The following is a 51,886-nucleotide window of genomic DNA, read 5'->3' as shown; positions in this document are numbered from 1 at the left end:
CCTGCAGGGGGCGTTGGAGGAGGTCTGCATTTCGCATTACTAGATCAGGAGGAGCTTCCTGATAGTTTTCAAATACTCTCCCCCCAGGGTCCTGATTCAGTGAGGGTGGCACAACCTCGGACCTGCAGGGCAAATCCCACATCCGGATAGATTGCCCTTGGTACAGTGAAGACCCAGAGAAAAGCTAAGGACACCTGGGGAGCTGCATGGTAATTGTAGTCCATGGACATCTGGGGAGCCACATGGAAATTGTAGTCCATGGGACATCTGGGGAGCCACATGGTAATTGTAGTCCATGGGACATCTGGGGAGCCACATGGTAATTGTAGTCCATGGACATCTGGGGAGCCACATGGTAGTTGTAGTCCATGGACATTTGGGGAGCCACATGGTAATTGTAGTCCATGGACATCTGGGGAGCCACATGGTAATTGTAGTCCATGGACATCTGGGGAGCCACATGGTAGTTGTAGTCCATGGGCATTTGGGGAGCCACATGGTAATTGTAGTCCATGGACATCTGGGGAGCCATTTTGGCCACCCTCCCTCAAAAGCAGCCATTTTCCCTGGGGGAACCGTTCCCCGTCATTTGGAGATCCACTGAGATCTCCAGCCCTACCGGAAGGTTGCCAGGTCTATCCCAGGAGGTTTGACTGGCTACCAGCCGCCCCACACGCGTTCGCAAGGCCCCACGTCCAGCTGGGCTCCCTTTGGCCTCGCCGTGGGAAAGAGAAGGGCCTAACTGCGCTGAACGTGGGCTGGATTCTGCCCCGTTTGGCTGGTAACCCAGCAGGACTGCAGAGTGGCATCCCTTTTCTCGCTCTACTCCTCCTTGCAGGGATTCTTAATTACGTCTCTGCGACACCTTCCCGGAAGGCGAGCAGGTCAGGCGGCGAAGAGGCCCCAACTGAGGCAGGCGTCCCTTTGGCTCTGCTTTGTGCGGCTTGTTATCTCCAGGGTGACGCCTTGGCAAAGACCTGCTGCTCGAGTGGGAGTGGGAGGGCAGGAGGAGGGTGGAGAGAAGGAGCCAAAAGGTCTCTGGGGTGGCCACAGAACCTCCCCTGATAGTTCCGCTCTCCACGGGCTCTGTGCAAGACGAGCTCTCTCGGGCAGAGGCAAAACTAGGAACTTCCTGATCTATGCCCAGTAATCTCCTCCCGCTTCCCGATCGTCTCGACAGGAAACTTCCTGGTTCTCTGAGCACACCTCCTCCCTGCTTGCCTCCAGAACGAACAGACAGAAGAATAACTGCAGGCCAGCAGTTAGAACAGTTAGTTAGGACTCTCTTGTCTCTCTATACTAGGTGTTTCTTAATTAAAAACTGTTTTATTCTTTTAAGCAGCCTGGCGCACTACTCCTCTTTGCAAATTTAAACTCTGCCAACAAACACACGGGTCACAGATTACGTCTGGACCTATCCCTAAAATCCAAGGCTTGTGCTTGCCTCAGAAACTCCGTGTCACGTCTATTTTGGCCTTGAGCTTGTGAATTCTGAATTCCAAGGCATTCTCCCTCTGCCCCAACGCAGCAAGAGGGACGCAGTCAAAAAAACAAGGTCTAGGGCAGTGCTGAATAAAGCCTCGCACCCTGGTTCTTGTTCCCAAAGGGTTTATTTAAAAAGATATGTTGCTGTTTAGCTTCTGATGATTAATTTGAAGCACGCAACGCCAGGTTTACAAGGGCAGCCGGGGTCAGAAAACGAAACAAGAATTCATGTTTTTATGGAGAGGGAGAGAGAGGGAGGGAGGGAAACTGTATACTAGGAGACAACGAAGGAGGATGCTTTGAAAGAACTCATCTGTTAATTCACTTCCGGAGGCGTCACTGATCCTCTGTGCTCATCTAGCGCCATTTCCACGCAAGGCATGAAGAGGGCTGCCCTGCTGGGAGAAGATACGAGAGTGAGGGATGCAGGACAAAAAAATCCCGAGGCCTCCTGTCTCTCCCTAACCTCCTGTTTCCATCCTCTGGTAATAAAGACAATAACTAGCTGCTTATGGGCCCTATAAGAGCCGTGGAAGTGCCGGTTCTGGCCCACTGAATGTACATTTGAGGGCACCAGGGGGAAAGGTTGACAACTGTTTGGCTTTGGCTTGAAGAATTCGCTCACAGGGACGGACAGTTCTGCGTTCTTGGAAGAGAGGGTTGGTCTGTCCTGATTGCGTATCAGCTCTAATGCACGTACCTGGCGTATTCACGGCCTGCGACGCCTTCGCAGGTCGGCCTTGCAGCCGGGCAATGCGGCTACGTGGAGCGCCCAGGGAGTGCGGAGCAGAGCTGGAACGAGACACCAGGGAAAACTCATTGTTGGTTCTAGGCATTATCAGAGCTGGGCATAATATCTGCGTGGGATGCTGGTTCTTCCCCAGATTGTCCATCCTCATCTCCCTCTACACCAGAGGAGGCCAGACTGTGGCTCTCCAGATGCCCATGGACCACAATTCCCATGAGCCCCTGCCAGCTGGCAGGGGCTCATGGGAATTGTAGTCCACGGGCATCTGGAGAGCCACAGTTTGGCCACGCTGCTCTACCTTCAGGATCTCCCTCACAGCTACTCTCATATCCCAGTACATCTTTGCCCATGACCTGTGGCGTCCCCCACCTCCTTCAGCCACCCAAAAGGTCTCCTCCCTCAAACAACTCTGCCCGTTCTCCCCTGGAGCCCCCTCCCTGAACACCTGCATGACGCCACCTCGCTCTTCCTCCACATCTCTCCTCAAAGCCCACCTGTTCTGGGAACCCTCCGGCACAGCCCCTCCCTTCTTCTTCTTCCTCTGTTGCTGAAACTAATCTGGAACGAAGGCGAATTCCCCCAGCGACAATTCATTTAACAAAGGGCTCATTCCGCACACGTCGGATAATGCACTTCCAATGCCCTTGTGCAGCTAGATTTCCCGGTGCGAAGCAACTCAGAAGCAGATTATCCTGTGCCGCACGGGGAAATCCAGCTGCAAAAGCACACTGGAAGCGCATTATCTAACATGTGCAGGTTGAGCGGAAAGGCCATGCCCGTGAGCCTGATTCGCATCCAGTTCTAGCCGAGCTGGTCCTGAAGGTGGGGGACGACCTACCCCGCGGCCCGCCTTCTCTTCTGGACGGATGCTCCGGAGGCCAAGGATGAGGATCTCGAGGATCTCGGAATGGAGGATCCCTTCATGGCAAACACCGGCACGGAGACCCTGGAACTGACCAAGGACAGCAAGCTAAGTTGGGCTGGGCCCATCCCCATGACAGGACACACCGACACCCACCCCCTCTTCTCTCTCTCTCTCTCTTGATCTGGATTCCTCACATAGTCTTGCAAGGCCTCTGTTTGTTAACTTTCCAAGTGAAATTGAAGTCCCTTTGGCCCTTCTGGGCTGCCCTGAATGGAAGCGTTCCACGTCCGCAAATTTAATGAGAAACACGGTGACCTTTTCCTTTCACGGAGGAGGAAGCCGCCTGCATTTAACGCAGCACTCAAAAGAAACCGCAGCCCACCTCCGGGATGCTTCTGTCGCACGTCAACTTTCGTGCCGTGATTTTGCTTAATTGCCATAAGGGGCTGATGGGTTGAACAATCAGACACATGGGATTTTTAAAAAAAAAATCAGCTGGATTAAAAAGAAATCAGAGGGATTTTTCTTTTTAAACAAACCCTGCATCTTGCTAGCCGAGATCCCTCAGCAGGACAACTTCTGGAGTGCAAAACAACGGGTCCAATGAAAGAAAATCGGACACACCAGGCGTGTGGTGGTGACTCACCTGGGGAAAAGAGGCCCTCCCTGGAGGTTGGGGAACTGCTGGAGGCTCCCCCAGGCTGGGAAGTCCGGAGTGCTCGCCGGACAGGGATTCTCGCTAAGGTCAAAGGTTGTGTTCAGGCCTCGCGGGGGAAGGGGTGTGGAGCAGTTCTGAGCGGCTGAGGAGGCCAAAGGCACCCTGCCCTTGGTGACGGTCGCGGGGCAAGGCCGTGGGGCATGCGGCTGAGTTGGGCTCGACTTCGCCCGCTCCGCAAGAGGGGTGCTGGTGCAGTCCGTCCCTGCGAGGAGGGCCCATTCCTTGGGGGAGTTTGCTGGCTGGGGAGGGACGCTGGCTTTCCGCCGACGCTTTGCCCGCCCTTTCTGGCCAGACCAGCTCTTCCTTTCGGAGGGCGTCGTGCTCCCTGCTGACTTCCGTCTCCTCTTTGTCGGGAGGCGGGGGGTCTTGAACGCATTGGTCGGGGCTGGTGGGATCTCGGGAGAAGTGGGCGGAGAGCCAGAAGTGCCTCCCGGTCCGACCTGCTCAGCTGTGGGAAAGAAAGCCAAAAGCACAACAGCAATCAACGGAGTTTTTATTTATTTTGATTTTAGATTATTTAGAGTTGTATTTATATGTTGCTTTTCTCTACCAGGAGTCTCAAAGTGGCTTATTTTATTTTATTATTTATTATTAAACTTATACCCCGCCCCTCTCGACAAGTCGGTTCGGGGCGGCTTCCAATTGCCTTCCCTTTTCTCTCCCCACAACAGACACCCTGTGAGGGAGGTGAGGCTGAGAGTACTCTGACAGGAATGCTCGGTGAGAACAGTGCTATCAGGGCTGTGGCTGGCCTAAGGTCACCCAGCTGGCTGCATGTGGAAGAGCAGAGCATCAAAACCGGCTCACCAGATCAGAAGCCATCGCTCTTCACTACGACACAAGGTATCTCTCCCCCCCTCAGCACACGAAATCCTGCAGTCAGTCACCCCCCACCATTCCCCACGGATTCAACCCTGTATCTAGCTCAAGGCATACCGTGATTTACAAGCTGCAGTTCTTCAAGAGGCCGGCTGACCTCGGGAACCAGGCAGGGCTCCTCTCCTCCTTGCTTCTGCGCAGCGGGGTCTTGTGGCGGCTCTCCGGGCTGTTGGAGCACCAAGTGGTCCAGCTCTTCAAACTCTGCGATCATCTCAGGAGTGAGCAGGTTGGCTCCTTTCAGCACCGAATACTGCTTCCGTGCTATGCTCAAGATGGCCATGACTAGTCTGAAGTGAAAAAAACAGACCAACTGAGAAGAACTGGGAGGAAAATGGGACAAAAACGGGACAGGTGAGATTCCCCGCTCCCCATCCCTTGAGAAAGACCTCAGAGTCTAAGGAGGGCTGACCCTGGCTAGGACTTGGATGGGAGACCCCCAGGAAACACGAGGGGCCATGACACAGAGGCAGGCTGGCTGCCAGACAATCCACGACACACACACACCATGCCATGAATAATAACAATCCGGGGTGATTTGAGCACAGGAGCAAGGCGTGAGCACAGGCACACAGGACTGCAGGCCAACCAAATCTTTCGCTCTTCCCCATACAGAAGGGGAGGGTGGGGACACGTTAACTCACCTCTCCAGTTGAGTCCCCGAAATTCCCTGCTGCCCAATGGTCCCGCTTCCCCCTTGTTTAACCAGCTTTGAGGATTCTGCACTGGAGTAGCCCGGTTTCTCTTCTGACTCCTGAATTTGTCCAGCACAATGAAAGGCAGAGGACGGGGCATTTGAAAAAGGAGGAGGAGGAGGTATTTTGTAGGAGATGCTCAGCTGTGCTCCTCGCTTAGAAGCCCCCACCCACAGCTGGCTGGGCTGCTATGATGTCCCGCAGTGTTCAAAGTTGTTCTAAATGCAGAGGAGCAAGCAATATTTCCTTGGAAAGGGACACCAGCGTTGCAATTTTGGTGGGAGAAAAGAAAGCAATTTGGCTGGGCTGACACACTTATCTAAGGAGGAAAGGAGAGGGGAAGCCCAAGAGGCCAAGGCAGGGGAAACTCCCTCCCCCCAAAGGCACCTAAGGAGATGTATTTAATAGATTTATTGGGACATTAGATATACTGGAACATGCAAGATCTGTGGGTGTGCATGACTCAAGAGCATAAGAATGTCCTGCAGGTGGCATCAGAGTACATGTGTAGCTAGGAACTTTCTGGTACTTTTCAAAAATGCATCTCCTGCATCCTGACTGGCTCAGTCAGAGACTCCCTGCTCTTTTGAACACACTTTCTCCCTCCTTGTCTCCAGAACCAACAACAGAATGACCGCAGACAACAGTTAGACCAGTTAGTTAGCTCTCTCTCTCTCTCCACTAGCTTGGTGTCGGGGTTAAGAGCAGTGGCTTCTAATCAGGCATGGCGGGTTTGAGTCCCTGCTCCTCCTTACCTGTTTCGGGCTCCTTTCTCCCAAATACGAGTTTGGGAGTTTCGGCGAGTCGGATTCAGCCTCTGTCTTTCGATTACACTCCCAAGCTGAGCCAGCTTCCTTGACCCTACGGCAGGCGAAAGAAACCATACAAAGACAGTGGGGACTACCAAAGGCCGGCCTAGTTCAATCCTATCCCCGTTCCTCACCACCAAGCCCCCCGCTTTGGTCTGAACCGCAGGTTACGGTTCCCGGCGGGTAGGGCCTGAATTCTCTTGACCTGACTTGCCTGCCAAGAGTCAGCGCCCATCTCCCGCTCCTGCCACCCGTTGGATCTCCTAAGCATCTCATGGGACAGTCCAGATCCGCTTGTGGCCAGACTGTGCCGAGAAGCCCCTCTTGCTAGCCATGTGCTGGGCTGGCGCCTTCTTCCTTTCTCTTCCCCCTTCAAAACACGGCCGCCCTACCTGAGAAGCGCATCCTGTCCGGGGCTGGAAGGAGCCAGGCCGTGGGGATTCCGCGGAGGGCCCTTTTCCTCATAAGCCCGGAGCCTCCCTTGCAGGTCTGCCACCTGAAAGGGACAAAAACGACTCATTTCTGGCGCTGCCGAACGGCCAACGAGAAAGGACAGCCTGGACTTTAGGCAATGGGCTGCTTCTATGGCAGGGCTAGTCCACCTGTGGTCCTCCAGATGTTCGTGGACTACAATTCCCATGAGCCCCTGCCAGCAAGACCTCAGGGGGGGGGTGTCCCACCTCTGCTTTCAGCTGCTCGCACACGGCCGCGTACTGGCTGAGAGGACAGCCCACCGTCAGGACGTTGCTCTTCATCTGCAGGCCGGGGTGGGGAAGAGGAGCAAACCAACGTCAGCTCAGCGGGGGAACAAGAGGCACCTCCGCCCCCCCCCCCCCGGCCCGTTCCCCCCACCCCCCCAGGCCCCCATGTCATGGCTGGCACCCACTAGGAGCTTGATCTCCTTGGCTCGGTTGGCGTATCTGAGGGTGTTGTACGTGTCCTCGTAGGAGAGCATGGACGGGCTCACGGCCGCGATCATCACGGTCCGGCAGTTTCCGCCCAGGGAGTCCTTCAGGAGGCGCGTCAGCTTGCTGTCCCGGTATGGGACGTGGGGCTTCTTGCTCTGGGGACCGAGAGGAATTTTCTGATGAGAGTCGTTTTTAATAAGCAAAGCCCCCCCCCCAGCAGACCATGCATGGCTCACAGCCCTCCGCTCCAATGGGTTGAGAACCCTTGAAGGAGAGTGACAAGAGCCACATTTCGCCCTTCAGCCCTGTTACAGCCGGGCTCTCAGAAAAGAAAGACTCCAGCCACGGATCTGGGCCCTTCCTTCTCATACAGGCCTTCTCCACCCGGTTTTTGTGACACCCTGGGGTTCCCAGGTGGGTGGGAGATAATTAATGTTGTACATATTTTTTAATTCTGCTAAACATTTATCGGGCGGGACGACCATACGTGCCCCTCCTCAAGTGGCCGGTGCTGGAGCTTCTCCGCTCCTCTCTCTTTCTTCGGAATCAACTCGCCACGTTGCAAGTATTTTGTGGGAGGGCACGGAGGAGGTGTAAGCAGACCGTTAAGTCCTTAAACCAGGCTGGATTAGAAAGACGTCTTGGAATCCACTCGCTCCTTGTAGTACCGGGGGGGACACGCCTTACCTTGGCGTCAGCCAGAGCGTTGATGACGTTGATAAGGGCCAGAAGAGAGCGGTTGATGTTGGACCCCTCGCGCAACCTCTCCCCTTTGGTGTTGGCCACAGAGGCCCGTTCAGAGCCCGCCAAGTCAATCAGGCTCATCTTGGCCACTCGCAGGTCCCGGGTGACGCCCACCGTGTGGTCTTGCTGCTTCACGTAGATCTGTGCGGAGGCGAGAGAGAGGGCCGAAGCCACGTTGGCCAGAAGGGCCACACAGCTCTAGGAGCAGGGGAGCGTCCCGGCAGGGAGGCAGGATCTCCGATGCTTCCCGAGTGTCCTGCTCTTTCTCCCCGAGGCCACGCTTACCTGGAAGATGGCGTGGGAGCGGGACGAAGTGGCGTTGACGTCCGTGGGGTGCTGGGTGCGGTTCTGGTTCCCCCGGGCCAACATTTCTAGCAGCTGCTCTGCCGTGGTGGGCTAAAAGGAGGTGGAGGCACCAGAGGAAGGGTCAGGAACGGCCTGGGGAGACGCTCCACAGCCCTGGCCCCCAAGGAACGGCTGCCCTCCTGCACCCACCCCGGCTGCGGGAGACTCGTACTGGCGTCTTTCTTGCATCTAGCAGGGTCTGCAATCTCCCTAAGCAACTAAAAGGACTCTCAAGGAGAAAAGGAAGGAGGAGGAAGAGAAGGAATGTTTTTTATACCCTGCTTTTCACTACCCGAAGCGGCTTACAAACATCTTTCCCTTCCTTTCCCCACAACAGACCCCCAGTGAGGGAGGTGGAACGAAGAGAGAATTTTGACCAGCCCAAGGACACCCAGCTGGCTGCAGGTGGAGGAGTGGGGAATCAAACCTGGGTCTCCAGATTAGAGGCCACTGCTCTTAACCACTATCACCCTCTCTATATTATCGGGTTTTATTGCTTTAATGACGTGGGGGTTTTGTTTGGATTTTAAGACATGTTTTTTAGTATATTTTTTTATCTTGTTAATACATCAGTGGCCCTGATGGAGGCAGAATGGCTGGGTGCACCATTTTCGCACGTAAATAAACTCCCACGGGGACACCGGCAGCTTGCCATGGAGCGTTTCTGCACAGTTTCTGGGATATAATTCTGAGTAAGCAGCCAGGGGGCTGTGAGCTAACCCTGAAGCCATCCTGGTGTTTGGCAGCGCTGCGACCCACCTGGTGAAAAGAGAGTCCTGGGACCACCACCCCTTTCTCCGGGTCCTCCCGGACAGCCAGGGGTCCCTTGGGCTCCAGCAAATCGTGGATCTGCTCATTGTACACCTGGAGACAAAAAGACACACCTTAAAGAAGGCACAAGCAGTCTCTATAGCAGCTCTTCTGACCATGGAGGAGTCCGTGAAATAAATCTTCAGGCTTTGATGAGATGTCAGCTGCTCACACCTGACAGGCCGCAGACCCCCTCTGGAACTCCCATGGACCCCCCCCCCAGGGGTCCACGAGGACCCAGATGGAAAGCCTTGCTCTATGGGAAGCCCAAGGAGGGGGGAACAGGGACCGACTACAGCCAGAACTGCACATGGGCCAGCCAAGTATCGAGGCTGTTTGCAAAAAGTCTCCTGAGTCTGCTGGAAAACCAGCCAGGCTGATACCTCCTGGTAGGAGATGAGCACCTCGCAGGTCTTCTCCCCTTTCCTGGCCTCGATCTGCTTGTACAGCTTGGCCATGGTGCGGTACATGATGCCCGGATCGTCCTCGGACCCCAGCATGGTGTGCGTCTTGCCGGCCCCCGTCGCTCCGTAGGCAAACACTGCGGGACGGAAGGAGCAAAGCACGTTTCCTTTGAGAAGCCCCAGGGGGGGGAGAGGGGGGAAACCCTGCAAGGCTACTGTGCTGGACTCTGTCACTTTGGCACATTCACCACCCCCTCCTGCTTCACGCAAACCCATCCGCTATAGGGCCATGCAACTGACAGGAGCCTGATTTCAGCAATAGTTTGGAGAATTTCACTAAGCGTACATTTCTATTAAGGACTAGCAACTTGACTGTAGTTTTTTAGGACTGTGGACAGACTTTGCGTCTCAACCTAGGAGGGGTCAACTACGCCAAGGATGCAACAGTCACCGAGAAGAAGAGCTGTCTTTTTTATAGCCCACTTCTCACCACCCAAAGAAGTCCCACAGCAACTTACAAGCACTCTGCCCACAAAAGACACCCTGCGAGGTAGGCAGGGCTGCGAGAGCTTTGAGAGAACTGGGACTGGCCCCAGGTGACCCAGCCGGCAGCATGTGGAGAAGTGGGGAACCAAACCTGGGTCTCCAGATTAGAGTCTGCTGCTCTTTAACCACGACACCACGCTGAGTCTTTAGAACATTTTTGTCCCGCTTTTCCTCAGGATGGCACCCAAGGCTCTCCCTCCCCAGAATCGGGATCCCTTTGTTGGCATACAGCTCTCCCTTCCCAGTCTAACCCCAGCATCCTGGCACTCTGGGAAAAGTTAAACCAGACAGTTTTCCGGTGTGGAAGAGGCCCACGGTTCCGAGAGGGAAACAGGGCTGGACGCCACGCTCCCTTTCTAGGAGGAAGAGGGATCTGCAGCCGTGGCTCACGTGGCGTCACGTGGGGCAGAGTGCGTTCACAACAGCAGCCCGTTTAAGGAGGGGGGGCAACCGTGTCACTTTCGAAAGCACCGCAGGACGTCTCACATTTGCAGGAGAGACGCAGCTACGGCATTCACAAGATGCTTCAAGGATCGGTGCGAACTGGGTCAAAACTATGCGGGGGGGGGGAGGGAGTTGTAGAGGGACCACACCGAAGCAGCAGTGCCAATAAATTCACAGAAATCAGCACAAAAACTCACCCCCCATATTCTTCCTAGCCCCCTTGCATTAATGTCTCATGCGTTCCAATCAAGCAGCATGTTAGGAGAATATTGCCCAGGTGAAGAGGCCTGAGTTAGGCCCGGGGGATTCTTGAGGTTGGTCTTCTCAGCTCCGTTGGAAAATGGACATCCTCCTACCTGTTCGTCTTAACTGGAGATGCCCGGGATTGAACCTACGACCTTCGGCCGGCCAAGCAGATATTCCAGGGCTGAGCCAGGCACAGCACCGCCTTGTGGCTGCCCCTCAATGGAGCCCCCTTACCAGAACAATTGTAGCCGTTCAAGACGCCGTCCAGGATCTCTTGGGTGGTGTTCTCGAAGACCTCCGCTTGAGTGGCGCCCTCGCCGAACACCCGGTCGAAGACGAACTTCAAGTCCTTGCCCTTCCGCCTCGGGGCAGCGTCCAGCCCCTGGAAGCCCGCCAAGATCCCTGGCGGGCTGGTCTCTTCGGGATCGAAGACCAGCAGACGGTCGCTGACCACATGTACCACGCTTGGGCGGCTGCTCTCCTGCTCCCACGAGGTCTGGGGCCGTACCCGTACCACCACGGACACGTGGCCCTGCTCGGCAGACGATCCGGGCACCATCGTCACAACGCACTGCGGTAAAAGAGAGGAGACGAGAGAGGCCCTGTTAATGCGCGGAATGAGGGATTCGCATCCCCGAGGATCCCAAGAGAACTGCCAGGCAGAAAGTCCCCAGCTTTAATATCGCGTAATAAAACAGAGACAACGTTGGCCAGTAAGCACAGTGTGGTGTCGTGGTTGAAGAGCAGTGGATTCTCACCTGGAGAACCGAGTTCGATTCCCCACTCCCCCCCCCCCCATGCAGCCAGCTGGGTGACCTGGGGCCAATCACGGTTCTTAGGGCTGTTCTCACCAAGCAGTTCTCTCAGAGCTCTCTCAGCCCCTTACCTCCCAGGGTGTCTGTCCCACACTCTAACCCCTACCCCATGCTGGCTCTGCAGGACAAGTTGTCCTTCCAGAGGTAGGAAAGGCCACCCTTCGCTATCTCAGACAGCACCACCACTCATGGGGGGGGGGGAGAGGGTTTTGGCCACCCACTCTTGACAGAGGGAAGGAAAAGCAGAGAAACTGGGGGATATGGGGCAGAGCTTCCAGATCCAGGTTGGGAAACTTCTGCAGATGTGTGGGTGGAACCTGGGGTCCACACTCGAGGGGAGGTGGTCTCTGCAGCCTGGGGATGACTTGCAATTCCGGGGGATCCCCAGGCATCACCTGGAGGCTGGCATCCCTATGAGGAAGCCCCTGGAGATATGGGGGCGGAGCCTGGGGCGGGCAGGGACTTCAATGGGGCACAAGGTCATAGAGTCCCAAGCAGCCCCTTTCGTTTGCTCGGAGACGAGCTGCAATTCCGGGGATCCCCCGGCCCCACCTGGAGGCTGGCATCCCCGGTTACAAGGCTGCCAACTTTTCTGCGGGGTTCTGCTCCCGGGCCGTTCTCATCCCACTGATTTGCATGCTCAAGGGGGAAATGCTGCCGGAGGCGCCCGGCCTCTCCCGCGAACCTGCTAAACCCCCCCAAATTGCGCAACCCCCGGCGCGCAGGGCTGCCCAGCAAAGGGCTCGATCCCAGCTCTCCCGCCCGGGAGGAACGGGAGGATCCACGCGCCACTCACCGCCCCGCAAGGGATCCCACCGCACCGCAATTCAAACCTGGACGCGGCCGCTTCCTATTGGCCGCCTGGCCCCTGATGCAGGCCTAAGGCTCCTTCTGATTGGCCACCCGTGCCCAGAGCGCGGGGCGTGCTGGGAGTTGTATTTCTTCGGCCCCGGCCGTTAACTGTGCAGCCGGTTCCCGGGTTCCGATTTGCAAACGTCCCTTTTGAGGTTGCAATTTGGGAAAAAGACGCCGGGGCTGTGTGGGTCTAGGATGGTGCTGTTACCTTCGATAAAGGTGGAGTGGGCGAGCTCACGAGCAAAGCGCCTGTTGGATTAGTAACTCCAACATATTTTGCATTTAAAAAAATAAATAAATAAAAGTGCAATAGAAATATGGGAGAACAAAATTCGAGTCCAGTGACACCTTGAAGGCCAACAATAAAACTGACTCGGATTTTGGAAGGCAAACCCATCGTTTTTCAGCGCTCTTACAATAAACCTTTATCTTACTGTACTCATGACTTTAAGAAATGTTTTAACTGCAAGGAATTGTGGGCGTGGTCTTGTCAGTTTCCATATTGATTTCTTCTCCCCTCCCCTTTGCAAATGTTCCTTTCTGTTCCATTTAATTCAAGGAATTAATTGGAAGGGGACTTGCTGGATACTGCAGTAGGGCAATCCCATAATATGTGTGTGTATATCTCTGTGTGTGTATATATGTGTATGCATATATACACATATACCCCCAATCTCTCTCTCTCACACACACACACACACACACAAAATTAAAAAAACAACAAAACCTTTGAACCCCCACCCCTTCCATGTTGCAAGCGACATTAGACCCTGTTTTAGAAAACTGCATTTTAAAGAAAAAATGTAGATACAGAATAAATACACAATGGGCAAAGAATGCTGCGTTAAGGTCAGCCCAGAATCCAAAGTCAAGGCTTACTGCTCTGGAAACCTGAGGGAAGATGCACGTCCGTGCGTCATGGGCCTCAGAAGCGGAGTAACGGGCTTGCAAGACACACCTGTTCAGCCAGGCAGCCGGAAGGCGCCACCTGCAACCTGGCTTCATTCTGTTCAGCATTGCTCTGACTTTTAATCTCCTGTGAGCCACCCCAAGCCTAGGGAAAGGGTGGCATATAAATGCAAAAATAAAGTGCTCATTGCAGACCCCAAATCAGAAGGGTTGCCGGCCTGCAGGAGAGGGACGGAACTCTCTTGGAATCACAATGGGTCTCCAGACTGCAGAGGCCGTAGTGGGTATCATGGTGGCCCAGGGTGTATTGTTGGGGTTCACGGACACAGGCCAATGGAAGGAGCACCCCGGTGTCCACCAGGGTCTCTGCTACGGGATTCTACGCACCTGGGCATCTTCAGGCCCTATTGTTGCTCCTTAGCATTTGTTCCTCAGGAGTCCTCACGGTTTGACTTCATTATCACCTCTGCTGGGAAGGGGGGGGCAGGTAAAGATACCTGCCAGTGAATAAACTCACACCTTTTGATGCTCCAAATGCATTGTGCATACCTCGCAGTCGGCAGTGAAAATGTATCCCTGCTGAGCTGCTAGTCCAGTGAGGAAACGGGGTAAATATAGACCCGCCTGGAGAGGCAGAGAGTACGCAGCTCCCGTGAACGAGTGGAGAACGCACCTATTTGGGGGTGAAAGTGATAATATTAATTGCACTTCGGATCCGGGTGGGTGGCCTTGTTGGTCTGAAGCAGCAGAACAAAGTTTGAGTCCAGGGGGCAACTTGAAGGCCAACAAAGTTTTACTCAAAGTTTTCACATGCATGCCCCTTTGGTCAGATATGTATGCATGCACAAGAAAGCTTGTATCGAATAACACTGGGTAGGTCTTAAAGGTACGGCTGGTCTAAAAAAAACGAATTGCACTTGAATTCTTAGTCGTGGTGAGCACATTTTCCAAAACGGATTGGTTGGATTTATTATTTAGTTGTACTGAATTTCTGCATCGCCTTTCTCAAGGGCTCAGGGCGGTTTGCATCATATTTATTTATTTATGATTATACAGATCTCGCTTTTATTCCGTCACAGAACTCACCCGGGTTGGACTGAGGTCCGGGAGAGCCAGGTTCAAAACTTCACCCGGGCATGGAAGCTGTTAGGTCCATGGGTTCAGAGATGGAGCTGAAATTTACTCCAGCGCGACCAGGAGACAACTAGCGTCAACTGAGCTCAGGAGGAATGGATTCTGTCTCAGAAGGCTTGACTTCCCAGCAGGACTGGGCCTTCATGAGAAGCAGACATTCATTACTAAATTAATTAAATTCTATGCTAATTAATTTAGTAACAGAAATGAACCGCCAGAACTGTTAAGGGGACATACTGTTAATAGCCCTGAGCCCTCAACGAGATCAGGATATCAATAAGAAGTGGTGAATTGCATAATTTTTAGAGCAGCGGATAACAACTCAGCATGGTCAGGCATTTGCCAGAACTGCAAATTAGAACATCAGAAGCGCCAACAGCAGGGCAGAGAGGCCGAGGCCTTCCCCTGAGCCCCTTTTCTGAGCCCTGTTGGGTCAGACCAAGGAGAGTCCATCCAGTCCAGCCTCCCGTCTCACCCAGGGGCCACCCAGTTCCTCAGGGCCAGCCACAGGGCTGAGAGGCCGAGGCCTTCCTAAGGACATCAGGAGAGCCCTGCTGGGTCAGACCAGGGAGGGTCCATCCAGCCCATCCTCCTGCCTCACCCAGGGGCCAGCCATTTCCTCTGCAGGGCCAACGATCAGGGCCCTGCTCCAAGGTGCACCTTGACCCTGTCCATTGGGGTTTCCTTGGCCCCAATTTACTCAGCTTCAAAGAGGCCCATTTTGGCCGGGCTGTTTGCCTGACTGGGGAGCAGGCTTTGTCAACCAGGGTTTCTCGAATGGGTGGAAGCTAATTTTTTAAAATATATTTCTTAAACATTGATGGGTGATAGGACCATATGTGATCCTATCAACCCACTCCCCCCTCCCCAAATGGCCAATGATGGGCCTGGAGGGGGTGGGGCAGGGAGGGGCGCCAGGTGGGCATGTGCCCAGCTCTGCTTCCCAGCCATGTTCTGCACCATCACCCCACTTCTGGAGGTTCTCTAAGCCTGAGGAATGTTTCAGGGGCACATGGCCTTCCGTGGTGCCTGGACCCTCAGAGCCCCCCACCCGTGATTCTGAGCCAGCTGCCCATTTCTGAGGGGGGTCTTTCCCTTCTTTCGAGAGCATCCTGAATGTGGACTGGCAAGTTCACGGTGACCTTCCATGGGAGATTTGCTTCCTACATGCTCGTACGAGGGGGCACAGCTCTGCCGCATTAAACAAATATCCCAGTGAAGTGGATGCTGCGCTCCAGCGAGGGCCGGTCAAGGGGCCGGCGGCTCTCGAATCCCGGACAGGCAGAATGGCCGTGCTCTCGCCAGCCTTTCGGAGGAAGGCCAAGGATGGTGGCGGATCGCTGTGGTGCGCCTCCTCTTTCTCCAGTGCTCTGCTCCAAAGCCCCTCTGGCGGGGCGACTTGTGTGCAGGGCTGGCGTGAGCTGCCCCTCGCTTGTCCCCCCCCCTCCCCTCGCCGTTTGGCCTCTGGCCCTGCTTCCGCCTGGAGAACTGCATGGCTCCGGGACGGACCTGTCAGGCCGTGTTAGGCGTCAGGGAGCCGGCGGAACAGAAGGGAGACGGGCGGGCGGATGGGCTTCCGGAGCTGCTGGTAAGCGGCCCTGACAGGACCAGGGGAGGGGGAGTGAGAAGCGGCAAGGGGGGGGGAGGCAGCGAGTGGCTGACAATGTGCAGCCCGGAGTGACGGGGAAGGGGGGAGGCAGAGGCAGCTGGGAGTCTGCCAGGCCAAATCAAGGCCTGCCTTCCTGTCCCCCCGCGCCCCTCGGCGGCTATTCCTGGTCCCCGACTCATGCCGAACGAGGCAGTGTCTCGGCCTCATGCTCTCTGCCTCCCCTGGCAGGGAGGGACGTGCGGGGGAGGGACGGGGGGGGGTGACGGCCCCAGACAAACTGCCCTGTGTTAGCAACCCTCCCGCCCCGCCCCACCCAAGACAGACACGTGTCTGTGGTGGAGAATGGCTGCCTTTGATCTGGAGGACTGGGTTTGATTTCCCACATCTCCATGTGTGGCCAGTGGGGTGACCTTGGGCCATGCCCAGTTCTCTCCAAGATGCCCTTGCTGAGAAATTATGTCCAGGCTCCCCCGGCCTCTCCTACCGCACAGGATGTCTGTTGTGGGGACAGGAAGGGAAAGGGGTTTGTAAGCTGCTTTGGAGAGTGAAAAGCAGAGTACAAAGGAACGGCTCTTCTTCTTGGAAGCCAGCATGGTGTCGTGATTAAGAGTGGTGTCCTCTAACCTTCAGAACCGGGTTCAATTCCCCACTCCTCCTCCACATGCAGCCAGCTTTGGCCAGTCACAGTTCTCTAAGAGCCCGTTCTCACAGAGCAGTTCTCTTAGAGTTCTCTCAGTCCCACCTTCCTCACAGGGTGTCTCTTGTGGGGAGATGAAAGGTAGGCAATTGTAAGCCGCTTTGCGATTCCTTTGGGTACTGAAAAGTGGGATATAAAGGGCCCAACTCTTCTACTTCTGACAACAGGAGCTTCTACCCTGGGCAGTGCCATGGAGAGCCAGTGTGGGGAAGTGGTGAAGAGTGTCACAGAGTAGCTTCTGGGAGAACCAGTTGCGAATCCCTGCTCAGGTGACAGAACTGCGCTGGTTGACCTTGGGCCACCTCCTCACCCACCTCTCAGGGTTGTTGTGAGGATAAAACGAAGGAGAGGAGGAAGAGGACGTAAGCCACCTCAGGAAGGGAGGTGGGGTGTAAATGAATAAAACAAATCAATATCACCTTGCTGGTCCCTAACGGGGTGCTGGGCTCGAATCGAAGGGCTCCAGCCATTTCCCGTTCCGAATGCCTCTGCTCCTGCAAGAGGGGACCGCCAGCGACACACAGAGCAGAAGCCACGTCAAGCACACGTCTAAACCGAGCTGCCTCGTGTCAGGCATCCCCGAGACCGGCAGCCTCCGGGGTTTTGTATCGGAGCCAGCTGCCTCGGGGAGAAGGAGGAAGCCGACATCTGTCGCCACCGAGCTCCTGCTGCCGAGTGCTGCGTCCATCCAGAGCTCAGGTGAGACGCACCTGCCCTCTGGCCTTTTGGAAGCAGCACAAAGACATGGACAGAAAGCCGTGCCTTGCTTCTTTGAAATCCAGAGGAAACTTGTGCCCATTTTGGTTGTTGTGGGTTTTCTGGACTGGGGGACCATGGTCTGGACCATTATATTTTTAGACCATCTCTCTCCCAGATTGGGCGTCTTCAGAAGTAGGACATGGCAAGATGGGAATCTCTCCATGCCAAAGTGCAGAGTGGGTGAACTGTTGCTGGACATTTTATTTACTTTGCAGGTGTGTGTGTGTGTGGTGGTGGGGGGGGGGGTTGGAGGGATGTATCACATCACATTCTTGTCTTCTCTGGAAGTCTCCCAGGGAATAGACTGGCAGTGGAAAGTATCTGGACAGCGTTCATTAGCAAGTCCATTAGGAAGTACTTTTCCTATGTCTAGATGGAGTTCATTAGCAAGTCCATTAATCAAGGTCTTGCCTGTCTTAACGTCAGGGAGAGAAAAGACCAGACCACAGCCACATAGCCCAGAAAGCCCACAACAACCAGTTGACTGTGAAAACCTTTGACAATTAATTGTACCAGTTCCTTGGGACCTTTCTTTTTTTCTCCAACTCTCTTGGTGTGCGTGCTGTGGCATTGCTTCCAAAGAAAACCCCCTTTCTGCAAGAGGCATTGCAGCCAAAGAATCAGAAACGAATATGGGGTCGATTGTCTCACCAACGAATGCATGAGATTCAGCCTCCTTGTGTCTTTTTTTCCTAGCTGCTTTCACCACTCCTGTCGCCCTGTTCTGTAGGCTTCTTCCACTTGCCCCCCTCGCCCCGCCTCCATTTCATTCCCCCCCATGGTTTTGGAGCCTCTCAGCGTCCTTGGGCCGGTTGTCTTCTCAAGGTCCGGCCGGCAGGTCCACGTTTCCAGCCGCCTTCTCGGGGAAAGGAAAGGATGAATCTTCCGGGGGGAAAAGGCCCAAAGCAAAGGAGAACGTGTGCCACTCTCACTCTGTTCACACTCCCGCCATCTTTCTCCCTTCCTGTTCCTAAAATGGCAACTGAGGGACCATCTGCCCCATCACTCTTTGGCTGGCAGCCTTGAGGGCTCTCAGCAGCTGTGAAGGAGTGAAAGAACAAAAGGTTAAGAAGATCAGTACCACTTCCTTCTGCGAAGAACTGAGTCATGGAAAATAGTTAGATCAAGAACTCTCCCGCTTTATGAAGCATCTTCCTGTACCCTCTAGCCCAGCTGGTTCGGGGGTTTGTGCTTGGCTGACACCAATATGTCGATGACACCCAATGGACGGCAGCCCGGACTCCACCCCCCTCCGAACATTTGCCAGTGATGGTCTGGTTCAAGCTGAGTCGCCTGAAATGCAACCCCTCCAAGACAGAGGTTCTGTGTCTGGGTCGTGTGGCTACCCTGCTTAGGTCGTCAGCACTGGGGGTTTATCCTCTCCGAGCCCAAATAAACCCCTCCCCTTGCACTTTATTTGATTTCCATTTTGATTTGGGGCACTTTAAACTTTCCCTCTGCAGCACCCATGATCGAGTCTGCAGTGACGCTACCTTTTCTCCGCAATATCCAGGATTAGATCTAACTCGCTACATCTGAGCAAAGCGCTCCGAAAGCCCCAGTATTACGAGTGTAGATGTCGGCATTTTGCCGGATTAACTTCCTTTCCCTTCTCCGCACCTCCAACGCTGACATATTGAGGTAGTCCATTGCTGATTGGTCAGGGTGTCAAATCAAAGACTGCAGGAAAACTGGGGTTCCCGGTTGCCGTTCCCTCGCAAGTTTAATTTTTGGGATCGTTTTTAAGTGACTGCACTCTTCTTCTTTGCTCGGAGCTGGAAAGGGAAGGCAGAGGGTGGCGGGCCACCATTTTTAAAACCCCCACAATGCAGTAACATTGAGGGGCCTTCATGGTACTATATGGTCCTGTGGTACTGCGGTTGGGGGGCCCTGATTTAGAGGGTTTGGACGGGAGGGCCTGTAAAAGGGGGGCTTTGTGGGTCAGAAATTGTAGGGCTTTGTGGGGTCAAGAATTGCCTCTTGGGAGGAGTCTTTCAAAAGAGGGGTTTTGTGTGTCCAGTATTTCACACCAGTCTTGGACTACGGATCTTGCGTACAGAAAGGATGCCCGACTGCTGCGCCAACTCCACCTCTGCAAATCGGCAGAAGTATTTTTGGGGAGAAGACATGCAAATGAAGCTGCGTGGGTTGACATGGCCGAGGGAAAGGACAGCGATTCATCCGACAGCAGTGACTCTCCAATTTTAAACGGACCAGACAGGCTGCCTTTTGCCATCTGCCAGAGGTTGCTTGCAGCTGCAGCTGCCAGACACTTTTCCCAAAAGGGGACTGGGCCAGCTGTGAGTGGACACTTGGGGGGCAAAGGAGGACAAGAGCAGAGGATTCTGGGTAACAGGTCATGGTCCACCTTGGTCCTGGGCCGAGACGCCGGGATTCACTGCACAGATCTGATGTATTCTTCAGGAAGCAACACGCGGAGTTCAGCAATTTTTTTTCCTTGAGAGAAAACTCTGCACCTGCAGAACTCCTACCTGCCCCAGGAGTTCTGGCCATGAAAGTTTCCCCCCTCGAAATCATATGGATGTGCAAGGTGAAGCAGTTGGTGTTCCTTCCCATGAATTGGAAAAATATAATCAACCAGCAACTAGTTTGCAATGCAGAATTGATCATTTATATATTTTTAAAGTTTGCATATTTCCAACCTGCTGTTTCATAAGAATGTGGGCACCCCCCCCCCACATAATGTCACAGCTGGATTCCCAGGCTTGATTCCCTCCTCATCCCCATGCAGCCAACTGGGTGACCTTGGGCTATCCTCAGTTCTCTCAGAGCTCTCTCAGCCCCACCTGCCTCACCGAGTGTTTGTCATGGGGAAAGGTAGGGTAGGTGATTGTCAGCTGCTTTGAGACTCCTTTGAGTAGTGAAAACACGGCACCAGAACAGCTTCTTTTCCAGAATCTGAGCGTGGAAAGCGAGAATCTACCTCCTGGTTAGAGCTGCAGAGACGTCTGTGGGGCATAAACTTTGGCCCACCAATTTATGCACCTGGAAAACCTGCCGTGAGCTGGCCTGAGCCCCACAAGACAGAGGGAGGCATAAACCCAGGGATGGGGCACACAAGGGGACGTGCCTCTCGAAGGGCCAGGCACTTTCAGAGACGGAGCCCGCTCCACTCCTGACAGCCTTTGGGCTGCCAGCTTCTATCCATCCTCCTGCCAAGACTGTGAGAAGCTTCTGGGTTTTCACGGGTCTTGCTGAGAGAGGTGATGGGGAAGCTTTTGAAAGATCCGGTGATGCCTTTCAGGCGGTCGGGCAAATTGTGCTGAAATAGCCGTTTTCGTGGGATTTGATGCCATGACGGGGAGAGAGCGGGGATACACCTGCACGGCCCTTAGCCCTCCATGTTCGTGTTCACCGGGTTTGGTTTTTGCATTTTAACTTTGAGGAGGCCTTGATTTACATGGTAAAGGTGGGATCTGACAGCTCCGGGTTGAGAAATGCCCAAAGAGGCCTGCAGAAGCTCTGAAGTGGCATAAGAGAGGCTTGGGCAGGTGGGAGTTAAGGAAGCCTTGCTCCAAGTCAGCGATAAAGGGATTAGCACACTGTAGGTCCAGGCCCACTGATCTGAAGGAACAAGTTACTGTCAAGTCAAGAAGTGTGCTTGCTCACAAAAGCTTGTATCTTGAATAAACTCTGTGGGTCTTCCAGGCGCCTCTTGATTCAAACTTTGTTCTATTGTTACTCAGCTTGTTTGCTTTTTTTCTCCCCCCCCCCCCAAAAAAAAGAGTGCTTTCGTCTGATTTCTTGGTTGCTGAGCAGGTGTTCGGGATGCAGGAAGAGCTTTTGAGCGAGAAAACCTGGAAGTGGAACCCTTCGCTGGAATAAGCAACAAATCAGCAGCAGTGCCTCCATCCAAAATGAAGGGGATTTGGGGTCTGCCTGGAAAACACACCACTGAAGCCCTGATTTTTTTTATATATATATATATATATATATATATATATATATATATATATATATATATATATATATATATATATATATATATATATATATATATATATATATATATATATATATATATATATATATATATAAATTGTGACTTGAGAAATGTGTTCTGGACCTACTTAGTTGTCGGACCAAAACCCAACACAAACATTTTCTACTGCAGAACTGAGGGAGGAACTGCCAGTCTGGATTCACACTTTGTCTCAGATTTTCTCTCCCAATGTGGCGAGCGCCAGCTGTGACCACATAGCAGTGCGCTCCTGGGACACACTCCGTCTGCAAGATTTCCATGCCAAGACCATCCAAAGCAACAAGGGCCCCGCACAGGACAATGTGGAATTCCTCATGCCTGCAAAGGACCCTCGAACAAACAAATCACAAAAAACGGCCCCTTGTCCTTGTTCATCTTCTTTCCTAGTTCATCTTTTTAGCCCGTAGTGCAGGAGTTTTTCAGACCTAACTTTGCCTCACAGGCATGTTCCAGGGTCAAGGAAATAGGAATAGGCCTACAAGTGTTCCCCAGAGCCGTTTTGGGTCAGGAAAATGGTATCAGAGGGAGGTTGCAGCTGCTTCTCCCCAGAAAACTCAGGAAACAAATTCACTTGCAACCGATATATTGTCTGAGTCAAAGTCAGGTCAAGATGTCCAGACACTCCCTGTTAAAAAGCAGGCATGACCCCGTTAAGCTAGACCTATTTAATCCCATGATGAGAGTGAAGTCATTTGCAAGAGGGGGGGGGGATTAGTCAAAAGACGGATTTCCTTGCTATGAATCTGAAGAACGTGTATGTGTGAATCTTCTTTTCCTGTCCTCCTGGACAAAAGGACCCAATCCCCACTGCAACAGAGCTAAAAACCCCAAACACCACAGGATCAGCCTGCAGAAGAAAAGACAGAGACTCAGGGAAGTTCACAGTTCTTATTAAGATCCATGGATTTTGCTTGGATATCTGTAATAAAAATCAGCTCCCCCCCCACCCTATTCCACAGGTCTCCCCCGCCCCTCCCCAGGAATCCTTGAAAAACTATCCCACTCCTGGATGCCAAATTAGGACGGGAGAGAAATTGAGGATGGTTACCCCCTAGGCCAGGAGCGGCCAAACTGTGGCTCTCCAGATGTCCATGGACTACCATTCCCAGGAGCCCCTGCCACCTGATGGACCCCTGGGAATTGTAGTCCATGGACATCTGGAGAGCCACAGTTGGGACAGCCCTTCTGTAGGAGAAAGCCAGAGTCGATCCTGTTCCATTGTGCTTCTCTCATGATATAAACATAGTATTTCCTGTAATGGGACCTACCTGAAGAATATACACATATATACTGTCCATATGTACACAAGTTGGGGGAATCTCTCTGTGGAAATAGGGTTACCTGTGATAATGTGGTGTGGAGGGTGTGTGAGTGCACTCCAGGAAATTCTTTGGGGGATGTTTGGGGTCACAGAGAATCTTGGGTCAATCTTCTTTTTGACCCACTGTAATTTGGTGGGTACCCTTTTGAAGGAGAAGTGGGGCCTTTACGAGATAACGGAAACTTGTTCAGGTAAACAACTGGGAAGGATGGCTTCTCATGCTCTAAGGTGTCACCTAGGTCTACAACGAGTCACAAGCGGGGGTCAGAGTCCTGGCATGACTGCATGCTGCGTTGGTTTGGTCAGTATTCTGCATTTTGACGTTGTGATGGACCAATGAGGGTCCCTAAAGATTCCGGGATAATCAAGGGACTGTTGACTTCTTCAGGACAGCAACCAAGGACTGGCCAGCGACTTCCGAAAAATTTGGCAACCCCCATGAAGGGAAGTCAAACCAACTCCGAAACTTCACAGGACTTTGCAAAGGCTGGGCTGTCAACATTTTTTTAAAAACTGAACACATAGATATTAATTGCATTTCAGACGATGAATTCCCCGCATTTCAAACGAGGATGGATTTAAGCATTAGTGCGCGTGACAGCACACAGAGACGGAAATCCCACATTCTGTCCTGAACTCGAGCAGATCTGAAACACCGGTGCTTTCGGGATGCAGGTTTAGCGACCCGGATTAAAATGTCCTCCTCTCGTTTCCCGCCAACAAGTCCCATGGGATAGAGATGTACGAATGCTTTCATGAAATGGCTGGCTCTCCGGATTCCACACCCCGCAACCTCTCCCCCCCCTCCCCTGGTCCCTTTAGCAAGGCTTTGACACCCTTCAGACCTCTTTGCATGAACAAACGTCCCTCCTGAAGGCTTCATGGCCAGCATCCCTCCAGCAGATGCCCGGAGAGAAGAATGGACAATGGGAATTGCTGTGATCTTGAATCACCTGTTGTTCATCCGCGGTGCACCCCCGGGAGGGGGCAAGGACAACAGCCCCCCAGTAACCGCATCTCCTGGCCGCTGGTGGAGGAGTCCAGCCATGCCCACGATGTTCCTTGGAAGAGGAGACAAGAGGGTTCCTCTGCCACCTTTGCCTTTTGTAGGACTCCATGGGGGGCTGGGAGGCCCGCCCACCTGGGCCGCCCTCAGTCTGAGTAGATGATGAAGCCAGAAAAGGTGCTATATTTGTTATTGTTGCCCCCGTGGGCTTTGCCCCCGTCCAGCTTGATGAACACCTCGTCCCCAGCGTCCAGGTGCAGGATGACGCTGTTGCTGGCGTAGTCGTAGTTCTGGTCGGCGTCTTGAGCGATGGCGCTGGCCCTCACCTGCAGCGGGAGAGGGCGGAGGCGGGTGGAGGAGCAAGACAGAGAGGGAGGGAGAGGGGGAGAGGACCGACAGGGACAGGGCAAAGCCGTCAGTGGCAGTCACCAAAGGGGGTCCACCTTCCTGCTTCTGCAGCTTTCCTGTCCAGAGTAAAGCCTCCAATGATTTTAGCGGCGTTCCCCTCCCCCGTTATTTGGCATCCAGGACAGACCTGGACCCCATCTTGCTTTGAATTCCAACCTTCTATTTGATTTATCATATGGTTTGTATAGTGTAGGACAGGGGTAGTCAAATTGCGGCCCTCCAGATGTCCATGGACTACAATTCCCATGAATTGGGAATTGTAGTTCATGGACATCTGGAGGGCCACAGTTTGACTACCGCTGGTGTAGGAGATCCAAGGATTGTCGGGCAGTTTTGGCTTGCCGGCAAAGAAAACTGCGCCTATTTTGGAGGGCCATACAATTGGTGTAGTGATTAAGAGTGGTGGTCTCTAATCTGGGGATCCGGGCTTGATTCCCCACTCCTCCTCCCCCATGTAGCTGGTTGGGTGACCTTGGGTTAGTCACATTTCTCTTAGAGCTCTCTCAGCCTCCCCTCCCTCCCAGGGTGTCTGTTGCAGGGAGAGGAAAGGGAAGGGGATTATAAGCCCCTTGGAGACAACTTTGGGCGGTGAAAAGCGGGGTACTAAAGACCAGCTCTTCTTCAGAATCTGCTTGTCTAAGGTAGAGAAGAAATCCTGCCCTAAAGGATTGGAAAAACAAATGAACCGTAACCGGTGTGGCAACAATATACCTGAAACTCCACCTCAGTAACATTCGTGCACCGAGATGGCTTTACTAACTTAGAATTTGTTCCCCGTGACTAACATAAGGAGTAGAGTCTTGTTACTTAAAAAAAACAACAATAACATTAAACGGAGAAGATTTCCCGAGAGATGCAGCGGATTCGGGGCATGTCCAGTCGCCCGCAGCCCAACCGCTGCCATAAAAATTCTGGGTTTCACATGCCGAAGTTCAGCCCGTGACTCTGTCCGGGGATGGCTGCTTTGTTGTTATTTTTAACCGTCACCATCTTCCCCCTTGTTGTTCTGCAAAAACAGGCAGAACCCCCGTGGCCGATTAACCTTCTGCCACAACGAATCTTCTGCACAAGGAGCCTTCTGCTCTTTCCGCCAGCGCACCTCCAAAAATGGGGATCAGACCTTCGCTGCCGCAGGTATCCCGTTGTGATTAAAAGCAAACAATGCCGTGGAATTTCAGGGCGGCTGATAGAAAGGGAGGCCCTGCCTTCGTATCCACCTCGGAGGGTGCTGGCCTCGGGCAGAAAGGAAGCGGAGGTTTCCAGCCTTTTGCTGTGCGGCTCAATGTCACTGCCTGGAGGTAGATGGTTGCGGTGGGGGGGTCCATCAGCCACCCAGTCTATGCATGAATAACACTGATCAGAGTTAGGACCCAGGCTAGAGAAGGAAGCTTGATAGAAGCAGGGGAAAACTTCCTGCCTTCTGGTGCCTCCTGAACCTATAGGACAGGAATGGCCAAAAGCTGGGTCTCCAGATGTCCGTGGCTCATGGTAACTGTAGTCCATGGACATCTGGAGAGCTGCAGTTTGCCCCCCCCACACTACAGAACCTCTGCTATATACATGAGAGCCAGTTTGGTGTGGTGGTGAAGAGAGGCAGCTTCTTCCCTAGAGAACTAGGTTCGATTCCCCCCCTCCTCATGCAGGCAGCTGGGTGACTTCGGGCCAGTCCCAGTTCTCTCAGAGCTCCCTCAGCCCCACCTCCTTGACAGGATGTCCATTGTGGGGAGAGGAAAGGTAGGCGATTGAAGGCCACTTTGAGACTCCTTGGGATAGTGAAGCAGACCATAATACTTACCCTGAATGTACTTTCAAGTGTCCCAAACCCTTCCCATACATTATCTCAGGGCAACCCTCACAAAATCCTTGTAGCTACTGTGACTGGATGTCTATTGATTTCATGGGCAAGGCAAAATTTGAACTCGAGACTATCATATAGAGCAGGGGTAGTCAAAACTGCGGCCCTCCAAATGTCTATGGACCACAATTCCCAGAAGCCCCTGCCAGCATTTGCTGGCAGGGGCTTCTGGGAATTGTGGTCCATGGACATCTGGAGGGCCGCAGTTTGACTACCCCTGATATAGAGGATGGAGCAGAGTTGTTTTCTGTTGCCTCAGAGGGTCAGACCAGAACTAATGGGTTGAAATGGATTCCAAAGAACTTTTGGCGAAACCTCCAGAAGAGGTTCCTCGCGGTTAGAGAGGTTCCTCAGTGGAACAGGCTCCCTCGGGAGGTGGTGGGTTCTCCTTCTGTGGAAGTTTTAAGCAGAGGCTGGAGAGCCATCTGACAGAGAGGCTGATTTTATGAACTTGGGCAGATGGTGAGTGGGTGGGCAGGAGGGATTGTGTCAGAGCTTGCTCTTGTGGCCCTTTCTAGCATGCCCAGGGAAATGCCAATTGCCACCTTGGGGTCAGGAGGTGAATTTCTTCCAGACCACTTTGAGACACTTGAGGCCTGCTGCATGACCTTGGGCCATCCCCAGTTCTCTCAGAGCATTCCCCACCCACCTACCTCACAGGGTGCTTGTTGTGGGGAGAGGAAGGGTAGGCGATTGTAAGCCGCTTTGAGACTCCTCCAGGTGGTAAAAAGCAAGGTACGCCCACCCCACACTTTTCCTTCTTCTTCTTCTTCTTCTTCTTCTTCTTCTTCTTCTTCTTCTTCTTCTTCTTCTTCTTCTTCTTCTTCTTCTTCTTCTTCTTCTTCTTCTTCTTCTTCTTCTTCTTCTCCTTCTCCTTCTCCTTCTCCTTCTCCTTCTCCTTCTCCTTCTCCTTCTCCTTCTCCTTCTCCTTCTCCTTCTCCTTCTCCTTCTCCTTCTCCTTCTCCTTCTTCCTCGTCACTGGGGGAGCGTCCCTTGCCTCTGCTCCGGCTTCCCAATCCACCCGGCATGGCGTGGTGTCCTCTGTTCTCGCTGTCATGTTCCCACGCCTTCCGGGTGTAAATGGAGGGTGCGGCGGCTGGTGTGTCAGGAGCAGATCTCTCCTTTTACGCACTCCTCTCCTCTCCTCTGGCCTCCTTGGTGGGTGTTAGACAGCGGGAAGGCAGGCGTCTTTGCCTCTCAAGAACTGCGGCCCACGTGAGCAGCTTCTCTCTCTCTCTCTCTTGAGAGAGGAAAAGAGCTCTTAATTAGGACTCCGTGTCTCCAGCCGAGGCGCAGCGGCTGGGTGCTCGCAAGCCCAAGGTGAAGGAGGCTGTCATTAGCCGCAGGATCCTGAAAATCCTGCTCTGTGCTCCCATCTCGCGCTCCACAGTGTGGCTGTTCTCCAGCCACCACCCGGGATGGGCCAGGGTCAGGGGCTTGACAGGGAAAGACCTGGAGGGGAGGGGCCCCAGGCGGGCATGTCCACAGCTCTGCTTCCCAGCCTGGTTCTGCACAATCGCACCACTTCTGGGGGTTCTCGAGGCCTGAAGAAGGTTTCGGGGGGTTTCCAACAGTAAAAAAAAAAGCTGAGAAAGGCTCTTCTATGTGCGCCAGAACCTGAACCTGTCATTTTGACAGGTGCAAGTTGGGGAGTGTACAGAATGCATCTTGTACAAGCTGGAGACAGCCTGACTCACCTGTACCTGCCTTCCAAGGTTGGCAAGGACTGATTTACAGAGTCTGCATTAGAAGCCCCCAAGAACATGCCCCCAGGAATGTGCTTTCTGGGGTCATGATAGGGTAAAGCAGGGGGCGGCCTTCACCCCGTGTACAGGAGGCTGGAGTTTCTGCCCCCCAACCAGCTGCTTGATCCTGCTCCTCTCCTTTCTCCCTCTGCACGGCATGTACATCTGTGGGGAGTGGGCTCCTCCATCACCGGACCGGAGGGAGCTTTCCCGATTGCCCCTCAGCCACGTCCATCTCTGCCATCAAAGAAGACGAGCAGGAACCGCATAGAGGGCCACGCCTGTGGGGGGGGGCTGCTGCTTGCAGGCGGGGGATTCGCCCGCTGAGCCGGAATGGCGGCTTGAACCTCCGTCTTTTAGCAATTAGAAATGGAATTAAGAAATACCCGGCGAGAGCTGTCACGACAAGACGCTTGACTGAGGATCCGGGACGGATCCAGACAGCCCCCTGTGCCGCGGCCGGCGCTATTTCTGTCCTCCCCATCGCTGTGTTGCTTCCCCAACTTCCCGCCTCCCCCAATGGGCCTCCTCGGCTGGGCTCGGCTCGGCTGGCTCATCCCCCGTGGCGGAGAGCGGCAGTTCCCGGCCTGTCACGGGGCCATTTATCTCCCCTCGTTAAGGAACTGCCTTGTCACAGCCCACGAGCCCGTTATGACACCGTCCTCTAACTAGCGGAGATAAATTGTCGCTCCGGAACGGGCCTCCTACCAGGTGGATTTCTTTCCAAGGTGAGTGTCAGGGAGATGGGCTTGAGGGTTAGTGGGGGCAAGTCGCTGATTGGGTTTGGGCAGGCGGAGGGTGCTAGGGAGAGGCTGGGTCCAAGGCAGCAGTGCTGCAGAGAGGGGCTGGGGCACACGCTTGCTGGGCAGGCCTTCCAGATGTGACTCCTCACCCAGATTCCAGATGTTTGGGAGCCATACTGTTGGAGACACGTGACTGGAACCTATAATTCCTTCCTTAGGGTCACAGGGCTGGAGAAGGGCAGAGGGTTACCTGCAGCAGCCCTGCAGTTGCCGGCCTTCCAGGCTGTGAGGAGTTTGTCCCTGCCTGCAGGGCATCACAGTGGGTCAATGCTGCCTACCGACAATGTGGGGCTTGCAGGAGACCCACAGCAGCCTCTGGGCCTCTTTTGCCCCGCTGTTCTGCCAGGCGGCGAAACAGAAAATCAGAAAACCTTCTCAAACCTGTGAGATGGTAGGATTATCTATTAATTTAGTTATTTACTAAATGTGTATATTGCCCTTCTCCACGCATGCTGAGCACAAAGCAGGTCCCATCCACGTACAGCCCCACCTGCGGCCCAGGATTTTAAGCCACGCGGCCAGGCACAAGAATAACCCACCGGCCAGGAGGCCCCCCACCCTTCCTGGATGTCGGAAGCGATCCTGTTTGAACCGGGAGCATTTCCAGCATTCCCAAACTGGGCATGACTCAACTTGGTGAGGATGAGTCCACTTTTGTAATAAGTTCTTATGCCTCCCCTCCCCTCTAATGAACTCCTGCTTGGGTCTCACTAGAGAGAGTGCGAGTTCAAATCCCCCCATTCAGTCATGGCACTGTTATGGCTTTGGCTGTGAGTCATCGGGGATGTCAGCAAAAGGGGCCAAGAGCTAATGGGGACCCTGGTGGGCGGCCGTGTTGGTCTGAAGCGACAGGACAAAGCCTGAGTCCAGGAGCAACTTTACGACCACCCCAGTTTAATTCCGGGCATAAACTTACAGGTGTATGAGCATCTTGAATGTGCTGTCTTCAGTTTGGAGATCAGAGAGCTGAGCCACGGTTAAAGAAGAAGAAGAAGAAGTTGGGGTTTTTGTACCCCCCTTTTCCCTACCCAAAGGAGTCTCCAAGCGAATTACAAACCCCTTTCCCTGCCCCTCTCCACCACAAACACCCTGTGAGGGAGGGGAGGCTGAGAGAGCTCCAGCAGGACTGTGACAGGTTTGTACGTGGAGGAGGAATGGGGAAGCAAACCCAGTTCTCCAGATGACAGTCCACCGTTCTTTAACCACTCCACCACGCAGGCCAAGGGCAGCCCGGGGAAGCCCTTCAGCGGCTGCCTTCGGGGAATCAGGCCCAGGGAAGGCAGCTTTGCGGCCGGTGGAAAGAGCAGCCGTGATTCTCCTGAGCTCTGCTTGTGCATTTGCAAATGAAGCCCCCCTAACAGAGGCCCTCCCTGCAAAGTCTTGGTGCTCTCATCCATGAGGAACTGAGTCCTGCAGCCTTGCCTGCAGGACATGTCGTGGCCTGGGGAAATGCAGAGGGCAACAGAGCAGCTCACTGCAAGGGCAAAGCCCTGATTCTCAGCGCTGAGAATTAAAAAACAGGCGGGAGGGGAGGGGGAGATGGCTCACGCAGAATGCCAAGAAGAGCCAGATCACTTCATCATAAAAGCACCCTGCGAAGAACTCGGAAATGAAGCAAACGTTTAAAAAAGAGCAAACAGAACACAAGTGGAATTAGGTGTAATTTCTTGAAAAGGAATTCCGTGCTTCAACCCTGGAAATTTACATCCCCCCCCCCCCCGAAATAAACAGCTAGTACTAATTTGGGAGGTTGTTGGAAGGATTTGGAAGGCAGGGATCTGAGAGTTACGGAGAAATCCAGAGGTTTCCCCCAAGGAATTTCACAATAATAGAACAGAACCCGTTTTGAAGCCGCTCGTATTTTCCGACGGCCAGTTCTGCAATATGGAAAAGGTGCTGCATTTGTAATATATATTCTTTTTGAACAAAGTTTGAGCCAGTGGCACTGTGAAGACCAACAGGGTTTCCTGATGGGTCTACGTGAAAGCTTACACCCCAAATTAAACATTCTTGGCTTTCAAAGTGCCACCGGACTGGTTCTGTGGCTTCAGACCAGCTTGGCCACCCACCGGAAACTACCTGCCTGCTGGTTTTGTCACGATATAAAAGAAACAGGGCAGGCTGGACCCACCCCTGGGAAGCCCAGGCAAACCGTGGGGGGCAGCCGGACTCCCTTGCCCGTGTGGGACTGTACTGGCATCCCTGAGCGTCCGGCTCGGGCCCTGCGAAAGCCATCAGAATTTCAAAACAAGCTGCAACCCCTGAATTTAATACTTTTGAAAGCTGACAGCAGGCCTTTTGGAATTGAAACGTCAGCTCTGCTGATGATCTCTTGGCGACCGTCAAGACCCCCAGTCTGCCCACGGGGACTCTAGCCGGCCTTTGCGGTTTCCAGCCGGGTGCCCGGCGGCTGCTGGTTAATTAACGCAGAGGACGGGAGTCAAAAGAACAGTGCGCTGTGTCGCTCCCTCCGAAGACAACCCGGTGGGCTGTGGCATGCGCCTGGCATGGCGTGCCTTGGCGAGATCGGTCCGGAGTCCCCTTCGGTGCGGGCAAAACCCACCCGGCCTGAGGGAGCCCATCTTATTGCGAGGCCCCCTCCTGCGAGCCACGAATCAGGCGGGTGACCTAGAAACGCAGGGGCAGGGCCTGCCTCTCGCTGCCACCGCTTCGATCCCCCCCCCCCGCGTGGCCACGGCTCCTCGGGAGAGATGGATTTGTGGCTGGAGGTGGCCAATTATTGTCAAGGCAGCACAATAGACTCAAAGTGATATTGACAACCGGAGGCCCAAATCCTTGCTCCCCCGCCGGCATGCGCGGCTCTGAGCGCCGCCAGGAGAGAATGCTAATCGCCCACAGCCGACCCCGGAGCACTGGGCGGGTCTCCCCGGGCGCTAGGAGGAGGGCTACGGCGAGCAGCTCCTTGGGGTGGGGACCCTGTTTCCAGGGGGTCCCATAAAACGGCATGCCAGCCAAGAGGTGGGCACCCCCCCACCACCACCACGATTATAACATTGCAGAGGATGCTGGGGGGGGGAGGGAGGGGCAGGCAGATCAGGCAGGCAGCAGAAAGCCGCAGGCGGATTCCCCAGGGCTTCCGGGCAGCCAAAATCTGATGGGAGCAGTTAGGCGTTTACCCTCCCAGTCAGTGGCTGGAAACTGATGGCGCCAGGGTTGCCAGCCTCCAGGTGAGACCTGGGGATCCGCTGGAATGAGAGCGCCTCTCCAGACCACAGAGATCAGTTCTCCTGGAAGAAAATGAATGATTTGGAGGGGGGACTCTGCACCCCACCAAGAGTCCCTGACCTTTCCTGGTTGCAGCCTCAGATCTCCAGGAGTTTCCCGGCATGGACTGGGCAACTGCCAATAGCCAGGGAGGACCCACAGTAACAGGGGAGGCTGAACTGCGGCTCTGCAGATGCCCATGGACTACAATTCCCATGAGCCCCTGCCAGCACGTGCCACAGTTTGGCCACCTTTGCCCTAGAAGTTGCACAGCTGCTGGGGGGGGGAGGTGGAATCCCAGATGTTTAATGCGCATGGATTGCAGTGTTATGCTAAGAGCGACAACTGCCTTTCCAGTGAGGCATGCACACTGGGCACTGCTGCTAGCACAAATGCCAGCACACTGGGGTGTACCGTAGTACACTGTCCCTGAGTGGGAAAGTGTTGGCAGAGCATGACTACATGAAGCAGGAGTGGAGCACCAGACTGCTTATTGTGAAGAGTAAAACAAGCTTTGTGTGGAAAGAGGAGAGAGATTCCTAACTGTCTAACTGTTGTCGGCAGTCATTCCTTCTGTTCTGGAGGCGAGCAGGGAGGAAGGGTGCTCAAGAAAGCAGGAGTCTCCTGCTGAGCCAATCAGGAAGCTGGAGGGGAATATTTGAAAATCACCAGGAAATTCCTGATCTAACTATGCTAATTGCACCTCTCCTCCGACGCCCCCTGCGGGACACTCATCCTATTCTGCTCAACCATGCACACTGCAGATCTTGCATGTTCCAACTAACAGGGGAGGGCATTGGGCTGGACTACCTGTGAGCTGTTGTCTACATGGCAGCTCTACTCTGCGCATCTTTAGGAGCCCCCAAGCCCTTCCTCCGCAGTCCAGGGACTGCCTGACGTTCACCGGCTGGGAGGGCTGAAGAGGCCGGGGACATATCCGGCGCATAGCTTCTTTCTTGCCCGTTAATTGTCACTCCTGTGCTAGAGGAGATCTCAGCCTCTCTCCTCAAGACGGGGGAACTGGGGACCGCTATCCCTGCGTCTACACAAGAGATTTAAATTCACCGAACGGCTCTTTCTTTCCCTTATGAAGCCGGGAGACAGCAAGTCTATAGAGCTCAGAAACCTCAATACCTTCACGAAAGAGCAGTTCCCGGGATCTTGAAGGGAGGGGGCCGTCAGAGTTACAAAATCAATACCCATCTGTCTTGCAATTTGTCCCAGTCACAGCAATTTGTCACGGGGAAAAGGCTGCAAATAAAAACGTTAGCGGGAGATGGGGTGACTCCTATTTGTTTAAGGTAGGGCCAGTTTGGAGTCCGCAAGGGGGGGGAGGGTCTTTTGGGACCTGGCCCCAAACCTGGTGGAGCCCTGCAGGACCTTAAGTGCTACCAGAGGGCTTGCAAGAAAGGTGTTTTGCCAGGAGGACGGATGAGGTGGGAAGGGGCCTTCAAAACCACTGGCCTCCCAATTAGAGCATCACCGGAATGATATGTCCGTCCCCCTCTCCCTCCCCCCAAAACAGGGATGAAGTAGGCAGCGAATGAACATGCTTACGTACTTCAAGGCTTTTAACGCGTATGTTCAATGTATTTTAACAATTGTTCACGATGATGCGTTTTATGTTGTTTTAACCGGGAGGGTCGGCATAAAACCAGAATCAATGATAAGTAAAATAATATGAGGTGGGCTGGGGAGTAAATCCTCTTGAAGCCCCCTCCCCCCTGCTCCTGGGTGCACCTGCCGAGAGCTCACCTGAACTGGCCTCCCATGCCGCTGCCGGCAGGGCCCTTGGGGCAGCAGAGAGCCGCAAAAGGAGTTCATGAGAAGGGTTGCAGCCTCTGAGAGGTGAGTTATTTCCCCCGGAGATGGAAAGAGCTCTGATCACCGGGAGACAGCAATTACATGGGACGTTGCCGGTCCCCAGCTGCCACGGCTGATTTACGGCCAGAACGATCGGGCATCTTTCATCCGGGGTGACCGGGGACAGGCGGAGGATGCAACGTCATTGGAGGGAGGAGAAGAAGAAGACCAGTTGGCTTGAGATACCCCGCAGCTCATTACCCCAAAGTGGCTGACAAACCCCTGTCCCTTCCTCTCCCCACAGCAGACACCCTGTGATGCAGCTGGGGCCGAGAGAGCTCTGAGAGAACTGATCTATAAGAACAGCTCTAAGAGAACCTTGACTAGCCCAAGCTTGCCCAGTTGGCTGCATTTGGAGGAGGAGTGTGGAATCAAACCTGGTTCTCCAGATTAGAGCTTGTTGCTTTTTAGCCACTGCCCCACACTGGGAATGAGCACTAATGCCAGTGTTGGTGGCCCTTAACAACTGGGGGGTGGGGGCACAGTACACCCACCTCCCCCTCCTCACACCATCTAAGCACCTTTTGCCCTCCAAGGAGTCTGAGCTTGAAGAGGCACTGGAGGAAATGTTTTGGTAACGTCCTCTGAGCACTTGACGTGCTTGATGTCTAAGTTAACTTCCACTCAGAGGTTTTTCACGGGAAATCTTACACCCCAAATTAAAATTCCTGGGTCTTAAAGGGATGGCTGGACTCAGACTTGGTTCTCACATCTGTTAACTCCTTTATTTGTGTGCTAATTTGCTGCTCTTCACAGGCCTTCAGGGAGCATTCCAATCTTAGCAGTATTTATCACTCGTTACTTATGCATGTTGATTCCAATCAGGCCTTCCTGGCAAATAATCTCCCCCTCAATGTTTTAGGAAGCGTGTTTCAATAGATGTGAAGAGGTGTGTCTGCACACAAAAGCATACACCCGGAATTACACTTTGCTGGTCTTCAAGGTGCCCCTGGGCTCAGACTTGGTCCTGTTGCTGAATATACCTAGGAAGGGTCAGAGATTTGGGGAGGCCAAATGCCCGACAGGACCCCTTCCTGGGAACAGCAGGAAGAGAAGAACTAACCAACGGTGTGGGGACAAGGTCTGTTCTGGGTGGTCTCACCTGGAGATAACTTGGCCAAAGAAGCTCTCACTCCATCTCTACGGCGTCCGTCCGCTGCCTTGTGGCTCGAACAAAGGGCAGGTAGGCCAGAAGACAGAGGCGGAAAATCCTCTCTCTCTCTCTCTCTCTCTCTCCTTGCAGGCGGAAAGAGGAGGCGATCGCTAGCCTGTCTGCTCCAGCAAGGATCTGGTTTGATTTCACTCGGTAAGGCTACCGCCTCGCTAACAATAACGTGCAGTGACACTGCAAATCCCATGTTTTAATTTCAGATCAAAGTCTACAAACTTCAGACTGCATTCCCTGTTGCAGGCATGGAAGCAGGGGGGGATCTAACCTCACTCCATGCTCTGTAACTCAAACCGCTACTCTGCTAATATCAACTTAAATTGCTTAAATATTCATCTGCGGTTCAAGACAACGTTTAACGTCTGTTTAAAACTGGCACTTCTAACCAGAGACCTTGTTGTTTGATCCTTGGATATTTCCACCTTAGGCATTTTGTTTTAGGAACAGCCTCAGTTTTTTCCTAGGAAGGAAGTTTGAGGCCGGGGCACCTTTAAGACCAACAAAGTTTGATTCTGGGTAGAAGCTTCCGTGCGCCCAAAGTATGAATCTAATGCTGCCTGGAAGAGAAACAGAATTCGATTCTGCACCAACATGGCTCCCCCCCACCTGAATTTGTTCGCAAGGTTATTACAGATTCTTCATTCATTGAGCAGCTAACCCACAGAGATTATGGGGTCTCCTGTTATTTTTCAGACTCAGTTTGAAGCAATTTTGGGTTTTTTTTTTTTTTGCCGAGAACCATATTTCCGCTTTCATATGCTCAGAGCTGGCTTGCAAAGCTTTATTGATATAGCAATCAGGCAGAGCGGCTGGGTCAGGGATGTGGTGGTAATCCCGGATTCTTTTTAAAGCCCCCTGGCTTGCAAATAGGAACCGAGATCAGGAAATGGATAATTGAAGGGCCAATTACCCTAATGAGGGGTGCAGGGGGACAGACACTCTGATTTCTGTGCCGGTTTGTAAATGGGGATTCTTTTTGGGGTTTAAGGTTCTGTTGCTGCACGCAAATCTAAAAGCGAACACAATTTCATTCTGAAAAGATAGATTCAAGTGGGCGGCCGTGTTGGTCTGAAGCAGCACAACAAAACAAAATCAGAGTCCAGCAGGGGCACCTTGAAGACCAACTAAGATTTATTCAAGGCGTTGAGCTTTCGAGTGCTTGCACTCGAAAGCTCACGCCTTGAATAAATCTTAGTTGGTCTTCAAGGTGCCCCTGCTGGACTCTGATTTTGTTTTGTTGTACAATTTCATTCCACAACAAGCCCTCTCACCCGCTTCTGCAGGAACTATCAGTAAATCTATGCTGGCTATGAAATCGGTTTATATAGGGGGGGGGGCTGGAGGGACCCAATTAGCAGGTTCAAAAGGCCATTAAATGCAGCCAGAACTCTAATGACATAAAATTCATATTTCATCAGAAAAAAGTGCAGACCACTGGATAGGTCATTTGAAGCTGGTTATCACACATTTCCAGGAGCCAGTTTTCCTTAGCTAAATATCCTCTACCTCCTTCCTGGGTTGAACTGTAATTTAGGACTTGTTATCTTGCGATAATTGTGACCCCCCCCCCACAATTTGTTTGTTTTCCAGGCCCCTGCATGAAATGACTGTATGGTAAAGATCCATGCAAAGCATCCAAAGAAACCCAGAAAGCTTCTGCTAGAGTAAAATTCTGCTAGCTGCGATTGGATCCTCATTTCACGCTAGTGGCAGACGTCTGGAAGAATGGTACAGGACAGGTCTGTAATTCCGGTCAGTTTTGACCCAAATTACAGTGGTTGGGAGAGCTTCGTAGCTACGCAATTAGCAAACGTGAAGTAGGGAGCCACAGGGACCTCTGGGTCAGGGGAAAAGCCCAGCCTGGGACTTGAAGATGCAAGAGCAGGCCCAGCTGGAGGGGGCGTGTGTGTATGCCCTTCCGGGCAAGCTGCCAACTCGATGAAACTTAAAAAATACTGGAATATGGAAGGTTTGCGGTGGGCATGCTTCAACAGCATATATGAAGAGCATCCTGCAGGGGGCAGTGGAGGAGATGTGCATTTAGCATAGTGAGGCCAGAAACTTCCAGATATTTTTCAAATTATCACCCCAGCATGCGGGCTGGCTCTGTTGAAGTCTTCCTGCTCCTCCGAGCTCACTTCCTCTCTGCCTGCCTCCACAACTGACTGACTGACTGTGGGGCGACAGTTATAACAGTTAGTTAGGCCTCTCCCTCTCCTTGCTCTACACAGCTGTTTCTCTTTATGATAGAGCTGTTTTATTCTTTTACGCAGTCTGCTGCTTTATTCCCCTTTGCAAACAAATAAGGAACATTCCTAACACCCAGCAGGGGTGGGGGGTGGGGACTTCTCAGAACTATCTGTGCCCGGGTTATTAGGGACCCTGGCCCATGAAATCCAGAGCAAGGGAGCAGGAGGCCAAAACCTCCTTCCCCAGGAGGGATTCTCTACCCCAGCGACCTCCGGGCTCTGCTCTCTTCTAAGGATACCCAACACATCCCTCCCAATGCAAAACGGACAAGGGAAAATGGCAGAGGGGAGAAAAATACATTTGCAGATTGGGGAGTTATGAAATATTCAAAGTCACCGAGCCTGATGGCCTTTGAGATTTTTCCTCTCTGCCAAACGATTCACGAAGGTTCACGAAGATGTATCTTTAACCAGCCTTCTCTCTTTCTCTCACACCTGAAGAAAATTCAAGTGCGACATTCAAGGTGACAAGAGCATCCCCAATTAAAAGTTGACAATCCGCTCTCTAAATCACCTGCAGGTTCTTTCAAGGGAAGGGCCGGAGTAGATGGAAGATGCACAAACAGAGACATTTCGCCGTCGTGTTTTGAGAACGGGCCTTGGGTAGCCTCTGGACCGGGAATCCTGATGGCATTTCTATAACACTTCCCAAAGTTGTTAGGATTTATCGGACGGCACGTGTGTCGTGTGGCCAGGAGAGCCTGGGGTTGTCTGGCCGCCAGGTGAGAGGAGTTCGGAGGGGGTTTGCCCTTGCCTGCCTCCATGTCATGACCCTCCGAGGTCTCCCACCCAAATACTAGTCAAAGACAACCAGGATCCGACAGGATGCGTCACACTTCTGAAGCGAGTTGTGCAGAAAGGGAGGGGAAGGGATTCCCGGCTGTGCCTGTAACTCACGTCTCTTTCCCTCACTGCCTGTGGCCACCCCTCTCTCAGCCAGAGCGATCCCGCGTCCACATGGTGATCTCCAGTTGTCAAGATCCTGGGGGCAAAGACCTGCCTCAGTCTCTGGCCTGGGATATTATTTGCCAGGTGGCATCTTTGTGCCCTGAAAAATGCCCATGCATTGGCACACACAAGACCTCTGTTAAAGGGGAGGGACGGCAGCTGTAGCTTTTCACAGCATGGGAGTCAACCTTCTGTTAAGAGGATGGGGTTTTTGTGGTGACCCTTCAAGGCAGTTGGCAACCTACTCTGGTCTTCCCTTGTAGCTTTGGAGTGGCTACAGTTTACACACATGCAAGGCAGTTCTGCTGTAAGCAAAAGCCACACGGGAGTGGGAGGCACCCGTGCACCCACCCACCCTCCTTTTTTGCTCCTAGAACACAATAGTTTAGCATCTGTGTGAAGAAGGAAGTCTTGGGTGGAAATTAAACCTAATCTATTGGGGAGGGGAGGAGCAGATTCAGTGAACTTAATCATTCCGGTGGGTGGCCACGTTGGCCTGAAGCAGCAGAACAAGGTCTGAGTCCAGGGGCACCTTGAAGACCCACCAAGTGTCCTTCTGGATCTCAGCAGAACAAATTCTGAGCCCACTGGCACCGGATAGCAATTGATTGTGCATCTGCTCATTCTTCTCCTATGCAGACCCCTTGATTGGATCCATAAGGTTTCTGCTGCAATTCAGTCTCAAGCGAATACAAACCCATCCTAATTTGGTGATTTTTCCCCCCTATTTATCTTTGGAATTTCTTAGCCATTTTCATTCAGCTGCATTTTAATTTACTCTCACACTTCTTAGGGACTGATTATTTCCATTTCATGGCATTGTATGTGAACAAGTGTGTGTGCACACAGAAATTCATACCTTGAATAAACCTTTGTTGGTCTTAAAGGTGTACTGGACTCAAAATTGTTCTGCTGCTTCGGTCCAACACGGCTGCTCACCTGAATATATCTTCTGGGTCTCAGCTTCTGTGTGCATGCAACAAAACTGAATTCTAGGCCTACGCTTTCTTGTACACAAACACGAATGAACCTTTGTGGGCACTGGACTCAAACTTTGTTCAGTAACAAGAAGGAATTCTCTGCAGTTACTAGAGGGAAGTCTTCACTTCAGCATGCTCTACCCAGAAGCCTGCCTTGAAACGGAGACCCCAGCCCGCCCTGCAAGACAAGCTGTAAGAGTGAAATGGGCCGACTGTCTCCCTCTCGCCACATTTCTACTTCTTCTCTCTGGGATCTGAGACCGGCTGGAGCCCCTGCCGTTTCTCCTTCGTGAAATTGAGGTCTGCAAAGCTTCCATAAGGTGGCTGAAATCGGAGACGTAATAGCAGGGTGTTGCAGGAAGACCAGACGGAAGGGAGGACATCCCGACGGGAACGAACCTTTTAGGCCTGCCTGAACCTGGCTTTTAAGAAGAGATTTGGCAGGCGGCAGGAGAGGCGAATTCTCCTCTTTTCTCTCTGTCTTCCTTGACGTTAGAAATGAAAGAAACCTTTCAGAGTCAGTAAATAGTCGCGGGTGGACAGCTGCGAAGACAGCCGTGATCCGTATTCCCGAGGTGGAACGGAGAGCTACTAGGAATGTCTCCTTTGTGATAGGCCAGCTGGCAACCCTACAGCAGCCTGATGGGCAGGGGTGCAATCCTCACCCCCTCCCCAACTTCCATGAAAGGGACCCTGACCTGGGCAGCCTGGGAAAGCCCGACCCTGTCAAATTGCAGCAGCTAAGCAGGGTCGACCCTGAGTAGTATTTGGATGGGAGACCTCCAAGGATTTGGGTTGCAGTTCCCCCAAGGAACACTAGAGGTCACTACACAGCAGCAGGCCATGGCAAAGCCGCCTTCAGCATCCCTTGCCTGAATCTCCTCCAGGCACTTGGGCATGGAATTGGGATCACTGTGGGTGGGCAGGTAGTTGTGAGTGTCCTGCATTGTGCACGGGGTTGGACTAGATGACCTTGGAGGTCCCTTCCAACTCTAGGATTCTATGCCCGCCTGGCTACACGACGCACACGCCGTACGATAAAAAAGGATGCGTGTGGCTTTTTTATTCCTCATGTCGTCGTTAAGCGACTGGAGGTCTTTCTGACCGGGATGGTCGTGCTCAGCCTCTGGGAGGCTTGTTGTGGTGAAAAGAGCTGGAGGCACGGTGGAGAAAATTCAGGGCCACCCCAAGCTGCTGAGACTTTCTCGGAAGACTTCCAACGAGATGCTGAAGCCAGGCCCGGCCTTTTTACCAGTCCGGGGGCAAAACCTCAAGGAAAAACCTCAAGGTAACCTGGTCCAAGTATACTTCCCATTCTCCTCGTGTCCTTCCTGGGTCTGCCATGAGGACAGCCCTCACCAAAGCCGAATTCCAGTCTTAAGCCCTCAGGGGCCCACTTGGGGCCAAGAACCCCAGACTTCCCAGCCTGAAACAGCCTGCAGGAGTCACTCTTTGTCCTTCCGGGGAAACTTAACACGTCCTGGGAGACCGACCCTCAGTGGTTAACTATCTATGCCTAACAGAGTATGCCCTGAGAAACCAATCTAGCACTTCCGGGGGCTGCACCAGTGAGGAGGAGGAGGAGAAGGAGAAGAAGGGGGAGAAGAGTTGGTTCTTTATATCCCACTTTCTACTCTCCGAAGGAGTCTCAGAGCAGCTTACAAAAACCTTTCCCTTCCTCCCCATGACCTGCGAGGGAGGCGAGGCTGAGAGAGCTTTGGGAGAAGGGTGCCTGGCCCAAGGTCACCCAGCAGGATTCCGTGGCAGACGGGTGGATTCGACCTCTGGCCTCCCAGATCCCCTTCTAGCCCTGACCCCCACGCTGGCTCTCTCAGGGAGCTCCCAATGGACAGCTCCAGCGGGGGAAGAGAGCCGCGGAGCAGAAGAAGCCGGAAGGACTCAGAAGCTGCCTCTTCTGCCCTGCTGCAGAAATCCTGCTTGGGTCCTGATGGGTTGCGATGATTGCTCAGAGGCAGCGTTTCTCACATGTTCAGAGGCCCTCTCGTTCCCTCCTACCACCAGAGGCTGAGGGCCAACCAGGCTCCCCCCTCCCTCATCCATGCAACCTTTGGCTATTCGTGCATATTGAAGCTACGGTGGTGGAGACTCAGAGCACTCAATGCCACACACTAAGAGGCAAAAGGAAGCATGACCTTCAAGGAAAGATCCCCCCCTCCCTCCCCCCCGTTTCTTGAATGCTTTGTGCTCTTCAACTCCAGAAAAGGGGAAACAATGACTCTCTTCTATTTGTGGACGGCAGCCCTTGAAGGCCCTGGCCTGTGTTTCTGTGGAAACTTGAAACCGGGATAAGCCACACAATAGACGAGGGTGCCTCTCACGCACACCTGCACTTTGCCTGATGCTCAAGATCATGTTAGACGGAGGAGCCGTCTCTTAATGCAGCCCCCCCCCCCCCGCCACACTCACGGGGAGGCGAAGGAGGAGGCTTTTCTCACCCACTTCGTGCTGCGGCCCCCCGACTGAAGCCGGGCTGGGAACAGAGGCCGGCCCTTCCTTCGGAGCTCCAAGGGGCAGCCCTCGATGGGCGGGTGGGTGGGTGGGAGCCTCCTGGCCTGGAACGCAGCCACGGAGGGGAAGCGCCCGGACAAAAGGAGACAGAGATGGATCTGCCAGTGGGAGCCACTTGAAAAGCCCTTCTGCGGAGGTCAGGCTCAATTATGAAATTCAATTAGAAAGCATCAAGGCTCCGTTGCCGGTTCCCTCTGGCAGGATTAGCTGGCACTCTCACAAAGGGGCAGTTTGATTAAGAAGGTGATGGTGGGGTGGGCAGAGGAAGAGGAGGAGGAGGAGGAGGAGGAAGAAGAGAAGAGGGTAGTTCCCAGTTTGGCCCAGCTCTTTCCCTCTCCCAGCAATCCTTTTTTATCTTTAAATGGCCTGAAACAGTTTCTAGTTTTCGGCCGTTGTCCTTGCCCAATGCAGCCCTGCTTCCAAATAACCCACAAAATGTCAAAAGACCTATCAACAGTTCCCAAAGATCTGAAAGCATTTTTAAGACCCTGGCGCTGACCTCTGCCCCTTGGTGTCCCCAGTTCTATTTCCCCCAATTTTGATGAAAGAATCCTGAACATGCAATGGAAGACACAATGGAAGGGGGTGCAGACGGATCCCCACCAGGAGGGGGTCCAAGTGGATTTCTCTCAGTAGAAGGCCCTGAGCTGGAGGACGCAGACCGGCCTGATCTCCTCAGATCTGAATCTATGCAGGGCTGGCCTCTGGCCGGCCTCAGCAGACCACCTCTGACCGGGTCTATGGCAAACAGCTTCAACTCGATGGCTCTTCCGGAGTGAGGCTGGCTTCTGGCAGGCCCCCCCTCCCACCAGCAGGCAGAGCCAGGGGGGGAGCAGAGCACCTCTGCCCAGAGTGGAAGCCGAGGGGCTCTTGCTGACACCCCTGTCCCCAAGAGTGGAGGGAGGGGAAAACACACCGCCTAGGAAAGGCGCTCCAAGGGGCTCCTTGGATGGGAGGGAGCTGCAAGTGCCTGTCCATGTGGGTCCTGGCTCCCCATAGCTGGGGGGGGGGGAAGGAAGTTGTCACAAAATGAGCCCTAGGGTAACAATGGCCAACCTTCATTCTTGAACAAGGGGAAAGGAAGGAGGGACTGAGAGAAAGAGGAATGAATGAATGAATGAATGAATGAAGGAAGGAAGGAAGGAAGGAAGGAAGGAAGGAAGGAAGGAAGGAAGGTAGGTATCTTTTCCTCTCCCTTGACCCAGCGTCTCCCCCCAAACCCCCAGGGACCGACAAAGAGTTCTGTTCCCTTCCCTCTCCCATGCTCGCTGGAAGGCCGCCTCTCGCCCGCCGGTCCGTCTGCCATTTCGCCCGGCCGGTGTTGGCGCCGGTGTTGGCGCCGGGCGGGCGGGCGCGCTGTCGAGGGTGCCGTCGATGCTCCCCGCCTCCCTGCCCGCCGGCGTACCTGGCCGTTCTTGCAGAGGTCTGCCCACATGGAGGTGCCGTCGCCGCCGCGCATGAGGACGTGGTAGGCGAAGAAGTAGGTGCCGGGGACGGCGCAGGTGAACTTGCCGGTGGCCGCCTCGTAGTTGTTGCCCAGGTTGGTGACCACGTCGTCGAACTTGAGCACCTCGTAGCCCTCGTGCGGGTTCTTGAGGCCGGCGTAGAAGGCCACGCGAGGCACCGTGCTGTAGGTGGCCGCGCTGATGGCCCCGCTGGCCAGCGCCGGGCCCGGCAGCCCCGGGGGTCCGGCCTGCCCGGGGGGCCCCTTCTCGCCCGGCGGCCCCGCGGGTCCCGGCGGCCCCGGCTCCCCCGGCGGCCCCGGCTTTCCCGGGCGGCCCGGCTTGCCCTGCGGGCCCTGGAGCAGCGTGGAGGGCGGGGGCGGCGGCGGCGGCGGGGCGTCGCTGGTGGGGGGCGCGCCGGGGGCGTAGGGCTGGCAGACCATGCGGCAGGCGCCCAGCATCTCGTAGCGCCCGTCCAGCCCGCCCGAGCTGACCAGCACCGGGATGAGCACCACGAGCAGCAGCAGCATCACCACCCCGACGGCGGCCGCCACCAAAGTCTTCTTGCCCGGGCTGAGCCGCGGCAGGGGCTGGACGCGCTGCCTCCCCGCGCCGGGAATGGTGGCGGAGGGGCCGGCTCGCCGCGTGCAGAAGAAAGAAAGGCAAGCTAAGGAGGCGCCGCGACGGGGCGGGCGGCCCACCGGCGCCCGGCAGCCCTTGCCTGGAGCCCGGCCGCTCCCACGGGGCGGAGAAGGGGCGCGGGCGCCGCCGGGGAGCGCTGGAGCCCGGCTGCTCTTGTCTCCGCGCGGTGGGCTCCGAGCGGCTTCGCGAGAGCCTGGCGTCGATTTGCGCCCCCCCTCCCGCGGTGCGCTCTTCCCCCCTTCCTGGCTCGGCCCTCCTCAAAAGAAGAGGCAGTCTGGAAGGCAGGCAGGCAGGGAGGGAGCGAGGCAGGCAGGGAGGGAGGGAGGGAGGGAGGGGAGGCGTCGACGGGTTGCTTTTCGCCCCCTTTCCCTGGGGGAGGCCGCCGCGCTTGAGGGGGCGAGGGGCGGGCGCCCGCGAGGCAGCCAGTTGGGGATCCCGGACGCCCCCCGAGGCTCCTCTGCCCAAGGCGCGGGGTGCGCGACGTCCGGGAGCTGTCCGCCGACTGCTGGTGCTGAAAAGGAGCCGCTCCGCGTCTGGGGCGCCCAAGGGAGCCGGCTTGGCAGGCGCGGCTGGGGGTGGAGTTTGGGGCCAGGTGGGACTCACCTGCGTCCCTCTGGAGCGCCCCTCGCCCGTTCTGTGCTTGGGCGTCCCCGGGGCTTTGAAGGGCTCCGCCAGGCAGAGAAGGAACTGGAACAAGTTTCTTTGGCTCACCCAGTGACTTTCGGGAAAAAAGAGTCGCCAGGACCCCTAACGGGTCTGGACCCCGTTTAAGCCTCTCTGGAAAGTTTGCTTCTGCCTCATGAGTCCCCAGGCTTGGTGGTCTGGAAGGAAGCTATTGGGAAGATGCCGGGACCACAGACCCTAAGGGATGAGTCCTGGAAGGAAGATGCCCGCCCCGAAAAACCTCTGAGTAAGGCCCGGCTGGATCAGTGGGTGTTCAGGTGTCCTTTGTCAGCCAGAAGCCCTGAAAGAAAGACATTTAGATCCAGCCTTTTAGAACACCCAGGGAGGGGTGATAACCAGAAAGCCGGGAACTCTTAATTTTAAAGACTTTCCTTTTTTTGAGAGCCAGACTGGTGTAGTGGTTAAAGGGCGGTGGACTCTAATCCGGAGAACTGGGTTGGATGCCCTGCTCCTCCTTGACATGTAGCCCACTGGGTGACCTTGGGCCAGTCACAGTTCTCTCAGAGCTCTCTCAGCCCCTTCACCACCCAGAGTGTCTGTTGTGGGGAGAGGTAGGTAAAGGGGCTTGTAAGACATTTTGGGAATCCTTCAGGCAGTGAAAAGCAAGGTATAAATAAACCAGTTTATTTTCCCTTCAGCACTGTTGATTAGATTTTCTGGCTGCATAGGTTTAGGATTATTTTTTTAAGTGTTATTTAAGAAAATAGCTGTCCTTGGATATTTTCATGCTGGATTGGACTGCAAAAGTGGATAAGTTGTTTGGTTATTATTGGCTGCAACAGCTAACAATGGAGCCTCCATGTACAAAGGCAGGATACCTCTTATGTCCAGAAGACGAGGTCCCCATCTCCCATCTGTGGGTTTCTTGTGGCTCAGAATGCTGGAGTGGATCGAACTCCTGCCTGATGCAGCAAGAACTTTCTGAAGGCCATTTGGGAGAGATGGGCAGCAAGCAGAAAACCTCCCTTTACAGTAAAAGAGGGAGCAAAAAACAGCCTCGTGTTATTCTGACAGGGAGGGATATTTCACAGGGAGACCTTTCCAGGGAGGGAAGACAGAGGCGCTGAATCCAGCAGTCCTTGTTGCCGTGGGGCAGATCCCCGATTTGCAGGCTAAGAAATTATTTGGGGGGGCGGGGGTGGCAGGCAGGAGTCCTGATCCATCATACAAGCAGGGTGCCGGGGGAGGAGAGAGGGGGAGGGGAGAGAGAGAGAGAGAGAGAGAGAGAGAGAGAGAGAGAGAGAGAGAGAGAGGCAACATATTTCTGCTATCCTTTGGAATAGGATCCAGTGATGTCTACAGCTCTTGCTTGGTTATCATCTCTGATCTCTTGCCTTCGTTGGTTGATCTCCCCTGACTGGGCTGTCAACCCAGGATGACTCCACAACCCTCCCCACTCCCCACCCACCCCCTACGGACTTGCATTCTTTGCTGACTGGAGGAGAGCAGTTTGAATGATAGGGAAGGATGGCTCGAAGGGGCAGCGTTAGGGAGAGAGTAGATCTGGCAAGGGGATGGTTAAGCCTCCCCCTTTCTTCTCCTTCCTCCCCCCTCCGACAGCCTGCCTTTCCGTTGTTTTTCTCCTTTCCCGTGACCTCTTCACTCTCTTTTTGTCAAGACGCTCTGGTTTCCTTGCATAAAGCGCCTTCATTTGCACACACTGACACAAATCTCAATCAATTTGTCAAACAAGTTTGCTACAATCCTGCATTTAAAGGATCCTTTTAAGAACCTTTATTTTGGGGGGTGGGGGGAGGTCAAGGCAACCTGTATCAGCTCTGAAGCAAGGGTCCTCCAAATTCTTCCCAAGTTTGCATCCCTGTTCCAGCCTCCTAACATAAGAGGGGTGCCTTAAGAATATTCAGGGGAAAGGGATGTCAATCCAATCTTTCAGGCTCTCTGGAAAAGTGAGCAGAGACTCCCGAAAGCTCCTCCCCTGCCCCAAATTGGGTTAGTCTTGAAGGGGCTCCTGGACTCTGCCTCTTTTCTCCTGCTGCAGACGGACTGACACGACCACCCATCTTTATCTGCATTCATTTCGATGGCGTAAACGTCTGTGCGGAAGATTGCTGTGAGAAGCGACACCACGGCTTTTTGGATTTCACCACATGGCGACATCACACCGACCAAACCGCAAAGCAATTTGCAACGTACACAAACACACACACACAGAGCTTCCCCTTACTGTACAGACACCAGCTCACCCAATCTTGCCGGATCTCAGAGGCTCAGGATCCCCGTCTGGATAAAGTCAGGCGAGACAAGCGATTGGAGGACAAATCCATATGCAGATGTCACAGGAGTGGCTTCCACGTAGTGACCGTTCACACGGGCCTTTCCGTACCACTGCAGATACATCCGTGTGGTGCTCGACCTTCCCCTCTTACCTTGGCTCCCTTGCCGCCCCAGGTCACCGGAGGGCAGTTGCTTAGCATAGTGGTCAAGAGCAGTGGCATCTGATCTCATTTGATTCCCCACAGGCAACCTAGCTGGGTTCTTCCAGAGCTCTCTCATTGGTCCGATCCAGTAGGCCTACTCTGAAATTGTTACGAGGGAAGGCCTCAGCCTCTATGCCCTGATGTTGACCTTTCAGAGGATCTAGTTGTTGGGTGAGACAGGAGGTTGGACTAAATGACTGGTTGGACTGGTCTGATTCAGCAAGGCTCTTTTTGTGTTCTTATGAAGGCCTTGGCCTCTCTGCCTTATTGTTGGCCCTCCAGAGGAACTTGTTGGCCACTCTGTGAGGTGGGATGCTGGACTAGGAGGACCCCCTGGTCTGACCCAGCAGGGCCCTTCTGATGTCCTTATGAAGGCCTTGGCCTGCTATTGCCCCTCCGGAGGAACTGGTTGGCCGTTGTGTAGGCCAGGAGGCCGGGCTAGATTCGCCTAACCCAGCAGGGCTCTTCCGATGTTCAGCTTGCAGGGCCCATGCAGATCCACCCTGCTGAGCCCCAGAGACGGCTGGTATCTTCCAGAATCCCACACGGGCCTCTGGAATGGATTCCGGAAGAGGGGGAGGAGGTGTTTCCCACCCTTCTCTTGCCTGAATAAAGATGGCTAAGAAAAGCTAATGTGAGACACGTGAGTTAAAGCTCGTGTGGCCAAACCTCCTCCCCAATGGCAAAGCAATGCACAGCAGAAGTAGCCCGACTACCCCGGCAGTACCCAGTCAAGCCCTTCCAATAAGGAATGACGCATGTTCTGTTTCAAAGCACGGGGCGAAGGGCTTTAGCAGGAATATCCCGCCTCTCAGCTTGAGCCCCTGAATCCACAACAGGTTTTCCGCTCCGATTAAGCCCCTGGCCTGTCCTTTGCCCCCACCTCGGTTCTGAGGCTCTGAATTCAGGTCAGCCTCTCCCCCTCATGCACAAAAAGGCCCTTTCTGGCTTGCAATTTGTCACTGTCCCTTGGAAAGGAGCCTGATTAGCCAGGAAATACCTTTATCCCTGTAGATCCCAGGCCAGCCCCGAAGAGCGTCTCCTGCTAAGCACTGGCCCTGCCTGCCCCAGACGGATTTTCTGTGCTTCGGTGGACTGGAAAATAGCGCCTTCGAAGTTTTGCAGGGAAGGAAAGGTGCTTTAATTACCAGCCATCTTGCTGCTTTTGTGGCTGTTTGCAGTGACTTTAGAAAGAGGCGAGGATAAGATGAGATTTCTCCGGCTTCCACCTTCCTCTCTCCCTTTTGCTTTGCCCAAGTAATTAAAAGTGCATTTGCTGGATCTCTCCAGCTGAAAGCAGAGGGCCCAAAAGCCTTCTTGGTACTGTGGCAAAGTGCTGGGGGTGGGGGGTGGGGGGTGGGGGGTGGGGGGCAGCCCCTCTCTTGCTGGGGTAGAAGGCACTCTGTGCAGGCAAGTTTTAAAATTCGCCAAGGGACCAAGATTTCATTCTCTCCTCCCCCCGCCCCAAAAACGGATTCTGCAACCTGGACAAGACTCTGAGGAGGTATGCACTTTATCTTGTGTTGCAACATGTATCCTGAAGTCTAGCAGTTTTGCATAATTTGGGAGAGGGAGAAGAAGAAAAAGAAGAACTGGCTTCTTTTGTACCCTGATTTTTACGATTTGAAGGAGTTTCACAGCGGCTTACAATCTCCTGCTTTTCCTCTCCCCACAACAGACACCCCGTGAGGGAGGTGGGGCTGAGAGAGCTCCGGGGGAACTGTGACTGGCCCAAGGTCAGCCAGCTGGCTGCATGTGGAGGAGGAGTGGGGAATCAAACCTGGTTCTCCGGATTCAAGGCCACCTCTCTTGACCACGACACCCCGCTGGCTCTGATACAAAGAATATAAAGCCTCATTCCTCCTCCACAGAACCTGGTTGGCACCTGAGAGTTAAGCAAACAAGATAAGAGCCATAAGGACTTGAAAGTTGCATTTAAAAAATGAAAACAACATTCAGCTGATTTTTTTTTTTAATTGTCACATTGCAGCCCTCGGAGGGAGAGGGGGATCGGGGCTGCGGCCTGGTGGAAGTAGAAGATGAACCTTTTCCTCTGCCACTTCCCAAGGCTTCCGTGGTATTCCCAGGAGTCCTGTTTGCTCCACTGAGGAAAACCCACAGATGCCCCTTCTGTCGCTCCCATGGTTCCTCCAATGGGGCAAATAGCTCAGGAGGCATCCTGATGCCACATTCCAAGGTTTTCTGCATGGTTGCCAGGGCGATGCAGCGGCCAGAGCGTTAAGCTAGGATCGTGGAGAACCCACTGCCCTGGACACTCCCTGGCGGACCCTGGGGCCATGATACGCTCAGCCTAGCATCCCTCCCAGGGCTGTTGCAAGAATAAAACGGCCAGCCCCTGGAGGTGTCCTGCCCCTCCGCCTTGCCCCTGCCCCAAGAGCCTGAAGCAGATGAACTGGAAGCACGGCTTGAACAGAACACACCCCCCCATTTCACCCCCCCCTAAGCTGCACCTGAGAGCCTTGGGCTCCTGTGTGGCCAAGTCAGCGGTGGACACAAATGTCCATTTGTGCCCCTCTGCCATGCCCACTGCCCTCCTGAGTGGCATCTTGCCTTCTGGGATGGGACACGCCGGGGAAGAAGCAGGTGGTCACTGCTGTAGCGTGGGATTGAAAACCAGGCCTATTATGCTTGCAGGTAAACACACACACCCCTCCCCACTGCCACCTTGGCCTTTATTTCCTCCTTTCTTTAAAAAGAAAACCTGGTTCTCAGCACTTTTATGTAAGCCGCTCTTCTCCCTCTCCCTCTCTCTGTGTTTGTATGAATCTGGCAGAGATCTGACTATATCCCTCTGCTCTGGAGACATCCCTCTCCCCACCCCAACATCCTCTTATAATCAAAGTCCAGGTAGGGGGAAAAAATGCTAAATGAAATACCAAATCGGCCCATCTTCCCTCTGCAGCGGCCAATTTGGTGAACGATGGCAGGGTTGGTTTTTTTTGTTTGTTTTAAATAGCTTGCGAGAGAAAATGACACAAAATTGGAAAATATCCCACGCTACAGATCCCCTTCTCCCCGCCATTCATCGGATCTTCCACAGAGGTGTGTGCATAAACAAGAAAGCCCAGCCAGTTTAATGTTCGGAGCTATCGAGGTCAAAGGGAGAGGGAGAGGAGGAGACGTCCACGACAACAAAGTGACAAGGCTGCATAATGAGACGCGGAGGGCGAAGGAGCCCGCTCAGAAAAAGCCAGCTCTTAATGTCCCGTGATGGAGAAAACACGTATGCACACACACACGTACGCATGTATGTACACGTTAAATATACATCCATAAATACCTTTGAGAAAGCAGAACTGAAACAAGGCTGAAACACCTGTTTCCCAGTTTGAGCAAGGTAACAGAAGTACCTGCTCTGAAATACAGTGATGAGCCCACCCACGATCCCCTCTCTGTCTATTCTGCCATGCCTGGACTGGCTGTTGTTTTGGGACCACGGTTCTCTCTGATGGCCTCAAACGGACAGGAGGGTCATCCCCAGCTGGCGGTCTAGGAAGCTGTCAATCACTCAAAATCTCCTCCCAGAGGCAAGCTCAGTACTAAGGTCTTGAGAACTATTGAGATCTCTCAAGAAGCACAGGACAAAGAAAGGCAAAGTCACTGTGTTGAGAAGGGCAGTTCTATCCATTTCATAAATCAAATCAAGTAGATCCGGTTCACATTCCGGATGCAGTCAAAAGAAGAGCCAGGGGCCTACTCTAAAGAGGGCTTGGTCCAGCTCCAAATAGCCAGCTTGTCTGGCCGCCCTGCCTAGCACCAGAGAGGTCCAGCCCAGCCCAGCCCAGCCCTCGACTGGCAATGGGGGCTATCCAACAGGGAGAAATGTCAAGAGAGAACTGGAGGCTCTTGGTGGGTGATGGGAGAGTTTCAATATGCAGAGAGAGCTGAGCACCAGGATGCTTAAAGAACAGACCAGTTTTTTATTCAGAAGAGAAACAGGAAGAAAGAGAGAGGCCTAACTAACTGTTGTCTGCTGTCAACCACCCAGAGCCATAAAGAATGGGCAGTATAAAAATCCAAATAAATAAACCAACAAATAAATAAATACTTCCTGTTTTTCGACTGTTCTGGAGGCAAGCAGGGAGGAAGTGAGCTTAAAAAAAGCAGGAAGTCTCCTGTTGAGCCAGTCAAGACACGGAAGAGATAGTTCAAAAATCATCACGGAGTTCCTGATTTAACTATGCTAAACACACATCTCCTCTGATGCCCCCTGCAGGGCACCCTTTATATTCTGCTCAATCATGCACACTGAAGAGTTTGCATGTGCCAGCAGTGGGCTGCTGTGGTGGAGGGACCCTGGCCACCCTGGAGCATGCTGAGCATTGCCCACGGGGCCACAGGCTCCAGCCAAGGCAGTAGTGGCCTGTGGTTGCTGGCCAATCTGAGCCATCCCTGCAGCGCTGTTTGCCTCCTGCCTGGTCTCAGAAGTGTTTTTCTCCCTCTCTTTCGTTCCCACATCTCTGGCATTCCGAATAAGTCAGGAGGCTGCGCAGGGGCGAGCTGGTTTTAAAAAGCAGGGTGAAAAAAGAGCGGCAGGATCCCGAACACCGTGGAGCCATCCCAGCAGGAGGCGAGATTGCCGGGGCTGGTGCTGACACTTCCCTGCAGTTACCCCGACTTTAATCCGGCTTCGAGGCGGCCTCTCCTTCTCCATGCTTCCTTTAAGCCCTCCTCTGCGGTAGATGAGAATGCGGATTGTTACGCGGATGAGTCTGCGTGGGACCTTAACGCTGGAGGGGCCTGTGGGTGCGTGGCAGGAGAGAATACAAACTGGATCACCATTTCAGTTCACGGGATTTTGAAGGGAGCAGTTTGTAATCTTCAAGGGCGGGTGGATGCTGCAGTACGGGGGTGAATAACAAGCACCTTGCTGCGACCACCATGCACTAGACCAGGGGTAGTCAAACTGCGGCCCTCCAGATGTCCATGGACTACAATTCCCAGGAGCCCCTGCCAGCGAACGCTGGCAGGGGCTCCTGGGAATTGTAGTCCATGGACATCTGGAGGGCCGCAGTTTGACTACCCCTGCACTAGACTGTCGGATTAACAACCCTCAACTTTGCAAGTGTGCATGCTGCATCATGGAGATTTGGGCGGCGAAGACAGATTTGGGAGCCGCTTGAGGCTTTGCCCCA

The 51,886-nt window shown here is 53.8% G+C and overlaps 2 protein-coding genes across 5 annotated transcripts; both read right to left on the bottom strand.

The window, feature by feature from the left end:
• Nucleotides 1-1,591: 1,591 nt before the first annotated feature.
• Nucleotides 1,592-12,364, bottom strand: KIF18B (kinesin family member 18B). 4 transcript variants are annotated; one of them, XM_077313550.1, is made up of 16 exons: nucleotides 12,292-12,364; nucleotides 10,878-11,214; nucleotides 9,387-9,544; nucleotides 8,953-9,057; nucleotides 8,134-8,244; nucleotides 7,792-7,989; nucleotides 7,083-7,259; nucleotides 6,877-6,951; nucleotides 6,589-6,692; nucleotides 6,143-6,248; nucleotides 5,337-5,446; nucleotides 4,753-4,982; nucleotides 3,745-4,264; nucleotides 3,072-3,185; nucleotides 2,186-2,277; nucleotides 1,592-1,883 (listed from the first exon to the last, which is right to left on the bottom strand). In XM_077313550.1, the coding sequence occupies exons 2-16, from the start codon at nucleotides 11,200-11,202 to the stop codon at nucleotides 1,843-1,845; spliced, it is 2,466 nt and encodes an 821-aa protein (XP_077169665.1). In that variant the 5' UTR covers nucleotides 11,203-11,214; nucleotides 12,292-12,364; the 3' UTR covers nucleotides 1,592-1,842. The 4 variants fall into 4 exon arrangements, with proteins under 4 accessions (XP_077169665.1, XP_077169664.1, XP_077169666.1 ...); XM_077313549.1 differs by having other exon boundaries at nucleotides 12,255-12,317; XM_077313551.1 differs by having other exon boundaries at nucleotides 1,592-1,880; nucleotides 12,255-12,317.
• Nucleotides 12,365-22,427: 10,063 nt separating this feature from the next.
• C1QL1 (complement C1q like 1) lies at nucleotides 22,428-43,854 on the bottom strand. Its single transcript, XM_077315112.1, has 2 exons — nucleotides 42,930-43,854; nucleotides 22,428-24,077 (listed from the first exon to the last, which is right to left on the bottom strand). The coding sequence occupies exons 1-2, from the start codon at nucleotides 43,494-43,496 to the stop codon at nucleotides 23,898-23,900; spliced, it is 747 nt and encodes a 248-aa protein (XP_077171227.1). The 5' UTR covers nucleotides 43,497-43,854; the 3' UTR covers nucleotides 22,428-23,897.
• Between the last annotated feature and the right edge of the window lie 8,032 nt (nucleotides 43,855-51,886).

Source organism: Paroedura picta, chromosome 16 (genome assembly GCF_049243985.1).
Source record: "Paroedura picta isolate Pp20150507F chromosome 16, Ppicta_v3.0, whole genome shotgun sequence".
NCBI lineage: Eukaryota > Metazoa > Chordata > Lepidosauria > Squamata > Gekkonidae > Paroedura > Paroedura picta.
The sequence above is the reverse complement of the archived record's forward strand: the minus strand, read 5'-3'. Positions and strand labels throughout refer to the sequence as shown.

Coding starts and splice junctions, on each gene's coding strand:
- KIF18B (XM_077313550.1), bottom strand. CDS start 11,202: ATGGTGCCCGGATCGTCTGCCGAGCAGGGCCACGTGTCCGTGGTGGTA. Junction 9,545..10,877: donor GAACGGCTACAATTGTTCTG/GTAAGGGGGCTC, acceptor TCCGTCCCGCAG/TGTTTGCCTACGGAGCGACG. Junction 3,186..3,744: donor GGAGGGCCTCTTTTCCCCAG/GTGAGTCACCAC, acceptor GTCCTTGGTCAG/TTCCAGGGTCTCCGTGCCGG.
- C1QL1 (XM_077315112.1), bottom strand. CDS start 43,496: ATGCTGCTGCTGCTCGTGGTGCTCATCCCGGTGCTGGTCAGCTCGGGC. Junction 24,078..42,929: donor ACCTCTGCAAGAACGGCCAG/GTACGCCGGCGG, acceptor CTCCCGCTGCAG/GTGAGGGCCAGCGCCATCGC.